Source organism: Arctopsyche grandis, chromosome 3, assembly GCF_051622035.1.
Source record: "Arctopsyche grandis isolate Sample6627 chromosome 3, ASM5162203v2, whole genome shotgun sequence".
Lineage (NCBI taxonomy): Eukaryota > Metazoa > Arthropoda > Insecta > Trichoptera > Hydropsychidae > Arctopsyche > Arctopsyche grandis.
The window spans coordinates 21,578,191-21,640,181 of NC_135357.1; the positions used below are offsets into that span (position 1 = coordinate 21,578,191).

Consider the following 61,991-nt stretch of genomic DNA (forward strand, 5'->3'; position numbering starts at 1 on the left):
CATATAGTATTTGTAAATTTCTTCAGCAGATCGAACTCACCCACTCGTGACGGTATAGACGGGCGTAATTTTCCGGCGGGTGTGCGTGGCCCGTTCGTGACGGCATCACCCGCGACTTCAAACATACATAGATCAGGTCTTGGTGCGATCGTGCGAGATTTAAAACTCATTCAGATTATGTATATTTCTTTTTACAAACCTCCTTTATTGTAATTGTAAACTTCTTCAGAGCAGATCGAACTCACTCACTCGTGACGGTATAGTCGGGCGCAATTTTCCGGCGGGTGTGCGTGGCCCGTTCGTGACGGCAGCACCCACGACTACATATTATATATATATATATATATATATATATATATATATATATATATATATATATATATATATATATATATATATATATATATATATATATATATATATATATATATATATATATATATATATATATATATATTAGATATTTTAGCTATCAAGCTATTTTAAAAATACATCTTAATTATTAATTATACTTAACTCTAAAATTTATAATTAACTTATATGTACTGTCCCTCACAGAGGTGTCTCTTCGCACCTCGCAGGAATGCATCCATGTTTTTAGCAGACCTGACGCACTCAGGGAGGGCATTATACATGAGCACACCCCTGTGAAAAACACCCCCAGCCTTCTTACTCTACTTACAACTAGTTTGTCCTTATTTCTAGTATAACAACTATGTTTATCTCTATTCCTTATTATATAATCATCAAAATACTTAGGTAATAACTTATGATCTAACTTATAAACAAAAGACAATGTACTAATATTTAGACTAATTCTAATACTCATCCATCCTAATTCATCTAACATACTTCCAATACTCTAAAATCTACTCACATTCAAAATAGCTCTCATAGCTTTATTCTGTATTTTTTGCATTTTTTCTAAATCTTGGCCACTAAACAAATTAAGCACAGTGGCACAATAAACCACATGTGGCAAGACAATTGAATTAAACACTAAAATTTTACTTTTTTTACTTAAAATATTTCTTAACCTACATAATACACCAACTTTTCTAGCCATTTTTTTTTTATTATATAGTCAGCGTGCATTTTAAAATTTAGTCCTGAATCTATGTATACACCTAAGTATTTTATATTTTCAACTTTTTCAATTAACTTATCATCAATTCTAATTTCATTCAATATATTTTTATTTTTACCATTCAACCACACCATTTTTGCTTTATTCACATTCAACTTTAATTTATTTTCACACAACCAGTCATTCACATAATTTAATTCTATATTTAAAATCTCAGACATTACATCAACATTCTTTCCAATTATATATGTATATATATCAATGTATCATCTGCAAACAAATGTATATTACACATCTTAATTACCCTTACAATATCATTTATATATAATATAAATAATAAGGGTCCCAATTTGGACCCTTGCGGCACTCCATGAGGTGTTACAAATTCAGAGGATAACACCTTATCAATTTTTACTATTTGCCTTCTATTATTTAAGTATGATTGAAGCCACTTTAATACTATACCATTTATTCCTAACTTATATATAATTTTTGTAATAAAATATTCCTATCTACTGTCTCGAACGCTCGCTTAAAATCTAGAAAAACTGCTCCAACAACCATGCTAGATTCATCCATCGCCTCCATCCAATCAGAAACCACCAATTGGATAGCGGTTTCTGTTGAATGTTTCACTCTTCAAGTCCAGACTGTTCCACAACCAAACAATCATTTATACTAATGAACTCTTTCAATTGAATCATAACGATTTCCTCCAGCATCTTCTCAACAATTGGTAACATATTGATGGGCCTCATTTCACTGGCTTTATGTGTGCCAGTAACCTTTGGTACCGGTACAATAGTAGACACCCTCCATGCATCCGGGACGGATCCCACTTCTAACGATTCATTTATTAATTTCAGTAACTGAGGTCCAACCATGTCCCAATATGTACATACATACAGAAACGAAGTCTTCTTGTGATCATGCGAAATTTAAATCACCCGTTCAATGGGTTGCAGCGTACCATGGCGGAAATTCTCTGCCCTCGCTAAGCTCCCGTGAAATATACTTATCTATCCCTTAGTCCATATATTTATTTATTTAAATTGGCACCCATATACATAGTGAAAGAAGGCAGTACAGTGAGACAAAAAAGATATAAATAAAAATTAAAATATTGTATTCCAAGTACAGTGAGCACCACATGGCAATATAATGAAAACGAGTGTGCTTTTCACGAAAAAATTCAACTATAATTCTTGTATCAATGTGCTGAAAATAAAAATCATTAGATTTAATAAACAGGAAGTGGGATTTTTTGCTCGTAGAAAGATTTTTTGCTCGTACAAATAAAGTTAAATATATTGAATCGACTGGTTTCGGAAAGAAATTGATGCACGAATGACAAATTACGAAGTGATTACGAATTACGTTTTGTGCATCGCCGACCCCCCGACGCCCTTGCCCCCAGCGCCACCGACGCCTCCGGCGCCCCCAGCACCCCCGATGCCTTCGGCACCTCGGGGGCCTCGCCCCCAGCGACCCCGGCGCCACTATGAAAATATGAAAGAAATGAAAAAATGAAATAAATGACAAAACTGAATAAATGAAAAAAATGAAAACATGAAAAAAATGACAAAACTGAAGAAATGAAAAAAAAAAAAGAAAAAACTGAAAAAATGAAAAAAATGGAAAAAGTGAAAAAAAATTTTTTCATATTTTTCTTTTTTTTCATTTTTTTGGGGTGCCGAAGGCATCGGGGGCGCTGGTGGCAAAGGCGTCGGGGGTCGGCTGTGCGCAAAACGTAATTCGTAATTCGTAATCACTTCGTAATTTGTCATTCGTGCATCAATTTCTTTCCGAAACCAGTCGATTCAATCTCTTAAACTTTATTTTTATTCGAGTTTCAATTCCTTTTCGAAACCACCCGTTGAAATCAACGGGCCCAACACTAGTACTATATATTAAAACGGACCGTCGCTTAATATATATATTTGTATGTGACGGACGATCAACTGTCAACCATTAAAGGGATCAAAATTTTTTTGTTTTTTATTTTTTTCATTTTTTTCTTATTTTTCATTTTTTTCTTTTTTTTCAGCTTTTTTTTTCAGTTTATTTCATAATTTTCATTTTTGTTCTTGCCATTTTTCAGAATTCTCTGAAACCAAACATATCGCCATTCGATAAACCTGAGCGTTTTTTGCGTTCTTTCCTTTTTTTCCCAATTTTCCCGCTAGTTAAAATCCCCCCGCACCCCTCAGTTAGTGGCGCCAAAAATGTACGTTGTGGCTTATCCAGGTTATCTAACGGCTCGGCTCGGCGACCCGGCGGCCCGGCGTCCGGCGGCCCGGCGTCCGGCGGCCCGGCGTCCGGCGGCCCGGCGCCCGGCGGCCCGGCGCCCGGCGGCCCGGCGCCCGGCGGCCCGGCGCCCGGCGGCCCGGCGCCCGGCGGCCCGGCGCCCGGCGGCCCGGCGCCCGACGGCCCGGCGCCCGACGGCCCGGCGCCCGACGGCCCGGCGCCCGACGGCCCGGCGCCCGACGGCCCGGCGCCCGAAAGCCCGGCGCCCGAAAGCCCGGCGCCCGAAAGCCCGGCGCCCGAAAGCCCGGCGCCCGAAAGCCCGGCGCCCGAAAGCCCGGCGCCCGAAAGCCCGGCGCCCGAAAGCCCGGCGCCCGAAAGCCCGGCGCCCGAAAGCCCGGCGCCCGAAAGCCCGGCGCCCGAAAGCCCGGCGCCCGAAAGCCCGGCGCCCGAAAGCCCGGCGCCCGAAAGCCCGGCGCCCGAAAGCCCGGCGCCCGAAAGCCCGGCGCCCGAAAGCCCGGCGCCCGAAAGCCCGGCGCCCGAAAGCCCGGCGCCCGAAAGCCCGGCGCCCGAAAGCCCGGCGCCCGAAAGCCCGGCGCCCGAAAGCCCGGCGCCCGAAAGCCCGGCGCCCGAAAGCCCGGCGCCCGAAAGCCCGGCGCCCGAAAGCCCGGCGCCCGAAAGCCCGGCGCCCGAAAGCCCGGCGCCCGAAAGCCCGGCGCCCGAAAGCCCGGCGCCCGAAAGCCCGGCGCCCGAAAGCCCGGCGCCCGAAAGCCCGGCGCCCGAAAGCCCGGCGCCCGAAAGCCCGGCGCCCGAAAGCCCGGCGCCCGAAAGCCCGGCGCCCGAAAGCCCGGCGCCCGAAAGCCCGGCGCCCGAAAGCCCGGCGCCCGAAAGCCCGGCGCCCAACGGCCCGGCGCTCAGCGATTCGGCGGGTTTAGTATACCGTCAGGAGTTAAAAAAAACGTATTTTTTTTTTCTCCTCTTATTCCGTCTTGAGTTGAGAATCCGGCTAAAAAACTTTTTATAGCCGGATTACTTAATTCTCGATAGCCTGCAACTTCTAATTTAGTTGCCATTTCTTTCTTCGATTGAATGATACAACATATTCGATTGAGTGAGTATGACCATATTCATTTGAGTGAGGAGATTATATATTTAACATTTTGGCGTTAATGATTTTAAATCGCGATTTATTTTAAATTTGGCAGATTCGCAGAATCGTACATAATTGGACCTAAAAATTTCATCATTGGGTATGAAGAAAAACATATTTTAAAATTATTTTCCCTCGATGTAAAAAAAAATTGCGATTTTATTGATATTTGGTGGCCCAGGGTTTTCAGTATACGTTTTTACTTACACAGTACGCATGTGAGAGATTTGGCGGAATCGACCCGCGGAGTGTGTACATATTCTGACTGTACGTACACAGTGTTGAACGTGAAGTTCTATAATTTTTACAACATTTATACATAATAATTTTTGTTTTAGACAAACAAAGGAAGAAATATTGGGTACATCCATTAAATTCTCAAGGAGATAAAAAACGTCAATTCAATAACCTATATCCAAAAAAATTAGGGGAATACCCACAGTTAAATTTTTTGACTTTTATCGAATGTCGACGCAGACATTTGATGAGCTTCTCAAATATGATGAAGGTTCATCATAACTAAGAAAAATACACGTTTCAGAGATGCTATATCACCTGAAGAAAGGATGACCGTTACAATTTGAGGTAAAGGAAAACAATATTATTTATTGAAAAAACACAATAAAAACACATAATAAATTAAAGGTAAAAATGACAGTAAAATAAAAAGTTCAAATTGTGCACAAAAGTATTATTTTCTTAAGTATTATTTTCGTTCACGGTTAAGATGCCTGACTGATTGACGAACGAATGACCGATTTGGTGAATTTATAGTTGGAAAATTATTCTGCGTTGTATTGTGGTCTGCATATTGAATTGAATGGGTTTGATATTTTATTCTGTAATAATACCATTAAGATCCGATACTAAGGATAGTAAAAGTTGTGTGCTAGACTAATCTTCTAAAAATCGAAGGGATTCGACATACGTGCACTTCCTTTTTTTAGGAGCTGCACCTCCACTCCTTGGCGTATCGAACCTCTTTTCTTTGATATGATATGATAAATCCCTTAAATTCCTCCATTTCTTTTGTAATTCGTTAGCTGCAAAATTAACACAAATTAATCACATGTTTTGTTATAGGTATTTGGCAACTGGAATGAATTTCACCACATTGTCACAAGACTTTTTATTTGGAAGATCAACTGTAGCTGAAATAATAAAAGAAACTTGTGCAGCTTTGTGGGAGGTACTACAGCCAGTAGAAATGCCAGAGCCTACCAAAGATTCGTGGCAGACGGTGGCAGAACAATTAGATTAAAACAAATTTCCCAAATTGTATTGGAGCAGTTGACGGTAAACACATACGAATTATCAACCCTGATCGTTAGTGGGTCAAATTTCTTCAACTAAAATTTTTTTTTTTCAATAATACTCATGGCAGTAGCAGATTCTAATTTGTGCTTTCTCACCATTGATGTTGGGATCTTATGGCAAAGAAGCGGATAGCAATATTTTCAAAAATTCTAATTTTGAAAAAAAAACTATATAGGGGAATGTTGGATCTACCCTTCGACAGAAAACTTCCAGATACAACTGGCCCAGTACAACCATTTGTACTGCTGGGTGATGAAGCGTTTGCGTTGCATAAAAACCTAAATGCGACCATATCCGAGCAAAAATTTAGATACAGAAAAACGCTCTTTTAATTACTGTCTGAGCCGAGCGAGATGTGTTGAATGCGCATTCGGTATATTGGCCAATAAATGGCGAGTACTTCACACGAGCATTCTTACGGAACCTGACTTTACTACACTGATCGTAAAAACAACGTGTGTTCTCCATAATTTTGTTCGCAGAAGAGATGGAATTAATTTTCAAGACGAATTGCTAGTTTCTGAACTACCAGCATTGGCACCAACAAGTACATTGAGATTTTAAAGTGCAACTAAATACACGAGAATTTTTTAAAAAATACTTTGTGAATGAAGGAAAATTAGATTGGCAACACAATTTCATTTGATTAATTACATTACTTATAAATTACTTTATTTTACTTTAAATTACTTTAAAATACTTAAAATTACTTTATATTTCTTTTGTATTACTTAATAAATTACTTACTGTTTTCAAGATGTTCTTTTTCTGTAAATAATTCCCAATTCTCGTATACTATTTTTGAAATTTCGACCCATGCTCGTCTCTTTGTTGTCCTATCACTGTACCTTTTGTCTTTCAAATCCCAAAGGCAAACTCTACTTCGGACTTCAAAAATGAATCGATCGGTGTCGAATATCGTGTAGAACGCAAGCTGTAAACGAGTGCGCGCGCCGTCGACCAACTGCAAGTGCGGCGCATTCCATTGGTTCGCATGCAAAATGCAAAATGCTGCCGCAGTCGGAGAACCGCGCGCGGAATTGAAACATTCGCAGAGGTCTGCGGTTCGCACGACAGACTTGCAGACCGCGCGCTTAGTGTGGCTGATACCGCTCATTTGTATGAAAACGGACGCACTGGCGTACGCAACCAGAAATCCGCAGCGGGCGCTCCGGCAGGTGTGCCGAGGCCTCAATACAAATGAGCGGTAGCCGCAAGCCCGTCAGTGTGGCGGCTATCGCTCATTTATATGAAAGCGGCGTACTGGCATACGCAACGGGCTAGCCACAACGAACGGCCCGGCAAGCGTGCAGACGCCCTAAAAGTCAAACCAAAAAAAAGCTTCCATATAATTGTAATTATAACAGGTAGAAGTGCCAATTCTATATCCAGATATCATGGTTTTACACATTTACTGTTTTCGGTTAGCGAATTTTAAATCGTTTTAAACACCATCAAACATTATATTTGTATATTTTTCGTCGATAGTCAGGCTCTCTCACCGAGACATAAGTTACCGCCGTTAAAAAAAAATATCATTCTTAATATTTTTTGTACTTCTTTTCATATGAATTTTTCAGAAGTCATCGATGGTATGTAGTAAAATTATAATATAAAAAAATGTGTGATTACTCGAATTCCGATTAATCTTGTTAATATCGGTGACGCATCATGTCGTTACTTGATGGTGTCGATGGTGAGGGTTGATTATTGATGGTGATCGGACTCTCGTCGCTAGGAGTACTGACATTTGCGTACATACCCCATCCATACACACCATGTAACTAACTGCTGGTATCGATCTCTTGTCGTGATTCCTGTCGGTGGAAGTTTAAAATTAAGAAATCCATCTGAAAATTGTGTTTTGGCTGATTGATTTATTCCGCGCTTTTTGTTTGTAGCATTTCTCCTTACTGTAATATAATAACTGTGGGAACAAAAGTCACTAGTGCCTGTTCGGGGTGTTGTCTGTAACATTGTTCCTTCATTATAGACAAGTATTTATTTATTTTTTCGCAGAAAATGAATTAATTTTTAATGAATTTACTGAAATTGAAACGAGGAAACGTTTAAGAGCTTTTTGTTACTCAGAACGTAACTCTAAGAACACCGTCTCTAAGGAAAACACTTCCGATTTCAAATCGATATATTTCGTATCTAACTATCGTATCGTATCTAACTATCTTATATTATCGTATCTTCTTATAACAAAAATTATGATATATGTAGTATGATGGAAATATTTTTTTATTTTTTTTTACTCACTTAAACTGTTTTTCATAAAAAAAAGTTTGGTTACCCCAGTCCAAAAAATTATTTAATTTTAAATTTTACAATTATTTAGTATTTTAAATTTTTAACATTTTTTTCTATAAAAAAGTATGGTACCCTAGTTCAGGGGTCGGCAACCTTTTGAGTCGGAAGAGCCAAAAATTACAATTTACAAAATTTCAAAGTTTTTAAAGAGCCACAAAATTTTTTCTTGCCAACAATAAATAGTACTCGTATAAATAATGTTTTTTGATAAAAAAAACTAATCTATTTATTCATAAGAAAAAATATCTATTTATTCATATATACATACATAAGTAGTGTTTTCACAACAAATTAGATAATATATATACATATATGACATTATTAAATAATTACTTATTATTTAAGTAAAAAATTGAAACAATTAAACATTTACTTACAACACTAACTTGAACTTCAATAACAAACAATTGAGCAAACAAGTTCAATGGGAGCGTTGGCTTTGCATGTTTTTAGAAAGTTTGGATAAATTTGGCTCATAACTTGTTTTAAGTTTCAAACACGACTATAAATTTTCATTTGTTAGTTGGCTTCTTATTTTACTTTTAATTATATTCATGCAAGAGAACGCTTGCTCGCTCGAATATGTCGATCCGAAGATAGTCAGAACTCCAAATGCCAACTTCTTCACCTCACTGTAGCAATCTGGAAGACTATTCCATGCGTCGAATATAAGTACCTCAACTCGCGGCATTTCTTTTAAAGCTGTCTACTTTTGTTGCGTTACGTATATATGTACATTTCTGGACCTCTAACTCTTCCAACTTGCTTTTCAACTCTGTAAATTTTCCACTCCACAAAGCTTTACTTTTTAAATCGATCAATTGCATTTCTAGAGATCCAGTATCAATTCCAAATGGCTCAATGTGAATTTCGTTACTATGTAGTGTTGAGAGGTTTTACTATGAATGCTAGAGTGGTTTTGTTGGTTTTGAATTGCTCAAATCTGTCAGCAAATTCATCGTGTCAACAGTTGCACTGGTTTTATCGCGATATTGCTTTAAAAATTGAAAATTAAGTAATTTACCGCTCTGAATATCTTCTGCAAAAATAATTAATTTTTCTTCAAAACAAACCAATTCTTCTACCAAAACATAGGCCGGGTTTCCCTTTCCTTGCAGTTTTAGATTCAGCTCATTTAATTTCGCTGTGATATCCACCATAAAGTAAAATCCTAATCATCCTAATCGTGCCTAATCCTCGTTAATCGATTCAGAACGATTTTTATTTTTGATAAAATAAATAATATTTGCGTATGGAGCTAAAGAGCCGCAGCTTCACATCCAAAGAGCCGCATTTGGCTCGCGAGCCGCAGGTTGCCGACCCCTGCCCTAGTTCAAAAAATTATAATATTTTAAGTTTTGCAATCAATATACAAATTCGTATCTCGCCTTAATTTAAAAATATAAATAATCTTTTTTAATCGTAAAACATGTTAACTAGTTGAAATCAAATAATAAAACCAAAAAAACTTGTGTATAGCTTCATGTAATAAAAAAAATCGAAAACATCGAACAATTGAAAGTGATGCGATTTCTCTGCATGTTACTGTATATAGGCCTGGGCAAACTTTTTGTATGATGGTCCGCAAGTAAAATACTATTTTTTTAGATATACATTATTTATTATCGTGAAAGATTAAAACATAATTTTTTTTAAAATTTCATACAAAACAACAATTTAATTTGACGAATGAAACTGTTTTACATTTTTAACAGTTTTTTAATTTCAGGAGAAAGTTTTGTAGTTGAAATTCTTAAAAATGCTTGTAAATTTTCTTCTGTGATGCTTGATTGTAAAGAATTTTTATTGATATTCATGATTGAAAATGTTTTTTTTACATATTTAGGTTGATCAAAAAACCACCAACATTTTTTGAACGAAATCTCTAAGTTTGTCGAATTTTTCCGTATTAAGGGCGCTGTAAAATTTGCAAAGTTCTTCATGACGGTGTAATTCCTTTAAATCAGCATCGCACTGTAAATATATAATCTTAATTTATAACTCCGTCGATACGCTATCAATATATGTATATTGCAATTGATCTCGTATAATTGCCAAGTCTATCTCAATTTTTCAGAAGTCGCCAAATCTTCATGGAGACTCACCACTTAAATCGTTGATAATTTCAGCATATTCTTCAAATTTATTTTCTGGTACCTTCAGCAATTTCATGGTTGAAAGGTGGTCTACCCGTTTAATCAAAAAAATGTGAAGAAACAGTCGTATTTTGAAACTAACAAATGTGAAGAGACTTTTCACCATATCATGGACATATAAATTTTCCCCTTGGAACACTGTGATGAAAGTATTTAAATGTGTCACGATGTCCAAAGTAAATGCAAAATCACACAGCCAGTCACATTATCAGTTAATTCGGGGAAGTCGATAATATTTTTAATTTCTAAAAATAGAACGATTTCTTATTTTGTATCTCATACTCGCCGAAGTATTTTTCCCAGGCTAAGCCATCAAATATGATTATGATCAATAATATCTGTGAACTCATTGAATTCACAGATATTCAATAACTGAAAGCAATGAATTGTCTTTGTTTCAAGCAACTAGATCAAGATGTCACATGTTAAATAATACAAGATGTCACATGTTCAACTTCTAACACATTTTGGCACAATATTTTTTGATGTATAATATAATGAATTATAATTAAATTGTAATCAGGAAAAATTTATCCTGGATTTATGTGATCATGTGAAAATACAAGATGTCACATGTTCAACTTCTAACACATTTTGGCACAATATTTGTTGATGTATAATATAATGAATTATAATTAAATTGTAATCAGGTAAAATTTATCCTGGATTTATGTGATCATGTGATCGACTCTAATATGTATGATAATTGCTTATTAAAGTTTGTATTCTAGTTTGCCGTCTAGTTTAACTCAAATTTGAATTCTATCTTATGTCAGAAACGATAAACCATTTAATAAATCAATAAAAAAAATTTAGATCAGAAGAAAGTAAACTTTTTTACTAATTACTAACCTCTTATACGTTTCACATGGTTTTCGTGTAAGCGGTCATTTTTTATATCCTTTATCTCTTATCCGATCGTTTTCATACTTTGCCATATTTCTCATTTTGGTCATCAATATAAGTTAAGGTATCATCCGAAATTACGATGGTGAAAAAATATCGTATTAGACAAGTTTGAAAATACTGCATCGTATTACACGGTGACGTTTATCTGTCACATTCATCATTCACATCGGTAGTTTCATTACTTTTCGCCCTGCCATCTCGCTGTCAAATTTTAATTATTTAAACGCCTATAACTTTTTCTTTTTTCACTCTATATTTTATAAAATTTGGTTTTTTATTATATTCTCGTTATCTCTAATATATAAATATTTATAGTTTTGTGACGAACAATTTGTAACAGTGAACGAAGTGTGCATTTTTTAAGTTTGTTTCAAAATTTTCTGTACACCTCCCCTCTCTCCGCTCATTACAGCGGCACCGTCGTAAGTTTGAGAAATAAGTTTTTTCATTGTCATCGTTTAAAACTTGTTTTAATTGTTCAGTAATGCATGCTGCTAAACCTTCTGCGCTCTTATTTTCCGAATTAAAAAAACCCCAAAACCTTTCAAAAACTTTACCCCCTAATTCGTAACGAAAAACAATAACCTGTTGACAATGCATCGATACATCGGTTGTTTCATCTGCCATAACAGCTAGATAAGTTGCTTTTTTTTTTATTTCAGCACTTATTTGTTCCCTACACACGTTCAAAATACAATCTAAAAGATCATTTTGAATAGTTTTTGATGTCCCTTTAAAAACCGAAGAAGTTTGAAAATGTTTTTTTAAAGAATCGTCGAAATTTTGTGAATATTCTAGAAGCCCCCGAAAAACTCCTAGATTTTTTGAATTATCTGTTTCATCGTGTCCCCTCATTGGCAATTCAAATTTACCGCAAAATTTAACGCAATCAATAATTTTAGATAAAACATCCGGTCGTATTATAATTCACCATCTCGTCGTGGCATCGGCCACCATTATACATCTTTAAATCTAAATAAATAACGAGAAAATACAATTGATGGCTATAATAGTCATCACCAAACACATTCCTGAAAAGCAGAGATCGTCATCAGCAAAGAATTGGATATCGGGTCAGAGGAAGGAGAGCGCCATTTTTCATGCAAAAGAGCTCATCGATACAAGCGTCAGAAATGGCAAAACAGAGACCGCCAGTAAACAAATTAATAAAAATAATCAAAAAAAAATTATCGCTTGACTTCTACGCATGTCTGCCTTTATTCGTGGTCTGTCTCTGACTGAACGGCAATCGGCAATTTGATGTGAACCGACCTAATAATTATAATTTTATTTTGATATTTCAATTTAATTTTAATATTATATAATAATAATAGTTTTAATTTTGATATTTGAATTTAATTTTAATATTATATAATAATAATAGTGTTACGTATACTAAAAAGAGCCGCCGAGTAATTGCGATCGGATTAGGCCGGGTAGCGTCCTGAGAGACCGTGAGACCGGTGTAAGTGGTTTTAAGGATTAGCGACAAGCTAAGTGCATGAAAGCTAAACAATGATTGCACTTCTCATACCGTGGGAATACATATCCGAATACGTGACTATACAGTAGGTAAACAGATTAGACGTCCTGAGAGATCTACCCCTTATAAGGCGGTAAGTAGGCGATATCATGTCATTCTGGACTGAGCAGTGACAGTGCGTGTATCTCCTTAATCATCAATAAATGCTGTGATACGACTGTTGGCCTTTTACTTGGATCCTCCACCCACCCCTACGCAACAATAGTTTTAATTTTAATATTATATAATAATAATAGTTTTAATTTTGAAATTTAATTTCAATTTTTTAATTTAATTTTTATTTCGATATTTTGTACGCCACTGGTTTCAACAGTTGGCCTGTAATGCCATTCATTTGCCTGGTGCGTACGCACTATAATACGATATTTTTTCACCATCGTAATGGCGGATGACACTTCCACTTATATTATCAATAAGTGAAAGTAACAAGAGGTTAGTAATAAAAAACGTATAAGAGGTTAGTAAAAAGAAAAGAAGCGTGTGCTTTGGAAGCGCGCGTTCAAATACGCCAAGTGTGTACTAGGAGTTAGGGAAATAAAACACTCTTTCTGCGTATGTTGTGTCTAGTAACTTCTCAACTGAGAATGCATCTTTATTTAAATATTAATGTAATATATAAATATTAAATTTCGTAGTATATATGTATCTTTCGTAGTATATATATATATATATATATATATATATATATATATATATATATATATATATATATATATATATATATATATATATATATATATATATATATATAATTTTAATATATATATATATATATATATATATATATATATATATATATATATATATATATATTAAAATTCGTAGTTTGGCATGAATTTTGAATATAAATAAAAAATTAGTATTGTTTAGTTAAAAACATTGTAAAAATGGGTGCCCCCAACATAACAGCGCAGGACAAAATAGCCCCGACAAAGCTACGCAGCGGCAAAAAATCGCAACGCATATTATATATATAAAAAATTCAAATATTAAAATCGATATAAATGTATTTACGATAAAATAAGAACATGTAAAACTGGATTAAGAAAAAATATAATCCTAATTAAAAAAATGGAATTTTATAAAAGCTAATAAAAAAAAAATGAATACATAAATAAAATGGAAATAATAAAAAAGTTTTTTAAAAACATACCTCTTGTATAATTTGTATATAAAATTATTATTTTGAATAAAAACACCAATATTTTTTTTTACTACCGCCATCTATGTATAAAATTAATGACTATCAACTGTCACCGAGATTAAAAATCTTCGGACCCGAAATGCTTCTTATACGATATTTTATCTCTATCGTAAGGGCGGAGGCTCCATTTACTTATATTGATGACCAAAATGAGCAATATGGCAAAAGTATGAAAACGATCGGATAAGAGGCAAACTTTTTCCTGAATTGTAATCGTAAGTGAAACGTAAAGGAGGTATGTAAAAATAAGGTTTTTTCGTAATAATTTTTTTTTTTAAATTTATTTTATATGATTATTCTTTCTCGGACCGGACCCTTTACATGTTGTGCTGTTAACGAGAGAAGGATCATTAGATTTGTTAATAAACCAGATGTGGGATTTTTTAATCTTAGAAAAGTAAAAAATGTTGCGATTACACGATTGAACAAAATCTGATAACTGGAAGAAGAGCTTTTGTTTTGTGTAAGTTTCCTACATTTGCGCTCAATTTTTACAAATTCTCTCATGGCCGGTATGTGTGAACATGTATGTTTCATTATCCAAGTTTGTTTTTTATACTTCTTATATTCTTCAAATACATAGAGATCTGTCTGAATTTTTTCATTTAGGTTTTTATATTCAGTTTCGGGAAACATGAATAACGACAAATATAAAAGTTAATTATATTTCCTAAATTTAAAATATGTAAAATCTAAGAATTCAGCAAAAATGTACGTGCACACTTTCATAAAAAAAATTATGAAGGAATGGTTCTTATTTTATCGTATACATTTCTTGTTTTATTAATATTTACATATGTGGCCAGGTGCACAGCTATTGTATGTCCATTTTTAATTCATCGTACGTAGTAACAATAGACGAAGTTTTGTGATCATGCGAAAATTCTAACTCGAGTTTTTCACTGATTCGAACTCAGAATCGATCACTGATCACTAAAGCCCGGACCCTGAAGGGGCTGTATATTGTTCAAATGTTGTAAATGCATTGTTTAAGGTTTGCCGAACCTTTTTTACAACAATTGAACAATAAACAGCACGCTTCCGGTCCTACCTCTACTGATCACGTTGTCATGATCTAGAAAAAATGTGTGTGTCTGTGTCAGTGTATTTTGAGGATTTTTGAACACCATCGGTGAAACACTTCCAACGGTGAAACTTAGTATAGTAAACTGTCGATTATCCGGTTTGCAGATTATAATTGCTTGAAAAATATTAATTAATTTAATTTTTTTCGTATAATTTATGAGACGCGCCGATTGATTGCGACCTAACAAACAAGCGTGTTATTTTCAAACAAATGATGACTTTTTAAATGTCTTTTATTGCGTTAATTCTTTCAGTCGCTTTTGACAAGTAACAAGTGCGTGTATTCAGAGCGGATTTTTTCGTAACATACGTATGTTTAATTATTATCAATTACTTTCTGTGTGAAATTATTTTTTTTGCTATTAACTCATAATTATATATTTAAAGACGGTAATCTGTTTGTGTATTTGTGTCCTAACGCCAGCCGAACATAATGATTCGATAAAAAGCCTAAACTTTGTATAAATTCAGTCGTCAAGATTTGCCCGCGGGCGGTATCGAACCGATGAACTCTCGAACTCAAATATCTTCTCATAGGTATATCTGAGTTCGGTGAGCAACCGATTACGCCATCGTCCTTTTATTTAAACATTAATTGAAAATTTTCGTTCTCGCTGTATAACAAACCGAGCAAAATAGCAAAGTATGAAACGATCGGATAAGAGCCCAAATTGTTTTTGTAAGTAAGAAGAGTAGTAAAATACGTAATTATAATAATTTTATTTAGCGAGGTTTTGAACCATTATTTTTTGTTTTCATATAAACAATTTGTATGCGGGCCATATTACAATTGTCCCTTGCCGTACAGCAGGTAATTCTGATCAAAAAAGTCGTTAATGAAGGAAAATTTCAAAAAATTTTTGAAAACTTTTATAAATGTTTTCAAATTGAACAAAACTTTTAAACCCATCGACTGACTCATAAAAATTAAAATGTAAGTTCTAATGATTGTTTTAAGCCTTCTAATTAGCCAAATAGTATTTTAAAACGGGGTTACCAACCATTTTTATACAACGAAATTTTTAAAAATTCCCATCATCTTTATGATGATGGGAATTTAAAACATAAAATGTGTTTGGACTAGGGTAACCAACCTTTATAATAAAATTTTTGAATTGAGAAAAACATTTAAAAATATCCCCATCATTTTTATGATACAATTTATTGCAAAACTTAAAATATTATAATTTCTTGGACTAGGGTAACCATCCTTTTTTATAGAAAAAAAATTTTGAAGTTAGAAAAAAAATATAAAAATATACCATATTTTTTTTAAGCTATAAATAATTTTAAAATTTAAAATAAAATAAATTTTTGGACTGGGGTAACCAAACATTTTTTATACAACAGCAGATGAAGTCAGAACAAAATGAAGATATATTTCCATCATCTTTGGGCTATAAATGATTGCAAAATTTATAATATGATAATAAAAAGACTAGGATGAAAAGCTTTTTTTTTTTTAAAAATTTTTCAAGTTGGAAATAAAATTTAAAAATATTCCCCTTATTTTTTTGCTATAAATGTTGACAAAATTTAAATTGTTTTGACTAGGGTAACCAAATGTGTGCCGAGAGTTTTGGCCGTAAAAGCAATATGGATCGATATTTCGATCGACAAGATATCGATAACATTCATTATTAACACTTTGAGTGAACTAATTAGTTTTGTATATAATATTAAGATATATAAATTATTATTTTGAATAAAAATACCAATAATTTTATTTTACTACCGCCATCTATGTATGTATAAAACTAAAGACTACATAGACGTCACCCAGATTTCAAATTCGCAAACTTCAAACGTGTCTTAAACGATATTTTATCTCTATCGTAATGGCGGAGGATCAATTTACTTCTATTGATGACCAAAATGAGCAATATGGCAAAGTATGATAACAATCGGATAAGAGGAAATTTTTTCCTAAATTGTAATCGTAAGAGAAACGTAAAGGAGGTTTGTAAAAAGGCCAGTTACCCTAATCAATATTTATATTACTTTATATTTTGTAATAATTTTAATCATAAAGATGATGGGAATATTTTTAGATGTTTTCTCACTTAAATAAATTTGTTGTATAAAAAGGTTGGTTATTCTAGTCAAAAATTATATAGTACATGTTTTAAATTTTGCAATAATTTATATCAGATGATGAATTTTTTTAAAGATTTTTATCACACAAAGTTTTTTTTGTTGTTAACAAGGTTGGTTACCCTAGTCAAAAAAATATATTTTATTTTAAATTTTGCAATAATTTTATGACATCACATACGTACTTACGCGGCCCAAACCAAACCAGTAATATATTTAATTACACTAGTTTATGCCGGGATCATAAATTTGATTGAAATTTTAATAATGAAATCCCACAGATTTGTAGATTTGTTGTTGAAATATTGTTTAAATTGGCTTTTTATTTTATTTCTATTTAAGTACATTATTTTTTTACTATAGTTATTTTAAATACATTCATTTTTTTACATACCTCCTTTATTTTAAATTGAATTTCATTTAATTATTTATATATTGTAATAATTTTTATACAAATTATTTTAAGTTTTTTAATTCAATTATCTCCCAAATGGCTAACTGAATCAGATTGAAATTTTGTACATGTAATAGAAATTATAAATTATATACCGTAATATTTTTTCCTAAATCGGGAGTTTAGAGAGCCGAGGTTTTTTGTTTTTTTCAGAAATCTTTTGGTTTATTGAACTGAAATTTCAAATAAATGTGATGAAAAAAAAAATTTAATAAACCGGAAGTGGGATTTTTTCCTCTTAAAAATTCAAAAATGTTGTGACCACGATTCTTTCAACACCCCTGAGCGTATCAAGCTGAAAATATATATTTGTATTCTTTATGTACTAACCTATAGCTTGTCCACGTTTTGGTCAGAATTCGTAAACCAGAAGTAGTATTTTTTTTAAAACAATATTTCATTATTTTATTTTAACTTTTTAAATTATTTTTATTTTCTTGATATTTAATATGTATAAGAATTATAATGATTTTAAGAAATAAATCCGACAACTGGAAGTAGAATTTTTGTCTTGTGTAAGTTTACATCGAAAATGCTCTCATAACCGGTATTTCTGAATGTGTATGTACATATGTTTAATTATCGAATTTTCTTTTGTGACTTTCTTATATTCCTCAAATACATAGATAAAGTGATGGGTTGGTCACATCTGAATTTATGAATTTTTATCGATTTTTAAGTTTGTAGATACAGGAATAATTCAGGTTTTTCATTTTAAGGTACAAGTTCAAAAATGGACATACAATATCGGTGCACCAATTCATTGATATATTTCTTTCTTTTCGTGTTCTGTTTTTTATAAATATATGTAGCTTTGCACTATTTTATCGCTGCGCTGTCGAGTTTTGTTACCACTCTTTGGCCTTTGCTAAAGTCAATGCAGTTGTTTCAAAGCAGATTACATATTCTTGAACAATCATACATAACTAATGATGTGTGATTATTGTTTATTGGTTACATAGGTATTGGCTCCCTTAATCCTTCACTGTGTTGTTCTCGACCAGCCATTTTGAGAATAGCTTTCGATTCATAATTTCCATCAAGAACACTTGTACTCATTCTTTCACCCTGAAAATCATATTAAGGACCAAAGTTTATAATTATAGTCTTATTCAAACTTTAATGCGGTTTATTAGAAGTGTCCGTGCGCGCCGCTAAAAGCCGCTATTGAGCGTACGCACATACGTACAGATACTGAGTGTGTGTACGACGACGGATAGTATATATGTATGTACATATGTACAAGAGACCGCAGCAAAGTTTGAAAAATACTGTACAGAATATGATAAATACATATGAACATGTTAGGGATTCCAATAATACCGACATTCGCCGTTAGCGGTTCTACCGTGAAAAAATTGCTACCTGCAGTACCGGCTTCTACCGGTATAGATTTATTATATTGACGCAATTAGTGCAATAAAATTTAATTACCTTCATTGAGCAACAAAAAAAATTACCAGAGCAGAGACTAACCAATCTTTACTAAGTTTAACCCACTGAATTCGAATATGATAATGATTTTTGTTGTTTGGGTCTTCTTTACGAGATATGAGCGTTTAAAAAAATGCGCACAGATTTTTGGCTTTTGCGGTCTTTAATTAAAAATCTAGTATGGCTGTGCTCAAAGTGAGTATTGGAATCTATAGTCAGATGTTTTTACTATTGATTTTGATTTTTTATTGTTTTATAATTAATTGTCTAGCTAATTTTAAGTCAAATATATATATTTTTTACGGATTTTTTCTCTGTGCTATTTTGCGTTTATTTGGTCAGTTTTTTATTCAAAAACGTGATTTTTTGTTGCTCAGTGTTATCCATACAATATTATCATAATATCAATTGTAAGTTAACTGTCGGTTAATCATAAATTATTATAACCATTACTTTGATTAATTTTTAATTAATTACAAAATAATGTTGAGTCGTTTTACACTGCGGGAATTACCGATCAGCAAGTTTATTTTTTAATTGACAATTATTTGAATAATTGAGTTAAAATATAAATAGTAATCAATATATTAACCCTACAGTGCATGGTGACTCATATATGAACCGCACTGTATTTTTGCATATAACTTTTTGTGACAGAGATTTTTTTACTTTGAATTCATGGTAATTTCATTGTGAACCATTTTTCCCGCAGATGTTAAATCATAAAAATTAGGTTTTTTTTGTTTTTTCACTTTAAAAAACGTAAAGGAGGTGTGTAAAAAAAAGGCTATTTTAACCATTTTGTGACGATATTTCGACTGGTCAACACGGGTAGTGACTTTGTGCTACTTTATGTTTATATTGAGTTGATTTGTATTTATTGCTCTTATACCTCAAATACTAGTTGATTCATAAATAATTCAGCATGCAATTGTATATGCTCCAGTACAGTATATTTAATACTTCAGTTAGAATACAAATTTTTATATATTTTTTAAATTTTAGATGTCTTTCATATACAAAAATGGGCTTGAAAGAATAGATTTAGAACAATTAGATATTGATGGCTTAAGCTGTCGTTCAGTTTCCGTGAGCGGTACACCAGATAGCGTTGGTGCAAGCGAGACGGCAAGCGAGAGTCCGCCACTTACATAAACATAACGAATGCATGATGATGAATATATGAATCAACCACTTTTTTTTAATAAAAAACAAAGGAAAATTAAAATATGATTTTTTTTATTATTTTTCCCATAATCTAAATACGATTTCACACTAGCCTGTTTTATTTTTAAAAATAAAAAAAATCATGCACTGTAAGGTTAACTTAATACCTTAAGGTTTTAAGTAGTACGTTTAGTTACATTAATTTAAGCCGGGATCTTAATTTTGATTGGAATCTTAATCATATTGTATTTATTCAAGAATACATATTATATTTAGTTTATATAAAGGTATTCCAGTAAGATTGTTATTTAGGGCGGGATTATAATTATGATAAAAATTAAATAAAAAAAATATGAAAATTAAATCTTAAACAAAATGTTCAGGATCTTAATACCTGTTTTGAATGCAAGTATTAACTCCATGTTTTCGTAATTGAATAATGTATGTCCGAAACTATCTAGTGATATTTTCCAATTTGCCGAAATTCTGAAAGGCCTTGTGTAGGTTATTAAAACTACTTTCAATAATATTTTATTGGTTTAAAACCTGGTCTTCGTTCATTACTAAATCTCAAAGCCACTGCTAAGTGCTGTACTTTTTTTGTTGTTCAAAGAAATATACGCCTATTCCCGAAGAAATTTTGGATGTACACATTTATTTTGATCTTTCATATAAATTTGAAATACATAATTGTTAGTTTTGAGCACAAAAACATGAATTAAAGAAAACCTTAAAAAGCTGGTTGATCGAGCCAAAAAAGCCGGTTTTCGGTTTTTTGAAAAATGGTCAATAAGCCGGCTTTTCGGTTCCCGTTTAAACCGGCTTGGAAGCCCTAGTATTGAACGTATTACTTACTATTACTTCACGTATTACTTACTTATGAACGATTATGTACATATGTACATATGTATATATGTTTCACCATCGAATTTTGTTTTTTATACTTCTTATATTCCTCAAAAACATAGAACACAGAAAAAGTCGTGGGTTGGTCACATCCGAATTTTTTTATGAAATAATTTAAAATGCCATAACCAGAAATCGGCAGCCAGGATGTAAACCTTTTATTTTGCTCTCTTGCTCAGTAGGATAATAGTGAATTTTTTGTACATAAAATAATCTTGGCCGCCGATCTCTGACCATGATCCATGCGACGATATTTCATCGGGCTTATCTTTGGTATACATACATATAACGAGAAATAAAATATTAAACTTTCATAATTACGTACTTATATTCCGTATTCATGGCAATGATTGTCGTGTGTGCAATCAAAATGTGTGAAATTATCCGTTAACCGAATGAAAATGAAGGATTAATGTGAATAAAATATCATAAATCAAATGAAAATAAATTAAAAATCTACCAACAGATTATTTGTCGACCAGTAGTACTCAAACTCAAAATTTTCCCAAAAACCGGTAGATCCGATATAGGAATCCCTAGTACATAGTGCGATAAAATAATAGAATATTATTTTGAGTGAGGTTACCATTGTGTTTTTAAAATACATATTTGAAAAGAGGAACAAAGTTATATTCATAACAGAATTTTTCAAAATTATAAAACCCCTCATTCCAAGTACGCGATATTTTTATAATTCTTACCAATTCTTCGCCAGTTAATGGTTTTTCACCCACGGCCCAAACTTCTAGACTTTTAACTTTAAAATGTTTATCTTTAGAAAGGCGATTGAAACGACGATAAGTGGTACAACTTTCAGAGGAATGTCCAATGCCAAATGCTGAGTCAAGCCATAATCCACAGAAGTCAAACTGTCCGCCCATCATCTAGAAGTGATATTAATTAATTTTGATGAACAATTTAATAAATCAAATTCATAATAAAATTGAATACAAACCAGGCCATTGGGCATTGTCTGTTGATGCAAGTTTAAATACTGATAGTGATTATTATAGTCAGTCGATGGAAAAACACGCATTTTCGGCAAAAGCGTGAAGAGGAAACATGTATCATCTCCTGTAGACACATTAATATCATGTTGATATAATAATTAAAATAATGAGAGCAGTGGCGGACCGGGACTGAAATCAATGCTTGTCAGGAGTCAAAGGGGGCCCACCCAGGGCTAAAAAAATTGATCTCTCCGCCCCCATATGACAAAATAAAACAAATTTAGTTGCAAGAAAAATGGCAAAAGCAAAATATATCCATAAATTACATTGTATATTTCGTTTTAACCCTTGTCCTAGGTAAATATAATGCATCATAAAAGCGGCTTTTACTTTCGGTAGAAAACAATGCATAATATTTTCGATTAACACCTAACTGTACGATCACGCGTATAAGCGTGAATAAAAACTTTGCGTAGACGTCCGCTCACGCGTATATATACGCAGTGGGCGGCTCGTGGATAAGATATCTGGGGGTGCTGCGGTTGATTAAAAATAAAAAATAAATGTTTATTTGGATTATATTTTACTATTAACATCAAAATTAAACATTATATGTATTTTATTTCATTAAAAAATTGATTATTCTGTCTTTTTTCCTTTTCCTTGAAAAAAGGTCTATCACCTATTCGTTAAATTTTTTACTGTTCATAATCATTTTTTTTTCAATTGACAGCATAGACAAAGCCGTCAATCTTTCCTGAACCATTGTGTTTCTTATATATGTATGTCTTTATTCTATTTATTGATGAAAAACACCGTTCTGGCTCTGAGGTAGTTGAAGTTGTAAGCAGAATTTGAATAAGTTTTGTTATTTCCACACGAACTTTACATAAATAAATAAAATAATAAAAAAAAAAAAAAATTGATTGCAAAAATAAGTTTTAAAAATATTAATAAATCATTAATACTATGCATTTCTTTCCTCGAGTAAAACACTTCTAATTCAGTTTAAAGTTTTTCTTTATCTAGCATTGGATATGATTCAACGGTTAGTAGTAGATCTTCCATTGGCATTTTCTTTCAGTACTTTTCAAAATTTTCTTTATTAACTAATTTCACAGCTATTAATTGATTAGAAAAAGGATATTTCTCTTTTATATCCATACTAATAGCATCGCGCATATTTTTAGCTTCTTGAGACTGTATGAAGACAATTCGCTGTAATAATCTCGTATTTGTATAATGGCATTAGTAAAGCATTTTGAATAAAAGTTTTCTTTAATTCAAAATGCATCGATATTACTAGATTGCATTTGGTTGTAAATAATTTCTACATGCGGTATTAATTTCTGAAAAAGTTCTAACCAAAATAAAAAATTGTCATCATTTAATGTATTCAGTAAATTGGTAGAATCTGTTATTGTTTTATCGGCATTTTCGGAAAAGGATTTAAGGTCTTGAAAATATTGCCACAACTTCTCTTGATTTTGATACACTTAATTAACAGTTAGAGCCATGATTCTGTTTCGAAAATAGGTGCAAATATCACTTAAAAAAATTAGTTTGCCAAATAAATTAGAAGAAATAAAACTGTTACAGTGAGTTTTATAAGGAAGAGTAGAAATGTAGAAAGTGTAAGAGGTGTAGAAGGAAAGACGAAAGCAGAAGGAATGACGAAAAGTGAGAGGTGTCGGGCGCGCGCATACGACGCAAAATACCGTGTCACGACATAAGGTCCAAAGCTATAAGATCCAACTACAAGGGCACCACGAAAGAGGATCCACCCGTTAGAATGCCCACCTGCTAAGTGATCCAGACAGTAAAAAGCCCAGATTATAAAACGTGCAACCGAAAAACATCCACCCTTTTAAAGATCCAGCCACAAAAAGCCCGAAAACATAATATAAAGCATAGATAAAGTAATAATAATATATATAAAAACGGACTGTCGCTAAATATATTTGTATATTTGTATATTTGTATGTATATTTGTATATTTGTATGTATATTTGTATGTATATTTGTATATTTGTATGTATATTTGTATGTATATTTGTATATATGTGACGGACGATCAACCGTCAACCAGTATGGGGAACAAAAATTTTTTTTTTTTCATTTTTTTCATATTTTTCATATTTTTCATATTTTTCAGTTTTTTCATATTTTTCAGTTTTTTTCAGGTTTTTTCAGTTTTTTTAATTTTTTTCATAATTTTCATTTTTTTCATAATTTTCATTTTTTTCATTTTTTCAGTTTTTTAATTTTTTTAATTTTTTCAGTTTTTTCATTTTTTTCATTTTTTCAGTTTTTTCATTTTTTCAGTTTTTTCATTTTTTTCATTTTTTCAGTTTTTTCATTTTTTTCATTTTTTCAGTTTTTTAATTTTTTTCATTTTTTCAGTTTTTTAATTTTTTTCATTTTTTCAGTTTTTTCATTTTTTTCATTTTTTCCATTGCCGGGGGCGCTGGCGGCGCCGAAGGCGTCAGCGGCGCTGGGGGCGAAGCCCCCGGGGTGCCGAAGGCATCGGGGACGCTGGGGGCGAAGCCCCCGGGGTGCCGAAGGCATCGGGGGGGCTGGGGGCGCCGGAGGCGTCGGCGGCGCTGGGGGCGAAGCCCCCGGGGTGCCGAAGGCATCGGGGGGGCTGGGGGCGCCGGAGGCGTCGGCGGCGCTGGGGGCGAAGCCCCCGGGGTGCCGAAGGCATCGAGGGTGCTGGGGGCGCCGGAGGCGTCGGCGGCGCTGGGGGCGAAGCCCCCGGGGTGCCGAAGGCGTCGGGGGCGCCGGAGGCGTCGGCGGCGCTGGGGCCGAAGGCCCCGGAGCGACGGAGGCATCGGGGGCAAAGGCGGCAGGAGGTCGGCGATGCACAAAACGTAGTTCGTAATTCGTAATCACTTCGTAATTCGTGCATCAATTTCTTTCCGAAACCAGTCGATTCAATATCTTTAACTTTATTTTTATTCGAGTTTCAATTCCTTTTCGAAACCACCCGTTGAAATCAACGGGCCCAACACTAGTGTTTAATAAAACGCTCCATATTTACATAAATCGGATATCGAGTCAATTTGAATACTCGACGGGTTTAAATTTTTTTAAATTAATTTCCGAATATAATAATAATGTTAGATTAAATCATTGCAGCACCTGACATCGAGTCAGGACCGCAAACATTTATTTTTAAGCAGGGTTTCTAAACCGGGCAGCAATTTTTTTTTTCAAATAGTTTTTTTTTAGCTTCTGAACTAAGGTTCGCAAATCGTCATTATAAAACTTTGCATTTGATAATAAAACTTTAAGGTTCAAATTATTTTCCCAATACAACAAACAATAATATTCGATAGCATACTCGGCGAATGAATCGAATTAGGAGTCAGGTGTGGTCAACCGGGTTTTAATTTTTTTTTTTATTTTCCGAATATACATAATAATAATGTTGGATTAAATCATTGCAGCACCTGACATCGAGTCAGGTGCTGCCAATCTATTCAGCGCAACGACAATTCAGCGCAAAATCAATTTTTTCAATACATTTTAAATGCGTTTTCGAAATTACTGTATTGAAATTGTCGGCCATATCTACATAGTAATTTAATAAATGCGAATAAATTTATTTGATACTCTTTGTGCCTTGAAATATTACGCAAGCAGGGTTTCTCAACTAAGACCGCAAACATTTATTGTTAAGCAGGGTTTCTAAACCGGGCAGCAATTTTTTTTTTCAAATAGTTTTTTTTAGCAATCCAAACTTTTACGTATGCAGGGCTTCTGAACTAAGGTTCGCAAATCGTCATTTTGAAACTTTGCATTTGATAATAAAACATTAAGGTTCAAATTATGTTCCCAATACAACAAACAATAATATTCGATAGCATACTCGGCGAATGAATCGAATTAGGAGTCAGGTGTGGTCAACCGGGTTTTAATTTTTTTTTTTATTTTCCGAATATACATAATAATAATGTTGGATTAAATCATTGCAGCACCTGACATCGAGTCAGGTGCTTGCCAATCTATTCAGCGCAACGACAATTCAGCGCAAAATCAATTTTTTGAATAAATTTTAAATGCGTTTTCGATATTACTGTATTGAAATTGTCGGCCATATCTACATGGTAATTTAATAAATGCGAATAAATTTATTTGATACTCTTTGTGCCTTGAAATATTACGCAAGCAGGGTTTCTCAACTAAGACCGCAAACATTTATTGTTAAGCAGGGTTTCTAAACCGGGCAGCAATTTTTGTTTTCAAATAGTTTTTTTTAGCAATCCAAACTTTTACGTATGCAGGGCTTCTGAACTAAGGTTCGCAAATCGTCATTTTGAAACTTTGCATTTGATAATAAAACATTAAGGTTCAAATTATGTTCCCAATACAACAAACAATAATATTCGATAGCATACTCGGCAAGAAATCATTCTTTATTTATTTATTATTATATTCGGAAATTAATTTAAAAAAAATTAAACCCGTCGAGTATTCAATCGAGTATCGAGTCAAATTGACTCGATATCCGATTTATGTAAATATGGAGCGTTTTATTAAACATTATTACATTATCTATGCTTTATATTATGTTTTCGGACTTTTTGTGGCTGGACCTTTAAAAGGGTGGATGTTTTTCGGTTGCACGTTTTATAATCTGGGCTTTTTACTGTCTGGATCACTTAGCAGGTGGGCATTCTAACGGGTGGATCTTCTTTCGTGGTGCCCTTGTCGTTGGATCTTATAGCTTTGGACCTTATGTCGTGGAACCGCAAAATACGTCCAGTACAGCCGGGAGTGGCAGTACGAGACCAAGCTTCTAGCGCGAGCTCCCTCCCCGCACCCCTCCTTCGCCCACTCGGCATATTCCAACGAAAACCGTACTGCACAAAATCATAAACGATGCCTCACTTTCTGATATTAGTACCGCGATGTATGATCATTATTGAATGTATCGGTGTGCGGGCGAGCTTAATACACGCTTAAATAATATTGATATTTTCATATAATATACATACATTTATGTACATATATAATAATATAATTTTTTTCTTAATTTCCTTGGGGGTGCTGCAGTACCGCAGTGCGTATGGACGAGCCGCCACTGAATACGTGAATAAATATACGTGACTAAAAACTTAAGCGTAGCAGTCCGGGCCACACGTATTTACGTGAATAAAATTGGCATGCTCTTTGTGTACATATGTACACGCACACAAAGGCAAATTCTCATACATACATGTATTTATACATATCTATATGTGTATGTATATCTGTATATATTTATTTTAACGCTGAGACGATCTCATCGTCGGTTAAAGGTCATCTGAAAATCTTAATTTACTTTTTTCATATACAGGTAGTCCTCGACTTACGACGGTTCGCACTTACGACCGAAAAAAAATAATATATTTTTTATTAATTAATTATTTTTCAAAAATTGATTGATAAATCTCAAGCGGATGTGAGTTATGAAAACGGGGAATTCTCTTTCGAAAGAAATTAAACACCGCAGTAGTTTTAAAAATTAAGTTACGACTCATTCCTTCGGAATTCGTCACCAGTCGCAAACTCATATGGTCTTTACCGTTTGTTGCATAACTGTTCGTTATTGTTTTAGAATGTTTATTTTCTCAATTTCGTGTTGATTAGTGCTCAAATTTTTATTTATAAGAACATTTATAATGTGTGATAAAGAAACGGGATAATGACTGATAAAGAAACTCTTGTTAAAAAAAGAAAAAAGGTGATAGACTTAGAAATTAAACTTGAAGTGATAAAACAATATGATAGTGGTAAAAAAGTGATGGACTTGGCAAATAATTTGAATCTGTCACATTCAACGGTCTCCACTATTTTAAAAGATAAAGAAAACAATCGTAAAGCCGTTAAAAAAAATTACTAGTGATTTGGATCGATGACAAGATTGAAAAGCGAATTCCATTGCGTCTCTTAAAGCTCATTATTTAAAAATTACATTTGCGCAAGGCATTGAAGCAATAGAAGAAGGAAAAACTTTTCAAGAATTTTGGAAAAATTATAATATCCTTTATGTTATAAGAAATATAGATAAGGGATGGAAAGAAGTTACTTCAGCATGTATGTACGGAATATGGAAAAAATTCACCAATCGATTTGAACCCGTTTCTCTTTCCATATACGAAAAAGAAAAAAATGTCGGGGATATTACTAACCTAATCGTACAATTTAGTGAACGTCTACAATTGGACGTAGATAACGAAGACATCAAGCAACTTCTTGAAAATTATTCAGAAGATCTAACCAATGCAGAATTATTAGATCTTGAAACTCAAATGGTTGCAGAAGAGGATATTGATGAAAATGAATCAATCACATCTGCGGAACCGCTGAAAAAATTTGTATTGAAAGAAATGGCTCCTGCTTTTAATTTAATTAATCAAGGAATACAAAAGTTTGAAATAATGGACCCAGACAGTGAAAGATTTTCAAATGTAAACCGCAGGATTCAAGAAAATCTCGCATGCTACCAAGAAATATATAGAGAAAAAAAACAGGATACTGTTCCAACAAAATTAGACACATTTTTCAAAAAAACTCATACGACTGTATTTCAAACTGAAGATGAAGAAATGGATTGTACTTATGTGATAAGTGATGAGGATGTATAATTTATAATTAATAAGTACGGATGATGTAGATGTTTAATTTTTTTTTAATTTAAATATGAATTCATTTGAATTACTGTATTAATACAAGTAAGTAAAATCACCGAAAAAAAATATAAATATATACCTCGACTTACGACGGATTCGACTTACGACCGAGGTTTAGGAACGTATCTCCGTCGTAAGTCGAGGAATACCTGTAATCAAATTTTTGAATTGAGAAAAAAAAATTAAAATATTTCTATCATCTTTACGATATAATTAATTGCAAATTTTAAAATACTATAATTTTTTGGAACAGGGTAACAATTCTTTTTTATAGAAAAAAATATTTGAAGTGAGAAAAAAAATCTAAAAATATACCATCGACTTTAAGCTATAAATAATTGTAAAAATTAAAATAAAATAATTTTTTGGACTGGGGTGACTAAACTTTTTTTATACAACAAAATCAAATGAAGTCAGAAAAAAATAGAAAAATATTTACATCATCTATGGGCTATAAATGATTGCAAAATTTCAAATATGATAATATTTTTACTAGGGTAACCAGCCTTTTTTTACTCAAAAAAATTCTTCAAGTTGAAAATAAAATTTAAAATATTCCTATAGTTTTTATGCTATAAATGATGACAAAATTTAAAATGAAATGGTTTTTTGGACTAGGGTAACCAACCTTTTTATACAAAATTTTTTTTAAAGCGAGAAAACATCTAAAAATATTACCATCATCTCTGTGATATAGATTTTTGCAAAATTAAAAATATGATAATTTTTTGACTAGGGTAACCAGGCTTTTTATACAAACTTTTTTTTCAAGTTAGAAATAAAATTTCAAAATATTCCCATTGTCTTAATGCTATAAATATTACTAGCTTAAAATATTATTTTTGAGACATGGCTTACCAACCTTTTCATACAAAAATTTTTAAAGTGACAAAAACAATCAATATAATATGTAAGTAAATTTATTTAAATGGATAATATTATAATGACATGTATGTTTAACTTTAAGCGAGAAAAAATCCAAAAATATTCCCATCGTTAAAAAGCTTTCAATTATTTCGGCTTCCAGAATCGGAGAGAAAGACGCAGGAGGGTTTTAGAAGGTGTCTATTTGTGTGCTCTCGTCGGGGCTCCAGGTCGGAAAGGTTTCCAGACCGAGAGCGCCCCATTTTTATACCCGTTGGGCACAACACACATACATACATACATGTAAACTATTGGTCGATGAGTGGGGCGATCCCATTGGCCGTTGCATACGGCGAGGTCATTTTGGCGCGAACGAGAGATCAGGTGATAAGCGCTCGTAAGCCATCGGTCCACGAGCGCCACCCACCTAATCTCTACGTTACAATACTATAACTTTTTGACTACAAAAAAATATATAAAAATATTCTCACCGTTCCTATGCAACATTTAAAATAAAATAGGTTTTTAAAATAAATTAGATTATTTTCTCAATTCAAAAATTTCGTTGTATAAAAAAGGCTGGATACCCTAATCACAATTTATAGTATTTTAATTTTTTATCTTAAAGATGATGGGAATATTTTTTATACAACAATTTAAAAAAAAAAATTGTTGTATAAAAAGGTTGGTTATCCTAGTCAAAAATTATAGTACATATTTTACAAAAATTACACATAGTATTTTAATTTTTTTTATTTTTTCATTTTTGTCATTTCGGGGGTGGGGGCAAAGGCCCCGGGGCGTCGGAGATGGCGGGAGCGCTAAGGGCGAAGGCCTCGGGGTTCCGGAGGGATAGGGGTGCGCTGGGGGCGCCGGAGGCGTCGGCGGCGCTGGGGGCGAAGGCCCCGGAGCGTCAGAGACGCCGGGGACGCCAAGGGACGTCAGGGAAGCCGGGGTTCCGGAGGCATCGGGGGCGCTGGAGGCGAAGGCGTCGGGGCGTCGACGATGCACAAAACGTAATTTGTAATTCGTAATCACTTCGTAATTTCTAATTAGTGCATCAATTTCTTTCCGAAACCAGTCGTTTCAAATTTCTTTGACTTTATTTTTATTCGTGTTTCAATTCCTTTTCGAAACCACCCGTTGAAATTAACGGGCACAACACCAGTAGTACATACAGTATTGTTACGTACGCCGCGGATTAAGCAAATAGAATCCCAGAGACTATGTGACCGTTCAAGGGTTATCCGTTAACGGATTAATTAAGTGCTTGCACTTAGACCAACGGTTATCTGTTATCAGATTAACTAAGTGCTTGCACTTACTTCCAGGATTATATCTGGACTCTAAGTGCATTTAGGCTAAACAATGACCGTTATTAGGCCTTTCTCAGAATCGGTACGGGAAGACCCAATGTCGTGGAAATTCATATCCGAATACGTGACTATACAACAGGTAAACAGATTAGACGTCCTGAGAGATCTACCCTTTATAAGGCGGTACGTAGGCGATATCATGTCATTCTGGACTGAGCACTGCCAGTGCGTGTATCTCCTTAATCATCAATAAACGCTGTGAAACGACTGTTGGCCTTTTACTTGGATCCTCCACCCACCCCTACGCAACAGTATTTTAAATTTTCCAATAATATATCATAAAGATGATGGGAATATTTTTTGATGTTTTCTCGCTTCAAAAAAACATCATTCATAGCATAAAAACGATGAGAATATTTTTAGATTTTATTTCCAACTTGAAAATATTTTTTGTATAAAAAAGGCTGGTTACCCTAGTCAAAATTTAATCATATTTTAAATTTTGCAATAATTTATACAGGTTTTCTACCTCAAATAAAATATTTTCCATTTTAAATTAAATATGTTCTCCACCAAATTTAATCTGATCGATGGGTCTGCAAGCAAATTCCTGGCAGAATGGTATAAAATGGTTTGTACGTTCAACCAGCTTACGCAATTCTGGGGTATAGTGGATGCTGGTGTTATCTAACACTAACCATACTTTTTCAAGATTATTACTTTCAATCTTTCAAGAAAGTCGCAAAAAATATTGGAATTAATTGTGGAGTGCTGAATAATTTCATGCCATCTATATCCATCAATATTCACTGCCGCAATCAATAAATATTTAATTTGAAATGGAAAAAATTTTATTTGAGGTGGAAAAGATTGAATTTGAAATGGAAAGTATTGTATTTGAGGTGGAAAAAAAATTATTAATGGCTTAAGAGTATTTTTTAAATAAAAAAAGTTAGAGATTCACCGACTCAAAATTGTTAATGTATTTAGATAAAAAAAGACAGTTTGAGAATAATTCTAGGAAAATAAATTTTAGACCTCTTAAAAATAATTGCCTTTTTGAAAACCAAAATATCGCTTTACAAAAATGCAAGTTTAAGAAACACTGGATCTTTAAAAAATCTAAAACACAGATGATACTGTTCTCAAGGATTAACTAGTTGATTTGGGATACTATTAGATACTATTTGGGATATTATTAGTTTTATATTATTTTTATATTCAAAGGTTTTTTTTATGACATTTACGTAATTTTATATTTGTGTACATTGATTCGAGAACTCCAGTTTAAAAGCCCTGGTTTTTATTTCCATGTATGCAGAGTGATATATTGTATACTGTTTCAAAATATCACTACAATACTATTATTATTTTAGAAGTAATCAAATTCATAAAAAAAGTTTTTTGTCTATTGGTGTTGAAATCGGCCCGGCTTCTGGTGAAAAATACGCGCGCATTTCCGGACTTGAGGTGACAACAATTCACGCGTCGAAGCGGGCAGTAAAGTGTTAATATTAACACTTTGCTTGCGGGCCAAGTCATAATTGCCCCTTGCCGTGTAGCGGGCATGTAGAAATTTTCGAAAATACCCTTCAAATTATGGTAAATTATAGTAAAATCTTTTGTAAACGACTAAATTGAACAAACTTTTAAACCTATCCGCTGACTCAAAAAAATTAAAATATAAGTTCTAATAATTAGCCAATTAGTATTTTAAATAATCGTAAGTGAAACGTAAAGGAGGTTTGTAAAAAGGGGTTACCAACCATTTTTATATAACAAAATTTTTAAACAGAAAAAAATCTAAAAAATTTCCCATCATTTTTATGGACTAGGCTAAACTAACCTTTTTTATACAATAAAATTTTTGAATTGAGAATTTTTTTTAAAATATGTCCATCACCTTTATGATATAATTGATTGCATAACTTAAAATATTATAATTTTTTGGACTAGTTAATTTTGGCTATATTTGGACTAGCTATTTTTTATACTAATATTCCCACCGTCCCCATGCTATAAATTATTGCAAAATTTAAAATGAAGTAGATTTTTTGACTAGGGTAACCAACTTTGTTTTAAAACAAATTTTTTTTAGTGTGATATACATATATATATATATATATATATATATATATATATATATATATATATATATATATATATATATATATATATATATATATATATATATATATATATATATATATATATATATGATATAAATTATTTCAAAATTTAAAATATTTACTATAAATTTTGATTAGGGTACAGTACAAAAAAATTATTTTATTTTAAATTTCGACAACATTTATAGCATAAAATTTTATTTCCAACTTAGGAAGTTATGTTATCATGGGAACATTCGAATTCGAGATTTACACTAATGTGTATCTACATATGTAACATATGTACATGTAGTATGAGAAAATAGAAACTCACCTGAAAAATTTGGACTCAGACTCCAACTACAAGATGCATATCCACCAAATATGTAACCATTAGAATCTTCGACAATAATTACGGACGGTCCTTGATCCATTATACGACCTAAAAAACATCACATAAATGGACTTCCATACATAACGGTTGTAGCGCCCTTAAGGTTGAAACACACTGAAAGAAACGGCACGTCACGTCTTCGTGACCCAATTCAAGGAAGTCAAGGAAGGGCGTTCCTAATTCATTGTTAATTCGTACGATCTTATTATTTCGACAAGTTTCTCCTACATTTCCTCAAATATGGGATTCATATATATATATATATATATATATATATATATATATATATATATATATATATATATATATATATATATATATATATATATATGTATGTATGTATGTATGTATGTATGTATATATATATATATATATATATATATATATATATATATATATATATATATATATATATATATTTAATACTTACCAAGAAGTGTTGAGAATGATTCTCCGTGTATATTGCTTGAAAACAGAAAACGCCATTCTTTCTGCATCTCTGGAGGAAGGTGTCCCGAAATAAAAAGTAATTGACTTAAATCGATAAAAGCTGGATAATCTGGCATGTATGTGAGACCTGAAAAAAAAAGTTTAATTCTTTAAAACAAAACTTCATATTGGATGGCAGTATAAATTTAAATGGTAGAAATTTAAAACTTAAGCCCTATAACGGCATGCACATGAATATGTACATATGTACATATAGAGTTTTACTTTATCTATGTACGTAGTAACAATATATGAAGTTTTGTGATCATACGAAAATTCGGGTGGTTTTTTGGAACCCCTAGTTTGGTTTACTGTCACGCGGTGTCCAATAAAATAAAGTTAAAATTGATCCTTGTGGAAGTTACTAATATTTAAATATTGTAATAGTTAATGATGGTATTATTATAGTAACATACATTTGTAGTTTAATATAGTGTGTATAGCTAAATATTTTTTCTTAATGTGGCTTTATTAGTTTGGTCACGCGGAATGTCCAATAAAATAAAGTTATAAATAAAATAAAACTTCAGTGCATGTACATATACAAAAAATGTACAAAAATTGGTTGCTGACAACTGCCGACAGCTGCGTCCTTCCTTTTTTTTTCACCACTTCCCCGCTAGTTAAACCCCCCGCACCCCTCAGTTAATGGCGACAACATCTCCGACCAAAAATGTCCATAAGGGCGCACCTATCTAATATATAATTTGGAAAGAGACTTTGTATGTATGTATATATCCATCGTTCGTCGTCCGTAGATCGGTGACGTGATCGAACACGTGATTCGATTTATTTTTTTTTCGATCCATAGGCGCCGATTTGATTTTTTTCGATTCAATGGATTCACCCCCGCGGGGGCGCAAGGCGAGTAGTTTCATGGGGCCCCACCAGGGGCGCCACAAGGGGCCCGCAGCCTTATGGGGCACCGCCTTATGGAGCTCAGCCGCATGGAACGCAGCCCCAATGGGCCCCAAAGGGGGCGCAGCTTTATGGGGCGCAGCCTTATGGGGCGCTGCCTTATGGGGTGCAGCCTTATGGGGCGCAGCCCCATGGGGCCCAAAAGGGGGCGCAGCCTTATGGAGCTCAGCCGCATGGGGCCCCGAAGGGGGCGCAGCCTTATGGGGCGAAGCCCTAAACGACAACTGATCATGGGGGCGAAGCCCTAGACGGCATTAGCTAAGGGGGGCGAAGCCCTAAACGGCAATTAATCATGGGGGCGCGGAGGGGCGAAGCCCTAAAAGGCATCTAGTCATGGTGGCGAAGCCCTAGACGGCATTAAATCATGGGGGCGCGGAGGGGCGAAGCCCTAAAAGGCATTAAATAAGGGGGGCGTAGCTCTAGACGGCAATTAATCATGGGGACGCGGAGGGGCAAAGCCCTAAAAGGCAACTGATCATGGGGGCGAAGCCCTAGACGGCATTTAATCATGGGGGCGCGGAAAGGGCGAAGCCCTAAAAGGCATTAGCTAAGGGGGGCGAAGCCCTAAACGGCATTTAATCATGGGGGCGCGGAGGGGCGAAGCCCCAAAAGGTATTAGCTAAAGGGGGCGAAGCCCTAAACGGCATTTAATCATGGGGGCGTGGAGGGGCGAAGCCCTAAAAGGCATTTACTAAGGGGGGCGAAGCCCTAAACGGCATTCAATCATGGGGGCGCGGAGGGGCTTATTTTTACTTAAAATCACTATCTTTAATTTACACAATAAATATCAAGAAGATTAAAAGGTCAAAATAAACTAATGAAATATTGTTTTAAAAAAAAATACTACTTTCGGTTTACGAATTCTGACCAAAACGTTATCAAATCTAAGTTAGTACATAAAGAATACAAATATAATTTTTCAGCTTAATACGTTCAGGGGTGTGGACAGGATCCAGGCGACAACATTTTTGACTTTTCTAAGAGGAGAAAATCCCACTTCCGGTTCATTAAATTTGGTGATTTTATTTTTTATTTTTATTTAAAATCAATATATTTATTACACAATAAATATCAAGACGCTTAACCCTTTGGCTGCTACGAGGTTTTTCAATGTCCAAGCGAAACATGCTAACATTTGTAATTATTTTGAAAAAAAATAAATATAATATTTTTTTTTACATACTTACTTCGCCGAACACTCGTAATTTTTATAATACTTTATATACATTTTTAAGAAGCAGTCGTGGACTCGTGCTCTCTCTTTCTGTCTTGCTTTTACATGCGTGCGTGCGAAAGAGATACCTACATATATACACTAAATAAGTTTTGACGATTGTTTTCCGAGGCTTTATTCTTTTCAATAATCTATTTTTAGATATCGATGTATCCTTACAACATGCGATATATTCGAAACAGGTAGCGGTCTCTCTCTCTTTCTTTCTTGGTTTTAATTGTGTACGTATGAGCGAGACATACAAGGATGCGAAGTTTCTAATAATCAAATAATTTTTCAACATGTATCATAAACATTTTGTATGCATTTCAGTTGCATTTGATTGATTGCATGAATTCGTGACGTCTCGTGACCTATATAATTGAAAGCGGATTTCTATTGTTTTTTGCCATTTATTTTAACTCTGCAAAATGATATCGGACAGTGAAAGTGATGAAAGCGAAATAATAGCTCCTCGCCGAGGAACTCGACAAATCAGCAGCTCTACTGATTCTGAAAATGAATTTATCGATAATAATCAATTCCCAAGTAATAACTCCTTATATGACATTGACAACGAACCCGAAATTGAAGAGCTTTTATTTAAAAAATTGATGAATATTTATAAAGCTTGATTGAAAAATAAATATAAATACGTATATAAAAAAAATGTTTCGTGCCACTGATGCGCTGGTGGCTCAAAGAAAGTATTGAAATACGACAATTAATGACGTCGACAACGATCGTCGTAGCAATCTTCGCCGATTTCAAAACAACGATTTATCGTTGTTGTAGCAGTCAAAGGGTTAAAATAATTTAAAAGGTCAAAATAAAATAATGAAAAAATAATAAAATATTGTTTTAAAAAAAAATACTACTTCCGGTTTACGAATTCTGACCAAAACGTTACTAAATCTAAGTTAGTACATAAAGAATACAAATATAATTTTTCAGCTTAATACGTTCAGGGGTGTGGACAGGATCCAGGCGACAACATGTGTTGTCTAATACTAACCATACTTTTTCAAAATTATTACTTAATCTTTTAAATTCAAAGGTTATTTGAATGACATTTAGGTAATTTTTTTTTTACATTGATTCGAGAACTCCAGTTTAAAAGCCCTGATTTTTATTTCCATGTAGATGTATGCAGAGTGATATATTCAATACTGTTTCAAAATATCACTACAATACTAATATTATTTTAGAAGTCTCATCAAATCTTATCAAATCCATAAAAAAAGTTTTTTTTTCTGTTGGTGCTGAAATCGGCCCGGATTCTGGTGAAAAATACTGCTCGCATTTCCGGCCTTGAGGTGACAACAATTCACGTGTCGAAGCAGGCAGTAAAGTGTTAATACTACATCTAATATATAATTTCGAAAGAGACTTAGTATATACATATGTACATATGCATGTTTGTTTGGTTCGTAAAAACCGTGACGTTCAATTTAATAAAAAAACAAATGAATATTCAAATAAAATTAGATTGGTCATGTTTAAGCGGTTTATATTACAGATACCGAGCGAAGCCGGGTAAAACTACTAGTATTTAAATAAATAGTTATAAATAAACTTACCAACAGGCATTGGCAGAAGACTAGATAACGGAATTTCATCATCTGTTGACTTTGCGCCTTTATTGAGTTGATATAGATGTCTAAAAACTTGTTCAATCATGCGACTCAACAAGACATTTGACTGAATCCAAGTAATTATACTACTATAATTGATATTTACAGTAGACGTGTGTGTACAAAGATCAGCTGATAGACCTTCACCCAATGCTTGAACTGATTCCTTTTGAATAAGAAATCCTTTACTAACCCAGGCGGCATATTGACCACCAGTACAACTGCCTAGCTTCTGCATTTTCATGTAAGACGACACAATACTCTCACAAAACTAAAAACATCATTATTAAATTATGTATTGCAAAAAAATATATTCATCGATTTTTTATAAGATATAACTAGAGCTAGGACTAGTGGACTTGCAATCTGAATATGTATTAATAAATTGTATGCGGGAAACGGAGATAACAGTCTTTAGTGTCTTGTTGCTTGATAGCGGGAGATTGTGATCTCTGTTTGTATCCATGCTCTCCGATTGTGATTTCTGTGGACAGGGTTCAATAACCTTTACAGTAAAAGTGAAAAAAAAATCTAAAAATATTCACATGATCTTCATGCTATAAATGATTGCAAAAATTTAAATATAATAATTTTTTGGACTGGGGAAGCCAACCTGACCCGCAAACAAAGTATTAATACATATAATTGAACTGGCAATAATATACATACTAAATTTATTAGACATATAATATGTACTACATACATATACGTATATGTAATATAGTAAAACGGTTAATCAACTTGAGAATGAAGGGTTAATTGAGTAATAGTAATTATATAATATTGATTGATAAAATAGCCATATGTAATAAATGCTCATTTTCAAATTATACATATTTTACTGAGTTAAGTCGTGATAATAAATAAAAATACTAAATAGTAGTTTCAGCTAGCTTAATTAACTTTCTAGATTATTTCAGAATGATATGCACGTGGCCAAGATTTTTACTTTATTTTTTTTAGGGGGGGGGGGGGATGAAATTACTTGTAGCACTGAATAATTTAAGAGTTAATCCAGGGGTAGCAAACTCATTAAGGTCCATGAGCCATTTTGAATAGGATACATTAACTATGGACCACAATTAACCAAAACTAAATTTTTAAATGAACATTTTGGTGAAATCCAAAAATTCGGATTTGGGAGGTACCACTTCTGGTTGCATAACCCCATTTAGGGTCGCGACTAGGGTTCTCAATTATTTGTAGTTTTCGAATATTCGAATATCGAATAAAAATTGATGAAATATTCAAATATTCGTATTTTTTTTCGACTTTCACCCGTGTTGATTTTTTTTTAAAATTCACAAAAAATCAACAAATTGTCAGTAAAATATTGTTTATTTAAAATAACACTGTTCGACAAATGACGATTTTTTTTGGTTCAGAGACGAGATATGATATTTTCTTATAGATTCGTGTATTTTATCGAGGTCACAGATTTTATCCACAAAAATAGTCGAAATATGATTTTTCTAAGTGGAATTTTATTTAATTATCATATAAAGACAATTTAATATATTATGCCTATTAATTCAATTCAGATTCGTATAAATACGAGTAATACTAGTACGAGCTTTTAGCTCGCAATTTTACCGATTTAAAATTCAGCACACTTCCAATTAACTCTTTTAAGCGAAAACAAAAAATAGTGTGGCCATAAAACTATCCCAATAAACATGTTTCAATAGAAAAAAACTCAATATAAAATAGTATTAACAGTGGGAAAAAATCCCAAGTGAAAATACGTACTTTTGACTTTTGATTTGAACTGGATGACTACTTAGAGAGATTTGAAAGCTGAAAAGTACTACAAATGAAAGATAAAATACCTGACTATAGATTCCAATATTCATTTTGAAAAGGAAATTGACAGATTTTGAGACATCGACCGAACACCAAGATATAGAAAAATCGCGCGATTTAAAAAAACACATACATACACATATCTCCGAATCTCGAGCTAATCAACATTTTTTACTACCAGATTCCTGTTAACTGGGCATAGATCTATAATAAAAGTCATATCTCGTCTCTCAGCCATTTTTCGTTTCGAACAGTGTAATTATTGGTTAATTATAATTAATTTAATTAAACATTAATGACTTTTATAATCGCTTACTTTTTGAATTTTATAAAGTATTAAAAAATGTTTTTTCTTGTGGCAAATATAAAGAATGCCGCTTTCAAGCTTTTTAGGTATACTATTTACGAATGTTTGTTGGTCAACTATTATTTGTAGATAAGATAAAATTTTCGAAATAATGGAAAAGAACCATGGTTTGTTGGAACGGCATTATCGGCACGGTTGCTCAGATATATTGAAAGAAAAAAATGTCTGCCTATATTGCTCAAGGGTACAATTTTTTTCATTGTAAGATATTTTTCAAATTTCATTTGAAATAGTATAAATGAATATTTTTTAATTTTCGATGGATTATTCGAATATTCGTAGACGAAAATCAGAAGAATATTCGAATATTCGATTGAGACCCCTAGTCGCGACTCATATGTTGGGAACCTATGTTTTAGAATTAAAGTATATTCAAATATTTTGAGTGATAATTATTGACAATCTTGTTTTGTATTTATATAGTCGAAAGCTAGATGGCATATCCTAGCTCCAATTATATGCGTATAGGCGACTAGCCCATCAGATGACAGTCGGTGCTCGGACATTTTATCTTTTTCGAAAATTTGATTTTGCTTACATTATTATTCTTATTTATACACCACAACGCATTTCCTTTGTTTAAGGTTTTTATAAAAAAATATTTATTTTTGAATTTATTTATGGTGAAATATAATATTCATCATATTTATTTTTTTATATAATATTTATATTTTTTAGCTATAAAATGCTTTATTTCACGGTGGATTAAGTTTTCATTTCATCTTTTGAAGGATAAAATAAAAAAAATTCAAACAAATGGTCAAATATTAAATAAAAAAGGTAAAATTATCGAGCGAAAACCATCATGTGATGGACTAAATACCTAGTAAATAAATAATGATGCTTGTGTAAATACTTCTTTTACAAGTTGATAGCATAATTCAACATTCTCATCCACATCATTTCCAAGACTATTATACAAAGCGGCAACTCTTTCATCAATCGTTCCTGCAAAAGATATAATGTATATATATATATATATATATATATATATATATATATATATATATATATATATATATATATATATATATATATATATATATATATATATATATGAATAACATTTATGTAAATGAGTTATGTAATGAATAACATTTATGTAAATGGTGTTAGAACCTGGGGTTAAGCGGAACGAAACCGAAATAGCAATATCAGCAGCAGTTTTAAACCTGCAAACCAGAATTATTTATCTCGTTTTCATTTTAGAATGAAAAAAAATAACAATTAATATAGTTGACATTTTAATTTTTATCCTGATTTTAGTCCCTAGTTAGAACACTGAAATATTATTTGTGAATTTTTAAACATCGACTATATAAAAATATTGTTTTAATAAAAATGATTTTCTAAGTTTAAAATTTACGTGTATAAAATATACTTGAATTATAAACAGGGCTGTATAGTCCGAGTCGTAATCGTGGAACGACTTCAATTTCACATTTATTTTTCACTTATTAATGTATGTGAATATCGAATTAATAAGGGTTCATATTTGTTACGAAAGTGTCTCGCTAATACCCATTCGATGCAAATTTTGGTGGCAGATTGCGCAATTTCGAATGAAAAATAGAACCAAACCACCAAGTTTCGGTTAGGAAATATTTTTTGTATAAAAAGAGATGTAACTAAAATTACAAACCTCTGACACAGAAGACATACAGCTCAGCAAAACGTTGAAATTCTACAATGTTTTTTCTATTAGACCCATAACCAAATAAAAAATTTGATAGGTATTGCATCAAACGGGGATCCATTTGATTACCCCATAATTTCTAAAAAATGAAAAATATAATTATTAAAATCCGAAGAAAGTTATTTCAATGGAATTTTTTCAATCAATAAATAAAAGATAATATTATTTACTTTAAAACATATCAGCTGCGTGTTTATACACTAAGAAGTGAAATACCCTACGCAAAATCTAGTGCACATACATATGTACATACAACAGAGGGGGGAGAGGGGATCTACCTCACGGGCCCGAATGTGAAACGCCCGAAAACGCAAATATCGGAAGGCAAAGATCGAAAATCGAAAGATCTTAAGTCGAAAGATCAAAAAAAATGGTGCATGGTAAACGGTACATACTCACTTAATTTGCGCGAGCAGGATACAACAGGAACAGGCTGTTGTATCCTGTTGTATCCTGCTCGCGCAAATTAAGTGAGTATGTACGTGAGTATGTACCGTTTACCATTCACCCTTTTTTTGATCTTTCGACTTAAGATCTTTCGATTTTCGATCTTTTCTTTCCGATATTTGCGTTTTCGGGCGTTTCACATTCGGGCTCGTGACGGAGACTGGGGGAGAGGATGGGTGGGGATAAAAGAGAAGAGGTGGGATGATGACGCCATTTAGATTCATGCAATGTTTCAACATTGTAACGCTTTGAAAAGTTTTACTTGTTTAATGGGCATGTTGAGAGTTTATTACATAAAACAATTTTTTTTAATAAATAAAGTTACGTCTAGTATGAAAAGAAATATTTTTGGGCTGTGAATGAGATTATTTATGTGTGAAAATTTAATATAAAGTTTGGATAATAAGCAGAATATATAAACATTAAACAAATTCGGCGTAGGATACACAAATAGCTCAAGTAGTTAACTTCCACTGTTGAAAGCTAATATACAAGTGGCCTGGAGAGATATTATTATACTAGTAGATACACGCAGCGTTGCTCAAATACATTGATAATATCAATAATTCCGGCCGCACACCAAAGACGCATGTAGCATGCACGCTGCGAATTGCTACAGGAAGCATTTATTATACCCATATACATATTTGAATGGTAGCACGCACACCGGCCAAAACAATAAATATAAATGTCAGACTTAACGTATTGAAAGCTTCTAATTATGGCTAAAGAAAAAACACAATGAAAGAAATATTTCCATAAAAAAATTATATGCATAAATATTTGTTTTCAGATATTTATGCTTTTCTGCTCTGCACAGCAGTTCTAGTTTTCAACTTACAATAGATAATATATTGAAAATTGATGTTATTGTATGAGAGTCCTTTCATCCAGAGGTGACGTGATGTAGGATACCAAATTTGGTATTCCATAGTTGAAAACTGTTGTTTTGCATATATTCTATAAGATATCGAAAAATAAGAGAATAAATAAAAATACTCACAATAAGGTCTTCCTCTTTAATTTTATCTGAATTTTTACTAGCAAATCTAAATGAATTGGCAACAATTGGTTGTTCATCTCTAGAAAGTAATGTACATTTCTCAGCTAATTTTTTGCTAGCATTTCCCATTCTACAACAAACAAATGAATATGGAATACTTATGAAACACAACATTTTTAAAAATATTTTCCCTACGTTATATTAATTAAATTGTAAAATAATATTTGATCAACCAGAAGTGGGATCTCTTCCACTTAGAAAAGTCAAAAATAATGAAATGATGGAAAATAATAATTACATACTCTATAAATCTAGTACATATGTATGTATTTTCAGTATTGATATAAAATGTAAAAATTTATATTTAAATAATATAGTATTTATAAAATCGCAAGTGTTAAAATGTGTCGTCAAATAGTCACCACTAACCTTACGAAAAAGATGAACACGGTAGCGAGTTGAAAGTATAATACATATGCGTGTATGTAGTTCCAAAAGTAGACTGACCACAAACACAACATTTATAATATAGATCGCATACAACAAAATTCAGAATAGCAAATTTAGGTGGGGGCAAATCTCATAGTCGATATATATATATATGTATGTATGTATTTATGTATGTGTGTATGTGTTTGTTTGTGTGTGTGTGTGTGTGTGTGTGTGTGTGTGTGTGTGTGTGTGTGTGTGTAAATTCATATTTATCAGTAGGGTTTCTGAAAACCCAGGTTTTCAAAACCCGACGGATCCAGGTCCAATATTTTGAAAACCCGATGGGTCCAGATCCGGGTCCGGGTCTAAAATCAAAAACTTCCAGATTTTAAATTATTTATTATGTAAAAGGCGATAAAAACGTAATAAAGGAATACAAATACAATATGGTATACAAACATATAATAAAAACAAATACTAATATATAATAAAGAAATAAAAATACAAATATATAATAAAGAAATACAAATTCAAATAAAAGTATGTATGTATATCATAATATAAATGTGTATAGACAAAATTACAAGTTACAAATTACAATACAATTAAAATTTTATTTTGTTTTCCTAATTTTAATATAATAATATTTGAGAAACACTAAAGCATTGAGAGACTTATCTCCCAATGCTCCCAATCCCAGATCTAAGTTTAGTACAAAAATTATTCGATACCGAAAATGTTCTCTCGTCATCAGTAGATGTAGGTTTAACAGTGCAAAGAGCATTATAAAGGTTATTAAGATTGACGGTACGCTTTTGCGTATTTTTAAAAAGAAAAATCTCTTGCTTTAAATTCCCAAAATGATTGGTTTTTAATTATATTAGGATTTTCTGCGTTTTTTCAGAATTAAATTGAATTCCTCCTCCATTGTCATTGCTGTATCATTACCTTCGATTAGTATAGATTCTTGAAAATCGCCCGTGAAATTGGTTTGAATAACTGAATTTTCAAAAAGCCTATTCATTAGCGCTTCTGCTAAATTTAAGGCTTATCGGGAGAAAATAAAGTTGGGTTCTTTTAGCGCCTTAAATAAATTGATAAAATCAAAATGCACTCTTTCGTTTAATCGTTTATCAATATTTTGGAGCAATTCACTTGATAGTAGACTTTTGTTATCTGCGATCTTTTTTTTCATATAATTTAGCGTGAGCTCAGCTGAATACAAAGTTGTGTCATTACGGCTCAAGACTTCGACTGCCAATTTAGTAGGTTCAAGTATCACTATTAAGTTTTCGAGCACTTCAAAATCTATTGAATCTAGCATTTGTGAGCAGTTTAATTCTAACAAAGCCTATTTAATGAATATGTAAAGCCTATTTAATGAATAATAGTTTTGCAATCTAAAATTAACTCTGTAGTGTGATTGAGCTCTGCTTTGATTATGTCTTGCAGGATTCCATTTCGAATAGTAAAATATTTGAAATATTTTACTACCTTTCGAACACCGTTGACAATTTGATCAATGCTATTAGCTTCCACAGTCTTCTTCTTCATTTCCGACAATTTCCACATCTAATTCATTAAAGATATCATCATCTTCGGCATCATATGCTTCGTGTTCCTCATCCATATCCACTATTGTAGTTGATTTTTTTTTTATATATAATTATTACGTTTTATGTTTATTTTTTTATCACTGTTTATTGATGTATTATTATGTTTAACGTTTCATAACGATTTCATAATTAAAATTATGAATATGCTTTCGATTTTTAAATTTAAAATACCTTATTGCTACATTATTATTTAACCCGAGGATTTTTCAATCAATGAACTTTGTGACCTATTGAAATTTACTTAAAAAAATATACGCCGTATATGAGTGAAATTCTAAATTTAGTGAAATTTCAGAACATATCGTTTTCGGTTGCATTCCATCATTCGCAGTGTGCTCAGAAGTCACAAGTCGTAAAATCAAGTTCTCGAACAATTAAGGTCATATATAATATATGTATATGAATCATGTACACGCAGAATCTATAAAAAACACATACATATTTGGATATTTTCAATGTATCAAATGAATTTTTACGTTAATAATCGAAATTTTAAATACCCGGATCCGGCGGGTTTTGAAGGCTGGGTCCGGGTCCGGGTCTGGGTTTTAAAACATTACCCGGCCGGGTCGGGTCGGGTCCAGAAACCCTATTTATCAGTGATGTGCTGTTAAAATTTTACTAACTAGGTTTTACCCTGCGAACATTCCCCCAACCCCGAATTATTTTTTTCAAATTAAAATTTATATTTTTATTATACATTACAAAACTATGTATTAACATTGCATATATTAATTTCAAATACTATTTTAATTTTAATTTTATACATTCACTGTGACGGGTCTAGCTCGTTTATCACTTGATGAATGATGGCGACTTTTAAACCACGATTTAAAGATAGGTATAGGATCCTATGAAGTCAGCAGGAAACCTATCAAATAAATGGTCATTAAGGCCGATATGTGCCTAGTACTTAAATTTACTATTTTTTCTGACCAAATGGTAACAAAACGGATTTAAGGTTTAAAAATGACCGAACATATGTATAAGGGGAGGTTTAAATGGACCACTTCTGATCGATTTGAATTTTTGAAAAAAAATTATAACATTCATTTATTTATTTATTTTACTAAATAAATGATATTTAAATATAATGAAATTAACACACACACATACATTTTTTTTACCATACATGAAAACGTGATTAATAACCAATACTGATTACAAAACTTCATCTATCGATACATATATAAACTCAAAAAACACTATATAATAAAATACTGACGTTGGCATGTGATTACATATTATATTGTTACAGCATATAAGAAGTCAGTGCCAAAGCATAATGTAAAGAAGCCCATATAATGCACAGATACGCGATATTGATCAAAATAAATCTGCACACAGAATGAAACTATCAGTGTTATCTTTCAAACACTAATTACACGTGACACTACAGTGTTTCTCAAATTGGCGTGTCATTTGTGCCTCTTCACGCGATTAAACGGAAATACTAAGAAAAATCAAAGTTAAAATAAATCTTCATAAGCACCTTCCACTGAGGAGAGACCAACGCAGCACTGGGTTCTGGACTCGGGCTCTTTGGGAATTTGAGTTCGCCCATACGTCAAATTGATACCACTGGTACTTGACAAATTGACACTATCATATTTGGCCGCAAGTTTGTTGTTTTCGACCTTAGTTTACAATGTCATACCAAAAAAAATCTATTTTTTCTTGAAAATGCGATTTTCATCGGCTTATGATATTTAATCAGTATTTTATTTAGCTTGTAGGAATCTCGTCGTCGTCATCGTCATCGAAACCTTCGAGAATATTCCGCAACAACAAACTACATTCCCGAAACCCAGACGACATGCACCTGCAGTCATTATATTAAACTCAGGCGGAACGCCCCTACCAGTCGAGTGGAACCAAAACGGTCGAAACACGCCGCCACCATTAAAATACATCGAGCGGAAAGGCGCCAAGCATTCCAGAAAATTCGACGCCTCGACGAAAACAAAATTCCTCTCGTACGCGTCAATAACCACTTCCATCAAGCATTCCAGAAAATTCGACGCCTCGACGAAAACAAAATTCCTTTCGTACGCATCAATAAACTAAATGCTCGTACGACCACTTCCATCAAGCATTCCAGAAAATTCGACGCCTCGACGAAAACAAAATTCCTCTCGTACGCGTCAATAACCACTTCCATCAAGCATTCCAGAAAATTCGACGCCTCGACGAAAACAAAATTCCTTTCGTACGCGTCAATAACCACTTCCACCAAGCATTCCAAAAACACTATAAAAGGAGGTACAACCCAAACAACGCCAGTCGACCCACAGCAGCAAGCGTCGACACACAGCAGCAGACCAGTCAACATACAGCTCCTGACCAGCCACCACTACACTACGCGGACTTGGAAGATCAACCAGCCGGACGAGCCAGCAACACACTGCCGTATCCAGAGACCTTCCGTACATAGCTGAATGCTGAGCCAGCGACACTCTACCATATCCAGAGACCGCTGAACGACATACTTTTGCCCACAAATACCATACCTTTGTACAACCATAGGCAAACAATAAAACTTTATAAAACTAGCACAACAGTGTTTCGTTAGGCCGGGATACGGTCAACACACATGTAACCCGCCTACATTGGTACTAATCCGACGTGATCTACGCAACCTTCTGATCATCCAACAGCGCTGTCAACACATCGCTACCCCGCCTACATTGGTGACCCCATCTTTGAACCACACAACAGTGTTTCGTTAGGCCGGGATACGGTCAACACATCGTACCCCGCCTACAAACTCTCAATGAAAATTCTTATTTATAAATTTTAGGTTAAAATATATGCAAATATGCTCACATATGAACGCGGAACATGGAAAAAGATAATTGATGTAAAAACCGATTTAAGGTCTGTTCATACTTAACAGCACTGCACGACTCCGTTTCAAATATGTCATTTTATTACATTTCTATTCATATCTACATACACATCGCGGTCACGTCACGTTTACAGCAATTTGGCTGAGTGCAAGGCAAAATCGGCTTACTTATACATTAGAGGCCATGACGATACGGCGCAATATTGCTTACGTCGTATTGTCGAGTACATGCAATATGAATGCATACACGTGCATTCGTAGCTACGCGTCAGAATACAAGTCAGCAAAAATATTTCGACGTTTATCGAACGAAAAATTATGTATAATTGCGCTGTTGTTGGAAGAAGAAGCTCGAGAAGGCGATAAGAAAGCACGGAGGCGTTTTTAGAAAAACCGAAGGAGAGTTTTGGACACTGTATAAGGAGCTTGTGGATGATGGACAAAATTTTTTAAATATTTCCGTAAAAAATTTTAAAAAATTTTAAATATTTATATGTGCCATGAGTCTGCCGCTTTGCAGTTTTGGACCAATTATCGATAGTGACAGTTGACAGCTGTTCAATATTTCGACATGGTTTTGGCGCAAATATTTAAAAAAATTTAAAACTTTTTACGGAAATATTTAAAAAAATTTTGTCCATCATCCACAAGCTCCTTATACAGTGTCCAAAACTCTCCTTCGGTTTTTCTTAAAACGCCTCCGTGCTTTTTTATTGCCTTCTCGAGCTTCTTCTTCCAACAACAGCGCGATTATACATAATTTTTCGTTCGATAAACGTCGAAACATTTTTGCTGACTTGTATTCTGACGCGTAACTACGAATGCACGTGTATGCATTCATATTGCATGTACTCGACAATACGACGTAAGCAATATTGCGCCGTATCGTCATGGCCTCTAATGTATAAGTAAGCCGATTTTGCCTTGCACTCAGCCAAATTGCTGTAAACGTGACGTGACCGCGACGTGTAGGTAGATATGAATAGAAATGTAATAAAATGACATATTTGAAACGGAGTCGTGCAGTGCTGAAGCCGTGCAGTGCTGTTAAGTATGAACAGACCTTAATTCGCGTGTATATTTCCACGATGGCCAAAAAAACGGATACGATACGTTGACGTATGTTGCTGTAAGGTATGAACAGGAAATGCCGGGTACTGCTGTAAGCCTGCCGTGGCGTAAACGTGACGGTTGGTATGAATATACCCATACAAAATGTACCAAAGAATACTTTTCGTACGGCCGGATACCTGCTGAAGTCGGTACGTGCTGACTAGGTATGAACAGACCTTTAATTTTGTGAAACAAAATTTCGGATCATAAAAAAACTCGAGAAAAGAAAAAGAAGCTTTTTCCATTTATATCATGCATTTAATTACTCATAAAAAGTTTTAAAACATTTCACCTGTGGCCTTTATATTTAAAATTAGTGTCAATACTTTTTTATTTAAAAATTCAAATTAAATGAATTAATTTAGATAATTTTGTATTATCGAGGTTTTACTATGCTACTGACATTGATATTGTTATGGCCAATTGGTCTCATATATTTCTTACGGTCGCGTCATGTTTATGGTTTATCTGTCAAATGCGTCACGTGTGTTATAGTCATAATGTTATTGCAAATTTATTTCTTTTCTAACTACTTTTAATGATGTTGAAGTTATATTAATTTCAATTATATTTCATATCGTTCGTTTTCTGTTTTATTTTTTTTTAGCATGTTTAACAGTGTGAAAGAAAAATTGTATTCTGTGGTTCAAGAAGGATTAGATTTGAATATGGTTCGTAAAAAAATATATCTGGTCCAAGAACAGACAAGATTCTCTTCCAAGGCTTCCATGTTTCAAGATATTCCGTTTGCTCACATTAATTTGAATACCGGTGCTGATTTACTCTCAAAGTATCAGATGCAATGGAAGGCGATGCACGAAGATGCAGAACAAAATTCAAATACGGCTGAGCAAATTGATAGAATAATGCTTCAGATACATACTTCTGTCAAAGGTCAATTGGATAATTTTGTGCAAATTAATACAATTCTTGGAACATTGCCACAAGTGACATCTCTTGTTGATGACTGTATATCGCAAGTTAAAGAGTTGGCTGTGATGTTTGAAATTGCTGAAACTGAAATGATCGATTTAGAAGATTTGATAGAAAGGACAGATTTTAAACGTAGGCAGCTTGAACACACGTTTCAGTTAACTATGTACAAGGAGAGGAAACTTGGTAAGCACAACTTAAAATGCACATTGAGTAGGAACATTTTTACGTTTACTTTGAATCTTTCAATTAAATTTTTTCAGCCGAGATAATAGTGGGTTTTATTTTTATTTAATCTATTTACGATGTATCTTGTATGTATCCCAGTATTTATTCATACTTTTAATGCTTTTTAGAAAATGTGTGTGTGTGTGTGTTTTTGTATGAGTTTTAATTTGATTGAATAAAAATAATAATTGACTAACGTACCAATTTTAACTTAGGCAGTATTAGCAAGTAACTGAGATTTTCGTGTTTATCATTATATTGAGGTATATATGGCAAAAAATGTTCTAAATTATATGAACTATCAACCCTTTAAAGCTTTGCACTAAGCTTCATAACACTATATAATATAATTTTAACTTATGTTTAGGGGCTTGTTTATTTGTTAATCTAATGCTTGTCATGCTCAACGTTTAATTTATTTCTTTTTTTTTGTTTTCAAACGAAGAAGAGTTGAAAATCCACTCTCATGGAGATACGTTGATGCAAATGGAAGTAAAACTCGAAATACAAGCATCTTCACATTTGAGTGTGTTTGATACATACCACACTAGAATTGAGAGTATTTTTTTATTAAACAAGATATGTGCCAAAAAATTAAATTCATCGGGAATGTTGATTTCAATAAGGGAAACAGAGAATAAATTTCGTGTCAACGTAGCTTTGTCTGTCAACTTAGGGAAGTAACGCCGGAGCTTGTTTTCAAGAGATTCGAGATAACCTGTAATCTCCTCTCACAAATTTTCATATATTTCACCTTCAGATTCATCTACCACACACTGCAAAGTTTCTCAAACGTGGCAATCTTTCCAAGATTTCTTTTTCTTTGCCAGCTTTGCAGCTTAGATAAAAATCCCCGGAGATTAGTTTCCTTGCCCAGATGTTTCAGGTTAAGCTTATTTTTTTGTGAATTGCTTTTATGGTAACGTAAGATTAGAACTACATATCACCAAAAGACAGACCCACACATTTTTTAAAAATTATAAAAACCTGATTAGTGTTCGATATTCTGACGTCGAATTCTCTCACATTCACATTTACTCAATATTTATGTACATGAATTTAATTAAAAAATGCTTGTAAAAATGGAAATTAATTCTAGTTGAATATTGATCTAGTTTAAAAAATAAGAATGAAAATGTAATTGTTTAAATTATTCTTATTCCCAAATACATAGAAGAATTGGGGAAAAATCACGTATCCCTGATGACACAGCAAGCTGGATTGGTGAAAGTAGCAGAACAGCAGCAGCGTGAAGCATTACGGGAAAGACAGCGTGCTGCTCATTATGCATTTCTCAAAGATATCACTTTATACAAGACGAAAGGCACATTGCCAAGTGAGTATAAGTGTAGCAATACATATGTGAATGTAAATCTAAAATTAATTATACATTACAAATATCAGCTATTTTCCAGAAAAATCTGATGACACTAGTAAAAGCGCTATGCAAACAACTCTGGAAGAAATACAATTGGATTCCCAAGATAATACAGATTTAGATGAGTTTTTAAATAAATAGATACCTCCATTTAGATAATCTACAAAGTAATTGTTTATGGCATTTTTAATACTGTAACTGAGTTAATTAATTGTATGTATACATGTGTACATACAATGTATGAAGTACCAGTGTTTTGTGAGAAGTCAAAAATGTTATTACACATTTTTTCTAAAACACTGAACGATTTGGGCTTAAAATTTATATATTATCTAAAAGTTGATATGGCTTTTGTTAGAATATGTCAACCATATGGCAAGTGATAATTTTCTTATAAAGAATATTTAATTATTTTATGATTATACCTAATCCTTATGTATAGCGATATGTTCATAAATGTAATCTTTATATGGGTTTAAGGCTTTTATAATATCTTTATAGCTTATACTGTAAGCTACATATAATGAAATTATGAACGAAATCGAACAACTGGAAGTAGATAGAATCGTCTTACTAAAGATCATATACATACATACATATTTATGGGTTTCTCTGCATTAGCATTCAAACGTGTATCGAGAACTCTCCCACAACTGTTGTGTTGAAAGCAAATTCTGTTTTGATACTTTATTTTCCCTTGGTAATACTAATTATATTGTTCATAAAAAATAATTGCGTTTTTAATTTTTGTATTGAAAACCATACTATTTTAATGTCAATGTATTTTAGCATTTTATAGTGATTTTTTTTCCAACTTTATCTGTGTATGTAAATATATTGATAAATAGATCAAGTATTGAAATTGTGCGAAAATGTGATCTCGAAATGTTTACTGATTTGTGTTCAGATAGTGTATGTACATACCGGGATCACCGTGCTGGTAGAATTTAGCGTAATACTCCTTTGTCTCTCGTTCCTTCGAAGATTATTTATTTTATCGTTAGTATACATTATTATGTCGATGTCAAAAAAGTGTAAGTTTAAATTGATTTTTTTTTTGGAAAAAGGCAAAATGTACAAATCTCGACGATATATTTTTGCGTAGAGTGTGTTCAAGGATTCAAATGAAAGGCCAAAGTCGCTTCACAGCATTTATTCTTAAGGTATTGCTTACGCATGACTCAACCAGGTCTGTGAGAACTCTAGCGTGTCCATTGCCTGTATAATCTAGTGTGTATATTGTCTGTGCATGAATTCCATTAGGTCTGAACTTCTCCTCACATATTCCCACGTTATAATATTTATTCAGTTGCCAAGGAAGAGAGAACATTTTCAAAATTAAAACTTATTAAGAACTATCTTCGATCGAGTAAGAATCCAGAAAATTGAATGGTTTGACAATAATTTCTAACTAGTAATAAATCGATTGGTTGGAAGCACAGCACATTGTTTGAGATTGATGAAATTTTTTGCTTAACGTTCCTTGATACTTCGATAGTTTTTCACTAGGATCCAAATCTTAAATCCAAAATGCGTGTTTTTCGCACCGGTCTAATGTACACATATATGGTTTGAAAACGTAGGGCTGGGTTTCTTGAAACTTCTAAGATCCGCCTTACGCTGGCCCTGGCTATATATAATATGAAAGAGTGAGGGTAAATTGATGCAAATAATAAAAAAAATATCAACATTGAAACATCTGTATATTATTTTTTTTTCTAGATACTAGAAATTTTAACAATATAATAACATTTAGAAACGATATATTTTTACACAGACTTGTTGATATATTTTTGCCAACAACATGCTACTAATGTCTTAAAAACATTTTATGAAGTAGACATTGATTCTTGAAATAGAATATATAAGCTATTTATGAAACATTTATTTCAATTTCAGAAATTCCATATATGTATATTATACATGTGTCTCTGTGTGTGTACATATATATTATACTATATAATATACATAACATTATTGATATACTAACAACATAATATATTATTCATAAGCATTTTTAAAATTTAATTTACAATCTTGATCATTTCTTCAATGTGAAAGCTTTGTTTTATATTACTAGCTTTTTCAACAGGAAAAAAATTTCATATGTTAGCCTGTTGTACGAATACTTACGAGCAAGTACATCAAGGAATTCAAAGAACATAAATACAGACAGTTATACAGATCAGTAGATAGTTACAATGGATATCGTTAAATACGAAACTCTAGTTATGGTACATGTGTGTGTCTGCTGTAGAATGAAAGACAGCACAGTATGACAAGCTGACCCTATCATGCAATTCTACATATGTAACATAAGAATGTAAAACACGTTTTTTTATTATTTATTATAAACTATACAATATTATTATAATTTAATTCATGGTTTGAAGAAATTTCATTTAACACTCGTTTACAAAATATGAGTTTTTGTTAATAAAATTAAAAAAAACCCGTAACATGGTATGTATTCCATATTATTATCGGAAATACATACATACATACATGTGTGCATATGAAGACAAGAACTCTGACTAATAAAAAATAAAAGTTTTTAAACTAATAATTCCACTAATGCTAGTAAAATATTATATTGCCCGGCCAAAGTTTTATACAATGCGACAATGAAGCGTCGGGGATTTGCAGGTCGAGAGGGTATAAATTACGAGTGTGACAGTATGTACATAATCTGTCAATATATATACATATAGCATATGTAATATATACGTATGTATGTATGTATATTTTATGAAAATTGCTGTGTTAGCATAATATATTACATATTAAGTTAAATACATGTACATCAGTGGCGTATATTGGGTGTGTGCTAGGTGTGCGGCGCACACCCGTGAAAACCAAAGACCACATAAAGTAGTATTTTAATACAAAATAATGTGTTGTTGTATAAGCAGGCATTGATGTGTATGGTGTATTTACCGCGTGCGCTAAATGTATGGTGTATGGTGTGGTGTGCAGTCTGCAGCGTGTTGTGTGATGTGTGTATGTAGTTTGTGCGCCGCGACGAGAGAATACCTATGCCGTGCAGCAAATTGGTGGGTTTGGTTGGAGTGTGCAGGCGGATATTCGCTTGTATAGGTTTGTTCGCGATATTAAGACGTACGGTGTGCTACGACTTCAGAGCACCACGCACCGCACCGCACCACTCGGCAATTGACCGAATGCGATGCGGCACGTGGTCTCGTACTTTTTCGCACATTCGTATTTTTATGGTCATATTATTACCTCTAATAACTAATAATGGCTAACAGTGTTCAAGACATTTTAACTATTCCGTTTTCAAATAGAAGTTTTGAGATAAAATTAAAAATAATTAAAGATGGGAAACCGTGTCCGTCTCTTCCAAATTTATCCAGTTTGCATAAAGAAAAAACAAAAGTTTACACTAGACATTTTTGCGTTTCAAATTATAAAAAATTCGAATGGATTACAGGCTGTGAAATTCGATCCAAACTTTTCTGCTGGCCATGTTTATTGTTCTCCAAAGATATTAATGTGTGGAACAAAGAAGGATTTGCTGATCTCAACCATTTGACAGCAGCACTGAAGAAACACGAAGGATCGCAGGCACACGTTCAATCATTTCTTTCCATACAAATGTTTGGCAAACAACGAACCGACGTATTAATTGACAGTCAACGTAAAGCCGAAATAAGTCGACATAATGAACAAGTAAATAAAAATAGAGATGTTTTAAAACGAATTATTAACGCAATAATCTATCTAGGAAAACAAGAACTGTCCCTGCGAGGTCACGACGAGTCATGTAATTCCGTAAACAAAGGCAATTACATTGAATATCTAAATGCTCTTCGAGAATATGATTCTGTTTTAGATACTCATTTAAATACTGCTACTACCTTTCGTGGTACTTCTCCAAGTATACAAAATGACATAATCGAAGCAATCTCTCATGTTATTAAAGTTCATATAAAAAATGAAGTAGAGTCAGCAAGTTTTGTTGCTATTATTCTCGATGAAACTTCAGATATAATGACAAAATCACAGCTCTCAACAGTTTTACGTTTTGTATGTAAAGGCAATGTACATGAACGGTTTATTAGTTTTACAGACGTTAGTGCTGATAAAACATCTAATGGTCTATTCTAATGGTGAACATAGTTGAAGAATTTAAAATTCAAGACAAATTGGTTGGACAGACTTATGATGGAGCAAGTGTAATGAGTGGACACGTAAATGGTTTGCAATCCAAAGTCCTCAATGCTTATCCTTTTGCTCTTTTTACACACTGTTATGCTCATGTATTGAATTTAGTATTGCAGCAAGGTCTTTCTGATATTAAAGAAAGTAAATCATTTTTTCAAACTTTAAATGGATTGTCTACATACTTTTCAAAATCTTCCAAAAGAGTATTCGCTTTACAGGAATTTGTGACAAAAAGACTTCCCTCTGTAGCACCCACAAGGTGGAATTTTACATCTCGTTTAAGTAGCACAGTACAACAATACAGAAGTCAATTTACATATTTTTTTTCGACATGTTATAGAAAATTGTGAATTATGGGACACAGATACTGTTATAAAAGCACGAGGGTTTTTAGGCTTTTTAGAGGATTTTCAAACAATTAAACTTCTTCAATTTTTTTCAAAACTGTTTGGAATAACTGATGTTTTGTATAACATTCTTCAATCTAAATCTTCGGACGTTTTATATTGTTGTAAAAAAATTAATGATGTTTTGCAGCAACTGAAATACGAAAGGTATAATAATTTTGAAATGTTATGGAATAATTATTTAAATGAAAAAAATGATGATCATGATCGTAGGCCACAAAGATTAAAAAATTATTCAGAAGTAGAAGATAAAACTTCATTTCGTCAATTATATTTCAAAATAGTTGATAGCATAATCGCACAAGTCGAATGTAGATATTCTTCACTTTCCAAATTAGAATATTTCCACCTTCTTTGTAATGATAAATATGACGAATATAAAGAAAATTTTCCAAATGTTTTAATTAATAAATTAAAAGATTTTTATGGATCACTGTTTGATTATATTCGATTGAAAAACGAACTCATTGTGCTATATTCCAGCTCTGAATTTTCAGAGAAACCTGTTCATGAATTAATACAATTCATGACAAAAAATAACCTCGAATCTGGTTTTAAAGAGGTGTTTAAGCTGGGAGAATTAATATTAACGATACCAAGCAGTACAGCTTCAGCAGAACGGTCTTTTTCGGCGCTGAAAAGAATAAAAACTTGCTATAGAGGTACGCAAGGTCAAGATAGATTATGTGGCCTTAGCTTAATTTCAATAGAAAAAAAGTTATTGGTGGAATTAAAACAGAAAGACACATTCTATGCAGACGTGATTGAAAAGTTTATGTCTCAGAAACGTCGCATTGAACTTATGTATAAATAACTAATAAATTAAACATTTTTGTAATGCAAAACGAGTATTTTTTTTTAATTGCTAATTTTATACCCTACGCCCTACGGCATACACAGCACACCCGGTATTAACACCCACCGTCCGCCACTGATGTACATATGTTTATATGTACATAGATATAATTTATTTAATACACTATTTTAAAACATAAGTACAATAAATAAGGGTTCCCGGAAGAATGCACTGAATAGTGGCGCAGTTTCGAGAAATTCTAATTTTCAAAGGCGCTCAAGAAGGACTTACACAACAGTTCTTCTTGAGCATCTTTGAAAGTTTGGATGTCTCGAGAGTGCGGCTCTCTTGAGTGCATTTATCCGATCACAATAAATAAGCATACTGCATATATATATATATATATATATATGTAATACAATACCGGTGGTAAAAGTATCCCTTCGAGTATCTGTTTTCCAGACTTTATCCAATAAATTATTTCACACTTCTGAAATATATATAACAAAAGTTCAAAAATTACAAAAAAATTGATTTTGCTCTGCATATCACACCATAAAAATGATTAAATCAAGTACATTATTAATACATATATTTGTATTATTTAGATAGAAAACATTAATCAATTAAATAGGCACATTTATTTAATAACCATAAGTGCATACACATATGTACAATGTACATGATAGAAATAAGGGCTGTCAGATGTCCCGGTGTTCCGACCAAACCTTTTGGGACGTCCAAAAGTCCCGGTTTACAACATTTTAGATACATAGCAACGTTTAACTCAAAATTTAAAAATGTGTAAAGCATGAACTATGTATAATTTAAAAATAAAATGTTGATGTCTCGTAGATACTACACTGCAGTGATATTCAACGATGCACTTTTCGTCTCTCTATTATACATTTTGGAAAATTGCTTTTACAAAGAAGACAAAAAGTATGTATCAGGCATCGATCGATTCATTGAGAATCGATTTTTTTTTATCTCAATCACAAAGCTCCATTTACACAGAATAAATGCTGTTTGCAACAGATGTTCTTTTATTTCATTTACTACCCGTGTCAACCAAATTCTTATGCAACAGCTTTATGTCATTACTAGTGCTGTGCCCGTCGATATTTCAATGGGTGGTTTCGGAAAAAGAATTGATACATAAATTAAAGTAAAGTTATATGTATAATAATAATAATAAATAAAAAAAATGTGGTCGTAATCGTAACCAAAGTTGGAATTGGATCGAAATCGTACACATATACACATGTAATAACACTGAGCAACAAAAAAAATCACTTTTTTGAGTGGAATATAATCAATCCTTACTAAGTTTGACCCACTAAATTCGAATATGACAATAATTTTTGTTGGCTTGCTCTCGTTGAAAGAAATATGAACGTTTAAAAATACGGAATTTGAAAAGTCGCTTATTTTAACAAGTAAAGAGGCAAAAAAATTTGCTTTTCTGTGTTATTTTTTTCGAGATAAATCGCTTGGATGCATCCACCGAAGATTATTTAAAATTGAAGTTTTTTTTTTAATTTAATGTTTTCTTGATATGATCCAAGTTTTCCATAAGGTCTATCGAGTTAAATTCAATATTTTAAAATCTTCATTCATATTTAGATAACTTGAATAATAAACACTGCTGGCATAATTTTTAAAATGATATATAATTTAACATTTCGATATAAAAAATAGGAAATGCATATATAATAATGTACTTTTTTAAAAATAGAAAACTACAACAAAAATTAAAAGAGTTGGCACAGGTTGTTTAATATCTGCCCATGATAGTCGCTTATGTCTCATTATGAAAACGGCACAACATGAAGATATATATATACACATGTACATATATGAAATTAAATCCGTACAGAGGGGGGGGGGGGGGGAATGGCACTTGCTCATATGCAAAAATCTATATCACATTCTTATTTTATTCACTGACAGAGTTTACAAAAATATATTAATATCTCCGTTATATGTATGTATGCATGTCTCTTCATATTATATGTATGTATGCAGGGCTGATGAGAGGGGGGAGGGGAGTCGGGGTAAAGTTCCAGGGCCCGCACTACTCGAGGGGCCCCGTTTTGGAAATCGTACTTGTTATATCATCCTTTCATATTCAATTATTTAAAAAAATAACAACTAACATTTTGATTTTTCGCATATTAAAAATATATCTGTAAAATCTTTTTTTTTTGTTTGTCTTAGGTCCCGGACTTATTTTTCTTAGGGCCCGGGATTCCTCTCGGTGGCCTTGTATGGATCTCTTCATATTATATGTATGTATGTATGAATATCAATACATATGTATAATATATATGTAATTTCAATAGTAATTTCAGGTAATTCGAATCAAGTTGTTGAATTAAATTTTTTATTTCAATTAACTTCATTATTTTCCTTTTTATAAAAATGGCCTATGAATTAATACATAGGAAAAAGTTGATTAATTGAAGCAAAAATGAATGAATTAATGTTTCGTTCCAATAAATGGTTTTTCATGTAAATCAAATGTATTGAGTAAAACTTCTATAGAGAAGTTAGTGAACAGCATTCTTTAGATAATATAACATGCTAATAACATTATAACCATATGTTTGATAATTAATTGGCTTTGACGGATTGATTATAGTTAATTATTAACGCATAAATCCATAGTACATACTTTAAAAAAATTCCAATTACTCATATTGACATGGAATAAGTAATTTTGAAGGTATAATTCAATGACGAAAAATATGGTGCCACTGTAGTGTGGCAATTTGGTGAATGAAAATATAACCACGCAAGCCGGACCCCTAATGACTATGTAGAGCAAAACTGATAATAGTCATTTTGTTTCGTGGGCAATTTTTACTTTATCTATGTATGTAGTAACAATAGATGAAGTTTTGTGATCATGCGAAAATTCGAACTCGAGATTTTGACTGATTCGAACTCAGAATCGATCATTGATCACGTTTTCATGATCTAGAAAAACTGTGTCTTTGTATTTTGGGGATTTTTTGAACATATTTTATTTGTGGATTTAATCCTATCGAACTGAAACTTATCGGTTACTGAAATTCTTATCGACACGACGTAAATTTTTTTCAAATTTTTAAGTTGACTGGAAATGGTACCTCCCCTTAACTTTATATTTTTAAAATATTTTTATCTGAACCGGAAGTAGTAATTTTACTCTAGGGAATCGAGTTTTTTTTATGTTTTTCTCAGAAAACTTTTGGATTATTGACCTGAAATTTCGTATCTAAAAGTTTAAGCGTAATTCCAAGTTATGTATAAAATTTGGTAAGCATCCGTCAACCGGAAGTGGCAGTTTACTATTGTTCGATTTTTCTTCCACTATTTTTTTCGACCCCTTAAACATGTGTTCTTCACGAAAAAATTCAAGTATAATTCTTGTATCAATGTGATGAAAATAAAAAAAATCACTAAATTTAATAAACCGGAAGTGGGATTTTTTCCTCTTAAAAAGGACAAAAATGTTGTCGCCTGGATTCTGTCCACACCCCTGAACTTATTAAGCTGAAAATTTATATTTGTTTTCTTTATGTACTAACTTAGAGTTGCTAAGGTTTTGGTCAGAATTCGTAAACCGGAAGTAGTATTTTTTTTTAAAACAATATTTCATTATTTTATTTTGACCTTTTAAATAATTTTTATTTTCTCAATATTGAATGTGTATACTACTGATAGTGATTTTAAGTATTAAAAAAAATTTGAACAAAATCCGACAACCGGAAATGTAACTTTTGTCTTCTGCAAGTTTCCATACATTTGCGCTCAATTTGTATCGCTGTCATAGTTATAAGTATTTCATAATCTGTCTGTACGGTTCAATATCGAATTTTGTGTTGTAACTTTCTTATATTCCTCAAAAAAATATTGGTTGGTCACACCCGAATTTTTTTCTTCTGTCAAGTCTCACAAAGGGGGGGGCATGAGCAATTAATTGTTATTGAAAATAATGAAAATTCTATAATAGTTTTGTCACGGATTTTAGATACTATATTTTTATTTAATCAGGAACTTTTTATATCTATATTTTTGATAGCAAATACACAAAATCACGTTATCATAAGATCAAAATGTATCACTTTTTCTAAATATAAATTATTTTTTTCTTTTAGTTATTTAAAATAATTTTTGACTAGTGTTGGTTTGGACCGTTAATCATGTTGATATTTCCCATAAAGCACTTTATAATATTTAATATAAAATAGCCCAAATTTTGTTTAGAAAGTATGGTATTTTGTTTTTATACATTATACTAATGGTGCTACCCGGCTTCGCTCGAATTAAAATTATATGAAAACTATTAAAAAAATCTTCATTTGTCTTTTTATTACATATAATTATTATTATTTGAATCGAAAAAAAAAAATTTAACGACCGACCAATCACAAACGTGTTTGAGCAATCTAGCCAATCAGAAACTAGTTTGACGACAGCCAATCAGAAACGAATTACAGACGCCGTTTCGGTTTTATGTATAAGAATTTATATAAGATTTCTTTAAGAAAAAAATGTTTGAATGACATTGATAAAACGAACATTTTTGCTGTAGGTAAATCACATTTAAAATCTAATATATAATTTCGAAAGAAACTTTGTATGTGAGTATCATTGGTTGGGAACATCGTAAACAAGTCAAAATTTCTTTGACGACGAGTCGATTTCTTTTTTACTAACCTCTTCTTAGCTCGCAAACGATTTGGGTAAAAGTGAAAACGCTCGACAGGAAAAGCGGGGCTAGATGTTGGTTGCCATTATGCCGGCGCCAGACGTGTGATCAAATAAGTGTTCACATGTGTGGCACGGGCATTTGATACTATTGTCACATATTTGATCACTTAAGTGCGCTTTGCCGTTCCGTGTCGGTTTTTTAGCGCACATCAAAGGGATAAAAGTCCAAATGTTTGTGTGCCTGCCACACTGCGCGAAGCCTACATATGTGGCATATGTGCTCACACATTTGGTCACGAATATGTGACCAAATGTGTGAGCAAAGTCTTCAAAGAAGTGATCACTTCTTTGAACTCATGCCTGGCACCGACATAATGGCAACCAACATCTAGCCCCGCTTTTCCTGTC

General features: G+C 32.9%; 2 protein-coding genes and 1 long non-coding RNA gene across 4 annotated transcripts; 1 reads left to right on the forward strand and 2 right to left on the reverse strand.

Annotated features, from left to right (window-relative positions):
• Positions 1 to 9,720: 9,720 nt before the first annotated feature.
• LOC143909949 (uncharacterized) lies at positions 9,721 to 10,642 on the reverse strand. The gene is made up of 2 exons (XR_013260421.1): positions 10,220 to 10,642; positions 9,721 to 10,088 (listed from the first exon to the last, which is right to left on the reverse strand). It is a non-coding gene; the product is annotated as an uncharacterized LOC143909949 (long non-coding RNA).
• A 7,357-nt stretch (positions 10,643 to 17,999) lies between these two features.
• LOC143909950 (MTOR-associated protein MEAK7) lies at positions 18,000 to 46,611 on the reverse strand. Its single transcript, XM_077428274.1, has 10 exons — positions 46,487 to 46,611; positions 42,947 to 43,076; positions 41,443 to 41,575; positions 40,657 to 40,748; positions 37,577 to 37,901; positions 33,807 to 33,953; positions 33,317 to 33,424; positions 22,023 to 22,141; positions 21,769 to 21,951; positions 18,000 to 18,628 (listed from the first exon to the last, which is right to left on the reverse strand). The coding sequence occupies exons 2-10, from the start codon at positions 43,073 to 43,075 to the stop codon at positions 18,515 to 18,517; spliced, it is 1,350 nt and encodes a 449-aa protein (XP_077284400.1). The 5' UTR covers position 43,076; positions 46,487 to 46,611; the 3' UTR covers positions 18,000 to 18,514.
• Positions 46,612 to 49,358: 2,747 nt separating this feature from the next.
• On the forward strand, positions 49,359 to 53,161 carry Dysb (dystrobrevin binding protein dysbindin). Of its 2 annotated transcripts, none has more exons than XM_077428275.1 (4): positions 49,359 to 49,457; positions 49,563 to 50,074; positions 51,291 to 51,452; positions 51,532 to 53,161. In XM_077428275.1, exons 2-4 carry the CDS (start codon positions 49,564 to 49,566, stop codon positions 51,633 to 51,635), a joined length of 777 nt encoding a protein of 258 aa, XP_077284401.1. In that variant the 5' UTR covers positions 49,359 to 49,457; position 49,563; the 3' UTR covers positions 51,636 to 53,161. The 2 variants fall into 2 exon arrangements, with proteins under 2 accessions (XP_077284401.1, XP_077284402.1); XM_077428276.1 differs by having other exon boundaries at positions 49,383 to 49,439.
• The last annotated feature ends 8,830 nt before the right edge of the window (positions 53,162 to 61,991 follow it).

Coding starts and splice junctions, on each gene's coding strand:
- LOC143909950 (XM_077428274.1), bottom strand. CDS start 43,075: ATGGGAAATGCTAGCAAAAAATTAGCTGAGAAATGTACATTACTTTCT. Junction 22,142..33,316: donor TCTGAGTCCAAATTTTTCAG/GTGAGTTTCTAT, acceptor ATGTGTCTACAG/GAGATGATACATGTTTCCTC. Junction 21,952..22,022: donor AGACAATGCCCAATGGCCTG/GTTTGTATTCAA, acceptor TATCACTTCTAG/ATGATGGGCGGACAGTTTGA.
- Dysb (XM_077428275.1), top strand. CDS start 49,564: ATGTTTAACAGTGTGAAAGAAAAATTGTATTCTGTGGTTCAAGAAGGA. Junction 50,075..51,290: donor GTACAAGGAGAGGAAACTTG/GTAAGCACAACT, acceptor CCAAATACATAG/AAGAATTGGGGAAAAATCAC. Junction 51,453..51,531: donor GACGAAAGGCACATTGCCAA/GTGAGTATAAGT, acceptor GCTATTTTCCAG/AAAAATCTGATGACACTAGT.